The sequence below is a fragment of the Beta vulgaris genome, chromosome 5 (assembly GCF_026745355.1).
Source record: "Beta vulgaris subsp. vulgaris cultivar EL10 chromosome 5, EL10.2, whole genome shotgun sequence".
Lineage (NCBI taxonomy): Eukaryota > Viridiplantae > Streptophyta > Magnoliopsida > Caryophyllales > Amaranthaceae > Beta > Beta vulgaris.
Window position 1 is genome coordinate 9,770,313 of NC_079206.1, and position 60,948 is coordinate 9,831,260.

Below are 60,948 nucleotides of genomic sequence, written 5' to 3' on the forward strand. Positions count from 1 at the left end.
GCTTGAGCATTAAGGCTTCCCTGATGATTTTATTGCTATGATCATGGGATGTGTTACAACTCCCAAGTTCTCTTTGCTGATTAATGGTTATGTGGAAGGTTTTTATTGGCTCTAAAAGAGGTTTAAGGCAAAGTGATCATATGTTATCTCTGCTCTTTATAGAGTGTATGTGATATCTATCTAAGATCCTCAACAATATGCGTGTTTTGGAGCAGTTTAAGTTTCATCCAAGATGAACTAACATAAAGTTGACACATCTTTGCTTTGCTGATGATCTAATCATGTGTTGCAAAGGTGATTTTGTTTCTACTTATATGTTGTTGCAAGCTTTTACGCTTTTCTCTGATGCTTCTGGCTTGAAGGCAAATGCTCAGAAATCAGCCTTTTATAGTTGTGGAGTGAATGAGGAAGATATTTAGAGGATTCAAGATGAGTCTGGTTTTAGGAGGAGTGCAATGCTCTTCAGATACCTTGGAGTCCGTATATATTCTAAGAAGATCTCAGTGGCTCAATGTGATCAACTCATTGAAAAAATGGTTATTAGAATAAGAATTTGGACTTCAAGAAATCTCTCTTATACAACCAAGGTTCAGTTGGTGAATATTGTGCTCATGAGCCTACATATATACTAGGCTTAGGTTTACATTTTGCCAGAAGAGTGCTTGAAAATATTGAGGGGATTAGGTTTCTCATGGAGTGGGCAAAGCTATAGTGAAAAATCTGGTAATATTGCCTCGTAATTTTTTTGTTGGAGTAAAACTATAGTGTATGTCCCAATTAGTGGAGCTAGCTGGTATTGGAGTAAGATTTGTCAGACTAAAGAGAGAATGAAGCAGTTGTTTCTTATCATGAGATATGTAATATGGCTTCTTACTCATAAAAAATGTGTATTCTAGGCTGATAGGTGATAAACCAGTTGTGCATTAGGACGATTTAGTCTGGAATAGACTAAGTGTCCCTAAATACAAATTTGTTAAGGAAAAATTGCCAAAAATAAGCCAACCTTTGGCCGGTCTTCCGTAAATAAGCCAAACTTTCGAAAATCCAGATATAAGCCAACCTTATTATCAGTTTTGCCAATTTTAAGTCAGATGACTTAAAACCGGTTATACAGGTAATTTATATTTATTTTGTTTTTATTTTCCTCTAAATTCAGATCTTCTCTCTCCCCTCTTTATTCTAATATCCTCTCTTTCTCTCCCCACCTTCTCACTCTCTTCACCAATCAGCTCCACCGCCACCACGGATCGCCTACCACCACCGCCACCACGGATCGCCTATCACCACCGCAGCCATAAACCGCCTAACTGCCGCCGCGCAGTGTCAACGCCACCATCGCATCTCCTTTCTCTTCTCTTTGTTCTTCTTCCTTTTCTTATTTTTTTTGGACGAGATCCTTCGATCTCCGCCGCCATTAAAGCCCTTTCTCAGCCATTTAAGGTGTGTTGGGTTCGATTATGTGAGTATTCGATTTTGTGGGGTTGTTTGATTATTAGGTTTGGGTTAGTGGTGGCTTGGGTGTTGAGGTTGTGGCTCGACTATGGAGTGTATTGGGTGGTGGTTGGGTGTGGCCGGGTGGGTTTGGTTCAGTGGTGGGTGGGTTTGTGGTTGTGTTTGGGTTAGGTTATGGGAGTTGGGTTGTGGTTATCTAGTTGGGTATGGTGGGTTGTGATGGTGAGATCTGGGTGGATCTAGTCGGGGTTTTGGGTAATTTCGGTGGTGGTGGGGTGGTTTAAGGTGGGTTCAGTTGTGAGGTAGGTTCGGTGGGTCTGGTGGTTAATGGGGTTCGGTGGGTCTGATGGTTAATGGGGTGGGTTCGGTAGTGGTGGGGTTACGTTCGAAGGGTCTGGTTAGTGGGGTTCATCTGGGAGCGGTGGGATGTTGGTGGTCACTGGAGTGGTCAGTGGTGGGCTGATAGGGCGGTGGCATAGGTGGTTAGAGCGGTGGCGTTGGTGGTTCAGGGGGCTGACTTGGTGGTCAATGGTGTTACAGTGGTGGTAACTCTTGGCTGTTAATCTTAAAATAATAATAATAATTATTATTATTAATAACAATAATAATCAATAATAATAATAATAATAAACTTACAATAAAAAAAAAAAAATAATAGTTAATGATTAATAACAATAACAATTAATATTTAATAGCATTATTAACAATAATAAATTAATAATTAGTAATAATAGCATAATTAACCTGAAGCAACAGGTTACCAACAGGTTAACCTAGCACTTGACCTAAAATTGGCCAAACTGATTCAAAGGTTGGCTTATATTTGGATTTTCGAAAGTTTGGCTTATTTTCGGAAGATCGGCCAAAGGTTGGCTTATTTTTGGCAATTTTTCCATTTGTTAATTGGTTGGTTGTTCAACACAGACTTGAGACAACAGATAGATTGATGAAGATTGGTGTGTGTAGTGCAAATCAGTGTTTGATTTGTGATGATGGTGTGGAAGATCATACTCATCTTTTCTTTCCGTGTTGTTTTAGCAAGCAGTGTAGAGGTGGGCATGACCTAACACGATTTGGGCTCGGCCCAGCACGAGCTCGCTTGAGGCACAACCCGACCCGTTGTCTGCTACATGAGCCGCGGGCCTGTCATGGTCAGGAAATTTTATTTCCGGCCCGCACCGGCACCAGCCCGCGTAGGCCGGCCCGCGGGCCGAACGCTCCTTTTCTTTGTTTTTTACCCTAAAACTGTCAAAAATACAACATAAAACATGGGCCGGCCCACGGGAAGCAGGAACCCGGCCCACGGGCCGTGGACAAATTTTTAAAATTTCAAGCCCGACCCGCCACTCATGGGCCTGGGCCCGGCCCGACATTTACTCAAGCCTGACCCATGCCCACCTCTAAAGCAGTGCTTAGATTTAGTGAAGCTCTGTCTTGGAATGAGGACTGGTGTGCATGATTTACTTAGATTGAAGCATTGGATTAATTGTAGCAGGAAATCAAAATTCAAAAGAGCTGTTTGGAGTGATGGTGTCATTGTTGTTGTCTATGTTGTTTGAAGGAGTAGGAATGAAGCGTTTTGAAAGAAAAAAGTTCCAAATGTTCAGCATTTGATCAAGACTATTAAGCAAATTGTTAAACTAAGAATCATAGTGGTTCTTCCTCACAAGATTTCAGACAGAGATTTGAGTTGGTTTCAGAATCTTGTGTAAATTGTTGAGGTTGTTTTATAATTATCTTGTTTTCATTTGTTTGCTGCTCTTAGCCTATTTTGGCTAGAGTTGTGTTAGGGTACATTGTTGGTGGTGATCAATATAATTTGACTTAATTAGGAGAAAAAATAACTAAGAATGCTTAATCTTCTTTCTCAAAACATTATAGAGATCTAAAATTTTGATACCCCTATCTAAATGTTGAATACCAATGGAAAAAACTTTATCTATTGGTCAATGCAGTGGGTAATACACCTACTAGAGATAAACATTAATAATTAGTGGAGTGCAAGTCAACAAAGTTAATTATTTTTTAGTTATACATTGGGAAATTTCCTCAGGTATCCCTGAGATTTGACGTAATTCTCAAATTATCCCTCACATTTAAAAAATTTTCCAGATACCCCCGAACTTTGACGTTGTGCTCAAAATACCCTTACTATTGACAGAACCCTAACACCGTTAGGGTTTCTTTCTCTTTTTCCTCTCCATCTTCATCTTTTTCATCTCTTCTCCCATAATCCTCCATCAATGACACCTTAAACCTTTAATTTTCTCCCTCTCCTTCCACCTACATGCTTTTATCTCTCATTTCCATCTTCATCTTATGAATATCTCCCATTTTTTTATGATGGTGAAGTTAATTCTCTCTCCTTGTGAATTTTCCCCAAATTAATGATGGTTATTGTTGTTGTTCTTATTGTTGAAGCTGCCATGAGAATTTATGGGTTTTAGAAATAGGTTTTACACACCATTTTCATGGATGTAGTCATAGAAAATTGGCCTAGGTTTTATTTTCTTCTTCTCGATGTTGGGGAGTTGGGTTTTCTGGGTTTATGCTTCAATGATATTCTGAGAATAACGAGGAATGAAGTTAAAGGGGACGTGAAGTCTAGGAGAGAGAGAGAGAGATGAAGAAGATAGAGAAGAGGGGTTGAAAAAGGAATGATGGGAGACATGAGCATGAAGAGAGATGAAGAAGATGATGATGGGATGAGAGATAAAGGCATATAGGTGGACAAAGAGAGAGAAAATTGAAGGTTTAGGATGTCATTAATAGAGTATGGTGAGAGAAGAGATGAAGAAGATGAAGATGGAGAGGAAAACGAGAAAGAAACCCTAACGGCGTTAGAGTTCCGTCAATAGTAAGGTTATTTTAAGCACAAAGTCAAAGTTCGAGGGTATCTGGAAAATTCCCCAAATGTGAGGGGTAATTTGAGAATTATGTCAAACCTCAGAGGTACCAGAGGAAATTTCCCTTATATATTTATAGGTCCTGTTTATTGACACTAGCATTTGAGGTAGCGGTTAGCAATTGGGCAAGATTGAAACGCTACTTAAGAAAATTATGAGTGGTTGTTAAGGTAGTGGTTGTAGTAGCGGGTAGCAGTTGGAGTATATTATGAGTAGCGGTTGTGGAACGTTACTACAAGTAACGTTTGAGATTTAGAGGTAGCGGTCTAGCAAATAAACACTATATAATAGCATAAGGTAGAATTATTAATCCATGTTTTTATTTTTTTTGCCTTTTACTGTTTATTAATTATTTTATGGCAATTCAATGTTTGTTTTACAATAGCATAGATGTAATTTAGATATTTATTTTAAAGATAATATATTTTACAAGTATTTTAGTTAAAACTGGTAATATAAATTTTTTGAGGGTTGAATATTTTCTTAGATTTATACATTTCTTTGACCAGCTAAAAAGTCGTATACTCCTTTTTGTGTAACTTCTTTGAAAAAATAAATATTGAATTTAACTACTGAACGAACATATGAAATTGCTTTAGTTCATTTAATATTAGAATAAATATCATTTATTGTCTTTTACAATTTCAACAGCTACTTTTGCCGAACACTTCTAATTAAACAACTAATTTAATCGTTGATCGTTGATAGCTACTAGTAGACAACTAGCAGCTACCCCCAACAGCTACAACTACTATAACCACTAACAGCTACTAGAACCGCTAGTTTTGCCGAACAATGTATCAATTTCCGAAGGATATTAATAAGAAAAAATTGACAATAGAGGTCTGAACTTTGGGTGATAATTTTTAAAAGGTCTGAACTATTGATTTACCTGTGTAGGTCCCAACTTTAGGGAGTCTTAACTTTTAGCGGGGCTCGACGACTTAAAAGTGAAGATTATTTTTTAAATCTCACCTAGTTCCTATATCCCTCCCTCAATTAACCAATCTGATGTGACCCAAGTTTTACAAGCAAGTGATGACCTAGTAAACCAGTTTTAAGTCACTAAGGCCTGCTAAAAGTTAAGGCCCCCTAAAGTTGAGACCTACATAGGTTAATCAATAGTTAAGACCTTTTAAAAACGGTTTTTTCACCAAATACCCCTGACAAATAAATTTATTCACCAAATACCCCAACTTTTTTTCAAAATTCACCAGATACCCCTAATTTTTTAAAAAAATCACCAGATACTCTTACTATTAACGGACGTTAGTGCTCCGTTAGCCTGTATTTACAAGTTTGCCATAAGTCAACTTAATTAGCCCTAAGTCAACCTAATTAGCCCTAAGTCAACCTAATTATCCCTAATTAACCTAATTAACTCTCCCTAACCCAACCCCCAAACCCTAGACCCACCAACCATCCACCACCAACCCCAGCCCCACCCCTCCCCCTCCCCTCCCCCTCGCCGGCAACCCCTTCCCCCTCGCGCCGCCTTTTCGGTAGCCCCTTCCCCCTCCTTCACTTTCGTCGCGCCTCCCCTCCCCCCTCCTTTCTTCCTTCGCGCTCCTTTTTCGGGCAGCCCCCTCCCCCTCCCCCTCCCTCACTCTCGTCGCGCGCGCCTCCCCTCCCCATTCGTCGCGCCTCCCCTCCCCCTTCCCCACTGTTTCTGCTGCTGATGTTTCTACTGCGACGAGAGTAAGGGAGGGGGAGGGGGCTGCCGGAAAAAGAAGCACGAAGGAAGGAAGAAGGGGGAGGGGAGGCGCGAACGAGGCAAATGGAGGGGAAGGGGGCGACGCGACTGGCGGGGTTGCCGGCGAGGGAGGCGGCGCGACTGGCGGGAAAGGAGAGGGGGGGCTGGGTGGTGGGGCTGGAGTTGTTAGGGGTGGTGGGTTAGGGGAGAGAGTTAGTTAGGTTTTTAGGATTTTTTTTAGAGTTCTTTAGGATTTTTTAGGGTCAATTAACGCTAATGACTAACGGAGTTAACCGCCGTTAGTCATTAAGGGCATTATTTGTCATTTTTTTAAAAGTTAGGGGTATCTGGTGAATTTTTTTAAAAGTTAGGGGTATCTGGTGAATTTTGAAAAAAGGTGGGGTATTTGGTGAATAAATTTATTTGTCAGGAGTATTTGATGAAATAACCGTTCTAAAAATTATCACCCAAAATTCAAACATCTATTGTTAAATTTTCCTATTAATAATCCCAATTTCAAATAAAGTAGCAAAAACTCTAGGCTTTTCCTTTTTAAAAGTATCTATAGTCTCATAAAAAACAAAGTAACGTGCATACTAGTGGAAATAACAGTCTTAAATGGGCACTTAATGCTTCATCAGTTAACCTCTGTTCACTAACCACTTCATATTTTTCAAACTTAACTCGGCGCCTTCCTCACTTATCGCGTGAACTTCCCACATCTCTCTCTCTCTCTCCCCCCACAAAATCAAAATTTTGAAACTCAAATTCTTTTACTTCTCCAATTCTCATCTCACACTTCCCCATACCAAATCCTTCACCTCTCTTCTCATCTTCATCACATTTCTACAACCCAGAAAAATCAAAAACTTACAAAAATGGGGTGTGTTTCTTCAACTTTACTAAACCAAGATGAAGATTTCCCTCAAATTGGAAGCACAGCATTTAATCACCACTTTGTTTCTCTCACTTCCACCACTTATGGCCTTCTTTCTCTTGACCCACCTCCTCCATCTTCTTCCCCCATGACTCCACCCACTCCTCTTCCTCGCTTCTCTCTCACTCCCGTCAAATCTCTCTCCGTTGACTCTCCTACTGAAGTCATCAACTCTTGGGAACTTATGGCTGGTCTAGATTCCACCCCTGATAATATTACCCAAAACAAAAATGATGCAAGTTTTCGATTTTCACCACAAGTTTCTCTCTCCAATTCTAAACCATCTACCCCTAAATTCTTTCATTCTAAACTTAAAGAGAATTCAAACCCAAATACTCGCGTTCGAAAACCCCTGCAATTCTTACAGGACACACCAAAATCTATTGGTGTTTGTAATTACAAAATCGAGCAATTTGAAAAAGTTTGCCCTCGTAATGGTGAAAACAAACTAGTGATTTACACTACTTCGTTGAGAGGAATTCGGAAGACATTCGAAGAATGTAATGCTGTTAGATCATTGTTTCAAGGATTGGGTTTCGCGTTTTGTGAGCGAGATATTTCTATGGATCGCGGGTTAAGAGATGAAGTGAAGGAATTGTTAGCGCCATTGAAAAAAGACCAAGTGTTGCCACCATGTGTGTTTATAAAAGGAAGGTATATTGGTGGAGCTGATGAAGTGCTTAAGATTCATGAAGAAGGTGGACTAGCTCAGTTGCTTCAAGGCTTGCCGAGGATCGAGGCGGGTGCTGTTTGTGATGGGTGCGGAGATGTTCGATTCTTGCCGTGCTTTCGATGTAATGGTAGTTGTAAATTGGTTAAGTTTGTAAAAGAGATTGATGATGATAAAGAGATGGATGATAGTGAGAATGGTTATTGTAATAGTAGTAGGAAAACTGTTGTTATGAGATGTCCAGATTGTAATGAGAATGGTTTGGTGCTCTGCCCAATTTGTAGTTGAAATTTGAAATTATGATTTTGTGAGTTGTAATCTCAAATCATCTCATTTGAGTTTTCTAACTAGTGCTAATTTCCTACTCTTAGACTTTTAGTAAGTAATTCCTTGTCCTTGTACAAGTCTATTTTGTTTACGGTCATGTTCTTTTGGACTTATTTTCATTTTATTTCATTTTATTTTGTTAGCAATAAATGCAATTGCTGAGACCTAGGGTTTGCTAATTAAATTCAAATCCAACAATAAATGCAAAGTTGTAAACTTTAAACGAGAAAAATAAGCAATAAAGAGAGACAAAGATTTAACGTGGTTCGGTCAATTTTGACCTACATCCACAAGCAAGAACCTTGGAGTTTTTCTTTAGCCTCTCTAATGGAGGAATTACAATGGAGAAGAAGAAGAGAGAGAAAGGAGAGAGAGAGGAGAGAGGAGAGAGGAGAGAGGAGAGAGGAGAGAGATATTTTGTGCTAATTTGAATCTTAGATTACTATATGACTTTAGGATACCTTATATATGACTTCCTAAAGTTTACAAACTCACCATAAACCCAAAACATAAAATTTGGAATAATCCGGATTAAAATCGCAAAAACACGAAACGGGGCAAGTTGTACGCCCGGGCCAAACAGCCCGCCCGGGCTCCACTATCGCCCGCCCGGTGCAGAGATTTCAGTAGCAAACTACCTTCGAGGCAGAATGTTGGAAGAAGTGGTGCCCGCCCGGGCTGAACTTCATGGACGGGCTCAAGCTTCCTTGTTCGGCTTTGGTGCGCGAAGCTTCAAAGCTTCTCTCTTTCAGTGGCGGAGCCAGGATTCTCAAAGTGGGGGGACAAAATTCGACCGTCAAACATTTGGAAAAAAATATGTAAAAAAAAAACAATACACCATAAATTGTTTAATACTTAATGTTTTACATTCAAAGTTTCAGGAGAGGTAAATGAAGGAGATTCATTTTGAGGTGTTTCACTATGAGCGGGTGAAGAAGTTTCTTGAGATTTCATTCTTTTAAAGAGAAATTGTTGAAGATCGGGTTGTTTTCCTTAAGCCTTGGACTTGTTAGAATTAGGTGAATGTGAATCACAATCACTTGACATTTCCTATTAAATTGATAAATCTTAATCAATTACATATCAAAGTATTCCTCTTCAAACAATCAAACCAAAATCCACATTCCACAATCACAAATTAACATTTTACAATCAACAAATCAATCAACAACCATAAATCCACATTCCACAATCACAAATTAACCATAAATCCACATTCCACAATCACAAATTAACATTTTACAAATATCATTATTCAGTAATTCACAACCAAACAATGTAAATTGTAAATTTAAAATATTACCTTTAAAAAAACTTAAACTAAAATTTAGGGTTAGTTAAGAAAACTTACAAACTGATTTATGGTTGGCCGTGCGTGAATCGGGAGGCCGGGAGTCGGAGGCCGGCGAGTCGGTGAGTCAGCGGTGGGTGGCCGTGCGTCGGTGCGTGAATCTCCGGCGAGTGTTCGCACTTCGCTGGAATCGCTAAATCGCTTCTTGGCCTTCTTCTGCTGTTCGATAGTTCGCTTCTTCGCGTCGGCGTGAATCTCCGCCTTCTCCGGTCGACCGTCGACCGTCGGTACGCCGTCGACAAGACAACTTATGGTTTCTACTTTCTCTTTCTTCCTCAAAGACTCAGTCTCTCTCACCTCTTAAGCCGTTAAGCGCTTCTTTTTTTTCTTTCAAAAATTCACGCGTTCCACTCTCCAACATCAGTCTCAGCGTGTTTTTTTTTCAATTTTTTTTTTTTATAGAAATCATTTTTTTAAAGTGGGGGGACATCTGTCCCCATGTCCCCCCAGCTGGCTCCGCCACTGCTCTCTTTTCTCCTTTACTCAAAATTCAAGGCACATATAACACATTTCATTTTAGTTTTCTATTAAGTGATGAAGATTATACTACTCTTTTGTTTTAGATGTAAGTCGGGTAATATTTGGTTTTTTGATGGATTTTTTATGCGAATAATCCCATCTTTGAACAATCCTTCTAAAAAAGCCCGATTTGTCATAAATTTGGGAATAATCCCACTTTTGTGGTGTGTTTGTTCAAAATGGATCATTTTAACCTATAACTTGTTAATCGGTAAAAAAAAACATGTTGACATTTTTTTCTCACTAGGCCCCCTCCCACCCCCCTTCACAGTAAAACCCCACCCATCTAGCCCCGCAGCCCCAGGTAGGGAACCACCCCCACCACCTCTTCCCCCTTCTTCCCTGTCCTGTTGCCGCCCCTCCCCCCTAAATGGGTCATTTTTAGCTTTCTAAGAGAGGAGAAAGAGGAAGAAGAAGGAAGGGTGGGGGTCTACCGTGGAAGTGCGCGAGCGAGGGTTCACCGGGAAGCGCGCACGAAGGGGGGAGGGGTTCAGGGATTGGGCTGCGCATTAATGACAAATGCGAGGGAAGGCTTAGGTCTGACAGCGTGGGCAGCGGAGGGGTTGAGCATAGACGAAGGGATCGGAGAGGAGATGGGGAGGGGAGAGAGGGGAGGGGCGATGGGGTGGGTAGAGACAAAGGAGGGGTGAGAGGCCTGCCTGCATGCTGGGGATGGAGGGTTGGGGGACTGAGGTTTGTCGTGCGGGTGGGACCGAGTGGGGGTAGGGTGGCTAGGTAGTCTTGGTTATGGAGGAAAAGAAGCAGATGATGGAGAAAAGAGAAAACCTATATTTGCAGGTTATTACCAACAGGTAAGAGTTCATTTTTAGTAATCACACTGTAAATTGGGATTATTATTCCAAAATTTATGAAAGGTAAGACTGTTTTGAAAGCATTCAAAGATGGAATTATTCTCATGAACTTTTTTAATCCACTCACCAAAATGACAAATGTTATATATAAAAGAAAAATTAACAGAAAAAAATACCAATAACTAACCGATGATTAGTTTGCCAAATTTCATGTTAACATTTAAAATTAAGAAGTAATTACAACATAACTTAGTGCTTTTATGCTTGTTTGGTTTATTGTAAGAGGTGAAACATCACAAAAAATTTCGGTACACATGGATTAAACTCCTTCATTGAACTGAAAGAGTGTTTAGTTGTCTTGTCTATGATGAAGTGATTTTCCACATCAATGGTTATATATCAAGGGGGAGTGTGTAATAAGCTGTTATTCTCATTTTGGAAGGAGGAGAAATTAATGGGAATGCTAAACCCAAGTAAACTTGATAATGCTATTCATAACTTGTACTCCCTCTGTTTTTTTTTTTTTATCTTTCTCACTTAGAATCTTGACACTATTCATGCATAGAGAGAATCTTCTCAAATGTTCTCAATTTATAAGAAAAAACATAGTCATGTGGGGTCTTGTTTGATTCGTCTCAATTAGTACTTTATTAATATTCAATCGTTATAATTTTTACTAATATATAATGAAAGATATTTAAGTTTTAAAACGTGCATTGGAAGACGCACACAAAAAAGTAGGAATGATAAAAAAAACAAAGGGAGTACATTACAAAATAGGAAGACTTGTTAGGAACAATCCGAACTATTCAACATCTTTTCAAAACAATCCCAACTTTATTAATTTTAGAATAATTCAACTATTATCCCACCTTTTCCATAATAGTCTCACTCTAAACTTAACCTGCTAAATCGGTTGAAAAAGTCACGTGTCACGATATAATTGGGCCAAACTGTTTTTTAATTTAAAAAATATGATAAAGCATATCCATATTGGTATTCATTTTAACCGTGTTCTTCAATTGCGTGCACTTTAAGGGAGCTTGACGGCGTCTGTTTTTCCAAAAAAATAGTTTCGAAGGTTAATTGTGCAGTTTAAGATTTCCTCGAAACACGTGCCGTAAAAAAACTGGCATATTAGTACTTGTTTTGACCGTTTTCTCGAAATTGTCTCCCCTTAGCCCTTAAGGACGCTCGGTACCATTACTTTTATTGAAAAAAGTCATTTTGAAGAAAAAACAAAAAATAGCAGTTTAAGATCATTTCGGCCCAAAATTGCATATTGGTACTTACTTCAACCAATTTCTCAAAACATGGTGGTGTCTCTTTTTGTTTTAAAAAAAGCCGTCTCAAAGGTCAATGTACTTAGATCACCTCGAGACACTTGCGAATAAATTATTGTATTCGTACTAATTTCTACTGATTTATTGAAATTTACGCCCATTAAGAGTGCTCGGTGGCGTCCTTTTTAAAAAAAAAGTCATTTTGAAGGTTAAAAGTGTCGTTCAAAATTGCCTTGAAACACGTGTCCAAAAAATTTATGTATTGGTAATCGCTTCGATTGGATTCTCAAAATTTGTGTCCTCATGCTTGACAATTTATGTTTTCCTAAAAAAGTTATAAAAAAGTTATAAAAAATGCCATTTAATATTTGTCTTGACATATGTGTCTCAAAAAGCGTTAAAGGCTGGACCCACAAATGGGAAAAAATAATTTTTCCAACTAAAAAATAATATTAAATTCGTCTTTGTAATGGAATAAAGTTTGGCTAAATTATCAAATAAAAAAACAAAAAGAAAAGTACAATTACAAAATTAACCAGTTTAACACGTTATAGGTTACCTGGAAATATTTTGGAAAAGGTGGGTTAATAGTTGGGATTATTATGTGATTAATAAAAGTTGCAATTATTTCGGAAAGATGGTTAATAATTGAGATTATTTCTGTCAATTTTTCTACGAAAAAATACAGTATATGAAGATTTGCTCGTCTATCAAAGATGACCTTGTAAACAGAGGGAGAGGTGGTAGCTTAGTGGAGTACCATCCCGAATTACAGGGCATTATCCTAGGTTCAAATAATCATCCCGACAATATGTTGGGACATTCAACTCTGGACTATTTAGCATTGTACCCAACCTCCGACCTGTCTTGATGTATCCTACATACTAGTAGCCTAGTAGGAATTAATTTTGAAGTTAATTATCTTTTTTGTTTATTACTTTAGGCCAAGTAATAAAAAGGAAAAATTGACGATAGAGGTCTCAACTTTAGGTGATAATTTTTAAAAGGTCTGAACTATTGATTAACCTATGTAGGTCCCAACTTTAGGGGGTATTAACTTTTAGCGGGCCTTAGTGACTTGAAACCGGCTTAATAGGTCATAATTTCTAAAACTTGGGTCACACCAGAAGGGTTAATTGAACGAGGGAAGTAAAAACTAGGTGAGATTTTAAAAAAAATTGTCAGTTTTAAGTCATCAAGGTCCTCTAAAAGTTAAGACCCCCTAAAATTGGGACCTACACAGGTTAATCAATAGTTCAAACCTTTTAAAAATTATCGCCCAAAGTTCAGATCTCTATTGTCAAATTTTCCTAATAAAAAAAGCTCACCTTGTAAACGACTAAAGGTGTGTAATATTGGTGTACTTTTACTATCAATCTCAATGACGGTTGAAAAGTGAAAACTATACTTTCCAAGTCCAATATGAAGATTTACTATTTTGTCGGAAATCCCCCCCTCCCACAATAAAAACCCAAAAGTAGGGAAATTCATGATTTTCTTGAAGTATTAATCTTAGAAAAGGTGGATATACGCATACTAACAGACACTAGAAGTTAACTGTTGTATCTTGGATGCCTGCTATTTTACCTAAAAGATTTTCGTTTGTCTTGTGAAACAGAACATTTTACCAACCAGGATGATATTCTCTTGTTAAACCCCACAAATCACCATCCTCCAAGATGTTATCCTGTCTTACTCAATTTCAGTTTGTTGGTTAGAAAATGAAAGGATAAGGTGAAAAAGAAATTTTGTTTCCTAATTGATTAGATGATTTTTAGAGCAAGTGAATGCATCTTCATGAATAATATACATTCTCTCTGCCTTACATCCTCTGTCATTGTAAGCTGTTAACTTCATTAGTTTTGACCTTTGAATCAGATTAATTGCCTATTTATTAGCATTAGCCACTAATACTCGTAATTTTGACCTTTAAATGAGATTAATTGGCTTAGTTATGAGAATTAGGCACTAACACTCAATACATATTCTTTTGTGATCTTGATGCAATGTGTCAACTTCGACCTGAACTTGACATATTTTACGAGTGACTTTTATATGTATTGATATCGAATGCATTTTGACTAACTTGTAAGCTGTATTGAACTTATTTTTTTGGTCCATTATGAAGTTTGATGGACAATCTATATATTCTTTTCTTTTTGACATCTCTAATGGACAATCTATAATAGAACAAAGTCTCAGCTTAAAATAAAAGATACGATTCATTGTTTTTTTTTAGATGCAATATTTACGTTTTTGATGAGTGGATTAAAAAAATGGTACATCTTAACAAAGAATTTGAGAGAGTACTTTTATTTTAATGTACATTGTATGAACTACAAAACATTTAAATGCATATTCATGAATCCCCTCAAAAAAAAAAAAATGCATATTCATGAACGTGCAACAGTAGGTGTTATTTACTTATATTATATCTCATTATTTTCAATTGTGCCGGTTTATTACAAATTAACATTTAGTAAATTCTTAGTTGGTGATATGTTAAAATCATTAAGACATAGAAGTATATATAATAAAAAGAAAGATACATACGAGAACCTACAATCTCATTTTCTCAAGAGTCAAGACTCACTAAAGATGGCAGTGGGTAATGGACCCTACCCGAATCCGTGAATCCAGATTCATTTTTTACAGATCTGGATCCTTAAATTTTAGATCCTATGGATCTGGGTAGGATCTGGATTCTCCTTGAAAAAAAACGGATTTGGACTGGGTACTAACTTATTAGCCGTATCCAGATTCGCTTACCCGTTTTTATATTAATATTAGTTATTACATGTAATAACATATTTTCGCTTGAATTTCGAATTATTGTTCTAATTAATGTGCGAATTTACTGGATAATTGTGTTCGAAAAATGGGTTGATGATTGTTAATTTTTCAGAAATAGTTGATTAATCTACAGTTTGATAATTAAATAGTTGTAAATGGTTGTAATGGTTATTTTTCAGAAATTAAATGTAATTTTTAGTTGATATTAGATGACCTTATTGTTTAAAATATTTAATTATTATGAAAATTAGGATAGTTTGAAGAAAATAAGCAATGATCCGTTTCGACCCGAATCCGTAGGATCCATCCGGATCTGGATCCTCATTCTTATTACCCAACGAATCCGGGTAGGATTTGAATCATTGCCTAAAAAATAAATTTGGATCCGAATCCTAGAGGACCCTATCCAGATCCTACCCATTATCATCTCTAAATATATAATTTTGTACTTTTTTTTTTGTAACAAGAAGCCTTGACAAGTTGGGCGAGAAAAGGGGATCTCAACTTGCCAAGGGTGAGAATCAATACCAATACCTTTTGAAATTAGGAGAGATGCTCTAACCATTGAGCTACCTCACATTCAATAGTTGTGTACTTATATTTTCACTTTTTTTTTTTTGTTTTCATTATGTCTACTTATGCATGGGCATCCAATATAACTTTCACATACATTCGTCAAACTTACTTCAATTTATGTCCTTGTTCCAAAAGAGATGATACAAATATTTGCCCTTTTCATGGTTAAAAGTGTGACAAGGTTTACTTGAAAGTTATCTGAGTGATATCAAAGGCTCAAAAGTGAATAATATGTTAACTATGGTAATTTTCACATACTAGTACCCTTCATCATATGTTGGAAAGTTATTTGTCGATTCTCTGGGCTTAAGATTTTTCAATTCCTTGCTCTGTAGCATTTTCATAGAATCAGGGCGCATCATGTGTGAACAATTGTTTTTTTTTTTTTTAACCTTTCTTAGGCTCTAGTTAGCTATATTTTTTTGGCTCAAAAGTCATTATTTCCCTAATCAGTTTATCAGCAGCGCGTCTTGTGTATGGCCGGCCACAGGCGAAATTACGGGTATAACCGCTCGCACGACATCCTGTCAGCCCGTCAGCTCATTTTCAAATGGTCATATCTCACTCGTTTCTTATCGGAATCGAGCTTTTGACCATGCGTTGGAAAGCTATCGAGCCAAATTTTCATCTCCAACTTGAATCTTCCCAAAATATTAAGTGTGATGTGTGATATGATGTTTTGAACTTGACCCTTATGCATAAATCCTTATAAATAGATGGAGTTACTCTTATGAACAGATGAATTTACTTTTATGATCAAATTGAGTTACTTGTATGAGCATGTGCTTACTTTTAGCAATAAAAGAGTGTTACTCCTATAAATAATTTGTGGTTACTCTTATAAGCAAAATGGAATTACATATGCGAGCAAATAGGGTTACTCATATGATTAAATGAATTTACTAGTATGAATAAATTGGGTTACTCCTTATGAACGAATGAGATTACTCTTATTAGTAAGCGAGGGTTACTTGTATGAACAATTGAGGTTACTGATACGAATAAAAAGGAGTTACTTGTGTGAACAATATGAGGTTACTCATATAATTAAAATGGGTTACTAGTATGAATAAATGGCTTACTCTTATTGAACGAATGAGGTTACTCGTGTTAATAAGTGGGGGTCACTTGTATGAACATTTGGAGTTACTGATGTGAATAAAATCGGATTACTTATGTGAACAAAATGAGGTTACTTATGTGGTTAAATGGGGTTACTAGTATAAATAAATCGCATTACTCTTTATAAACGAATGAGGTTACTAGCTCGTATTAATAAATACGGGGTTATTTATGTGAACAATTGGGGTTACTCGTATGATTTAATGAGGTTACTCGTATAAATAAATGTGGTTACTAGTATGATTAAATGGGGTCACTCATAAGATTAAACAAGGTTGCTCACAAGATTAAATGAGGTTACTCATAGTATAAAACGAGGTTACTCGTATTAATAAGTGGGGGTTACTTGTATGAAAATACAAGATAGATATCAAATGCAAGAGTTTTTCAGAGATTGAAAAGAAAGAGAAGAAAAAGAGAGAGAACAAGTGAAGATTCATTCAATAGAGGAGAGTGAAAATAAAAGAAATAAATTGAGGAGAGAGAAAATGTTAAAGAGTCTTGAAGAGGTCCAGGGGAAGTAACGTCGTCGTCGACTTCAACCATGAGAGAGAAGAGTTTAGAATGTAATTCACAGGAGAATCACGCGGAAGAAGTGCTAATTTCCACCTGGACTTATATATGGGCCGGCCACACGCAAAATTTCTGGTGTGGCCAGCCGTATATAAGAATTTGTATAAATGGCTCATAAAAGTCATTATTTTTCTAATCAACTTATCAGATTATTGATTTATTCAGGAAACATTTATTTTGTTTCCTAAATATAGTAATATCAAGCTGAGGCTTGGGGCTTAAGAGAGTCCATTAAAGCGGGGCGCTGTTTTTAGATCTTAAGGATATTTATATTGAAGGAGATAATCTCACTATTATAAATTCGATTCTAAATATTTGGAAGCCTCCTTGGATTGTTAACGCTTTAAACACTGATGCAGGTATGAGTTTAGCTCAGTTCAACAATGTCAACATTGCTCGTTGCTTTAGAGAAGCAAATCAAATCAGGCTACAAATTTTATAGCGCATCAGGCATGATTCGCTTAATCCTACTTATAGGTTCACCCCTTACTGTTGTGATTTTTCTCTTATTATGCGCATGGATGTTTTAGGCTGGCCGTCAAATTAACCGTTTTGGTTCTAGTTTTTTTCTTTCCTTGTCAAAAAAAATGTTACCAAAATGTAATATATTTTTTATATCTCATGCAAATATTTTTTTCAGAGCTAGTCTTGCGTGAACCTGATCTACAAAAAACACTATAGTGTGCCAAAATCACCCATGTAATATAGTTACCTTTTGTCCATATAGTCACTTCTTACGATCGAAAATGACACTATTCTACCATTATCTAACATAGTGACAATTTTAATTTTCATATAGTCACCCTCTCTCATATCATCTTATTACATAACGAAAGTTACACTTTACAACATAATGTCGAGCTTATCTTGATATTTCCTACTCCATCCATATCATAATATAATGTTTGTCTCATTCCTTTAGGGATGTCCTGAAAAATTGTTCCTATTTTCACATCTTTCTACTTCAATTATTTACTTCATTGTAGTCATATTGGTTGTTTTTGTTTATCTTAGTTAATGTTATTGGTTGAATTTTGTTTACCGAAAGTTTTAATGTTGTATTTTATTTTTTTTAAAAGAAGAGGAAAAAACCATTTCCTATCCAATACAAGTAAAGCATTAAATACAAATCGTGATATGTTTCACTTTCCTTAATTTCCGTAAAAAAAATGTAAAACAGGCACTATCTATCTATACAAATATATTAAAAGGCGTGCGAAAACAAGAAACTGTGCCACGTGGCGCTCTCCCTAGGGAGTTTTAGTTCATGTAATCCATATCCAATAAAAAAAATTAAGAAATTGCATAATATAGGGTTTGATCCCGAAACCTCAAATACATATACTAAAGTTTTAACCACTAGGCTAAGTTGTATTTAGTGTTATTATCATAAAGTATTATATTAATAAATGAAATTTTTTCTTACCCGGGGCATAGCCAGGGCCTAATAACTAATTTTATTATTGAAGGGATGGAGTTTGATAAGTGCGTTTCAAACGTACTTTATGGACTCCTTTTAGCTCATTTTGATCCTATTTCTCCCCTTTCTTCCCTCTTTCTTCTCCCTTTCCCCTTCTATTTCATTCACTTGATCATAATTGATCATAGTGATATTTTGCTAGATTTTTAGTCATTTTTGACCGAATTTCTAGTACATTTGCTTTCACCTTGTTTTGCCATGTTCTTGATATAGGTGAAACTACTAAGAGGGCTAAGATTTATAAAGTTGGAAAAGGTAGCAATGAAAACAAAGCACACATTGAGAAATGGTGTGCTTGCACCGTTTCCCATTTCCGCTCGCACAAAGGAGCACATAGCACAATAGAATTTTGAACAAAGAACTTCAAATGTACATAACTTTCAAACCACAAATCGGATGAATATAATTCCAGTTGGAGGTGAAAGCTAGTTTCGATATCTTTCCAAAGATTGGTCATAAGCTTGATTTGGATATAAAACGAAGAAGTTATGCTCGTTTTAAGTTGAACTGTCCAAGTTTGAGGCAGACCAGTTAGGTGCGCCCACACCTAATATTGGTGCGCCCACACCCGTCGTTTCCGGAAAATGAAGCTCGTGGCTTCATTAAACGACGATTTTGATTTTAGAAAAACTTGTGCTTTATTCTAGTTTTTTAGAGAATATTTTAGGGTTATATACTAGAGAGAAAACACTTGAGTTTGGATTGAGAATTGAGATTAGCAATCGTAGTTTATGATTCCATTAACATCAAAGGTACTTTTCATTGAATTTTAATTCGAAGTTTCAGTTTTTATATTCATTCACTTAGTTTTGTTATTGTTTTTAGTTTATTTTAGATCTTCATTCTCATATTCTTATAATTGCGATTTCTATTATCTTTTAATCATGTTTAGCCTTAGATTAGTCATAGTTTTCATGTCAAATTTCTTAGAATCCTTGATTAGTGAGTAGTTTCATATCTAGGGTTAGGGTGAAACTATGAATTAGGGTTTTAAATGTGTTGTTGATGTGATTGTGATGTTTTAAAGAAGTTTATGCATTGATCTTGGTGTTTTGTGACCTTAGGATAGATATTGATCACATTTATACTTTGGTACTTTGATTTCAAATGTTAAATCGAATTTTGAATTCTTTTATCATCCCCAAGAATCATCTTAATTAATTTCTAGACCAAGATATTGGGTAGAAATTAAGGGGATCCTTAATTAGGGGTTTTCCGAACTTATTGAATCTCTTAATCAATTAACTAAAGACCATTCGAGAGAGGATTTAGTTGATTGATTAAGTGATTACTCTTGAGGACCATTCGAGAGAGGACTCGAGTACTTTAGAGGAAAACTAAACCTTGCATAATCGTCTTCGTTGCTTCACAATCGCATTAACAATCATTATCCGTTCTTATTCATACTAGTAACCTTAACTCTAGTGTCTTCTTATTTGATATTTAAACTCTTGTTATTTGCTAGTTCTAGTCTTTAGCTAGTGTTAATCGTTACAAAAACTTTTCAAATCCCCAAATACCATTCAATTAGGTAGTCTGGACTTGATAGACTTCAATCAATCCCATTTTCCCTATGTGGATCGACCCTCGACTTGCCCTTACTATTCTCTTAGTAATTGCTCGTTAGGTTTTATAAATATTGTTTGAAAAGCGATTTTTGGTGCCTTAACGACACACTAAAAACCTCTTATCAGAGTATTATAATTAGTAGGATGTGGGGTTTCAACTTTTTAAAGTAAGAGTATAGGTGATGTTTTTTTATTCAGGATTTCGATGAAAGAAAAAAAAAATATGAAATTGGTGGGACCATATAATTTTAGTGTATCAATTAATGTGGAACTGGGGAAAATAGGATTTGTATCGATTAGTATTAAGGATGATAGTGGGGCATATCAATTACCTCTCCCAACTGAGACGAGAATAGGTCTAGGTTTGGCGGCGTGGGCAGGGATGGGGGTGAAAATCTTAGTCACAATGGTTGGTGGAGCCCATGTGGATTTAATTTCATACTATAACCGCCCAACATTCCTCCCGCCCTGCTTCTCCTTTATCTCATACCCTACTCTCTATTACAAAACATATTATATATTAGAGTATTTAATATCAAAATCCAATCTATATACTTATATTAATAATAGTTTTACTTTGCAACTGTAGTACTAGCAGATTATTTGGGATTATTGCGAGGATAGTTATGTGTATGAAGTGGGTACAACGTTGGCACGAAGCGAACGCGGGTATCTTGCGGGTGGTAGGCGGGGATGGGTTTAAATATGTACCTGCTGAGACGGGGATGAGTATAAAATTTTCCCCAGTGGGGCGGGGATGAGGATAGGGATTTTATACGAATGCGAGCGTGGAGGGACCACCCTCCTTACCCGCTCCGCCCAACTGACATCGCTAATTAGTATGAAATGGTTGAAGTAATAAGGTTGAGATCATATGTCTTAATACTTCATATTATCATACGTTGCAATTATAACAATAAAATAAAAACTTATCTGATGAAGCGATAAAGCAAAGAACAGTTTGCCGTGACGTGAATAACCACTGTCATACAAGACGATTTCGCGCTACCCTAATGCAGTAGAAATCAAGCGATCGTCCTCCGGGATTAGCACGAATTCAAGATATATGGGCACTCCCACACCTCGGATGGAGACCAGAATATTGCCCAAAACCAGAGAGTATTTTTGTGGATAAGTTTTAAAGAGAGAATAGTTTTCTGTGTATCAATGACTAAAGAGAAGTAGTCTTTAAATAGGCTTAACAACGGCAAGAAGGAAAATGGAAAAGGCTGATCATAAAGAAGGTAATCAATTTTGGCTCCAGAAATCTTGTCAGCAACGGTTACAATATACGCTAATATCGGCAAGCCAAGATTCTTGCAATTTGCGTCAAAACAAAAGAAGGATATGTAAAACAAACAAAAGACTCCACCCGCGCCGCACTCGCCATAAGCTTGGCCTGACCGGCATACGCATGGTACATCCATACTTCTAGCACTCTATCAAACAAAGAGTGATAAGGAACTCCTATTAATAAACAATATAAAGCTTAATTATTTTTACAATGTGGGATAAGAGATTTTCAGTTTGTTTTTCCACTCCTTATTTTGAGGTTTTTCTTTTAGAGAAATTGTTGAACTTCCAACATCATATACATATCACATCTCATATATTTATTTCATTATATTAAAAAAAAAAAAAAGGCAAAAGCGACAAGAGAACCATAAGTAAAACTATTAATTTAGCCTGCAATCATTATGAATCTTAGAAAATGAAGAAATCGACATGCACCTTTTTTGCCATACGCGGTTTAATTATTTTGTTAAGATGTTTTTCTCACAAAAGTGTTTCGCAGGATTAAGGAATAGACATGCACCAATTTAGGTATGCCAATATGCCATGACCCTTAAGCTTTAATGTCTCATGAATGGTGATGTTGTTGGTTGACTTAATGTCATATGCTTTGTCATCTTTCTTCTTCATCATGCTACTGTTGGGAGGTAACATCATATTATTCTTCTAGTTCGACTTCCACCTATAATAAGTTAGGCTACTTAATGAAAAGGTTATTGGGATTTGGGGAAATAAGCTAAATGTCGAGGGCTCGTATGAACATTCTCTTACCTTATTAAATATTAATTGAGCATGTGTAGTTGTACTGGTTCTATCGTTGATGTTCCAATGACTGACAAATTTGGAAATTGGAGGAAACGGAACTCATATTGTAATGAATCTTTTGCAATAGTGTCCTTGATGCATGGTGACTAGTGGTACCAGAAATAGATTTGACCGTTGGGTCAACTTGATTCTAACTTAATTTGAACTTGGTTCGATCTTTGAGGGTCATTTCCCAAAACCTAATCGTGATCGAAACCTGATCTGAAATTACCCAGACCTGACCGGCACCTGGCAAATTTATATCATGACCTGACCAGACAAACCTGCATTCAAACTCGAACCCGACCGTACTCAACCAGATATTACTAAAAATTCAATTATTTTTTTATATCTACAAAATCATTTAAATATATTAATTTATAAAATTTCTTACATTTAATAATTAATTAAATAAAAAAAGAAATTACATTTAATTTAAGGGTTAAACTTTGAATATCATGTACTTGTTTATTTTTTCATTTAATTACCCAATGTCCTCATTTTCAAATAATATTAAAAAAAATATTTGGTTAAATCCTATACTCCAAATTTATTATCCCATTTCAATATTCTACCAATTTTTCTCCATTTTCTACCAAATTTTCTACCATTTTTTCTACTAAATATCCTATCAAATGATCCCATTTAAATATTCTACCAAATTTTCTACCAAATCATATCTCAAATTCTCGTAACCCTATACTAAACAACAACATTGAGCTTGTAACCAGATATGAAATTCATTCCTATCGAAATATCCCTATATTAAAGAAGAAATTGGTAGAACAAAAAATCTGTAATTATAATAAATTACACAAAAAATCAATATTTAGTGAAATTACATAAAATTACATTAAAAGAAATAAATGTGGAATTATATGAAATCACACAAAAATCAATAAATCTGAAGGATGAAATTGAACGATATTACACAAAAACAAAATTAATCAACACAAATTAACAAATTAAACTAAAAAATGGAAAAAAAAACTTGAACGAACTCTACACCTGTCCGGAATCGAGGGACAACGTTTGAGAAGAGAAACAAAAAGAAATTGTTGTTGATGTTCGTGGGTGAGAATCCAAGGCGAGTAAGAAGCGAACGGCGTCTGTGAGAGAGAAGACGACCGAATATTTGTGGGTGGTGGCGTTGGTGTTTATGGGTGAGGAGGTGAGAGAAATTGTTGTCGGTGGTGGTGAGGAGGTGAGAAATTTTGTTGTCGGTGGTGGTGAGGAGGTGAGAAATTTTGTTGTCGATGGTGGTGAAGGGGTGAGAGAAACTGCAATAGTTGCGATTGAAGTTGGTCGGTTTGTGGCAGGGGGGCTGGAGGGATGAGGAGAGAGAAATGAGTGAGTGAGGGTAAAAGAGGAAGTGCATTAGGTTGGTTGGAGTAGATTGTTTGGAGGAGAGAGATGAGGGTGAAGATGATAGATTAGAAGACGATCTAACGGTTCAGTTTGCTTTATGGCTTGTATCCAACGATTAATATTTATGATCCATGTGTTTTGTATTGCTTTTTTATGTGCCATTGATTACAATTATCTAATGGTTAAGGTTTTCCCCTTAGTTGGTATTTGATTTTGCCTTAAGAAAACAAATAATCCTACTAATTAATGAATTATTATCCCAAACAACTAAACCCTATACTCCAATTAATACGTATATATGTCAATCTTAATACTTTCAATAATACAACTAATGAGTATATTTAGCTTAAACCCTATATGTCGATCTTAATACTTTTAATAATATGACTCGTTTAAAAAATTCATAACAAAATCAAATGACCCGACCATGAGTTAACCGAAATTTATTGAATCGACGTGCGATAGTGAATGGACCCGATGCTTCACAATGATCAAACTAAGGTAATTAATGATTCAACCCGAGTGCACTTGACTCTACTTAAGCGTACATGAAACCCAAATACGACCCGCGCAAACTCGGACAAAAAATGTCCATGGAAGATCATACCCGAAAATGGATCGACTAGTAAATAGAACGCTCAATCCTGTTCGGCACCCGGCAATCCAATGATTTAAATGTGATCGCTCCGGTTGAACAAAACCTGACCAATCACGACCTGGGGCTGTCAGAATCCTGACCTGTCCGGGTCTAATCTGGTTATTCACCGTGGGTATACCGGAAAACTGTTTGAGAACCTATTTTGACATTACCACTAATGGTGAACACCTCTTGCATGGATATAAAGATCAAAGATGGTAATGTCAATTGTCATGCACCTGTCACATTCAAGTCCATAATTTGGTTTTACTTGCCTCCTACATACAACGTGTTTGATATGAAGGAGTTGGATGGAAAAGAGAATAAAGAAAGTTATTTAATTGAAGGACCTTTTCACGTTTGATTTTGAAAAATTCTATCCGATTTTATAATTAAGAAAGAAAATCATCTATGGGAAGATTAAAAAAATTAGTGGAGATGAGAAGAGAATTATGTGTCTCATATCTTTATCATGCACAAAAAAAAATTCCTAAAATTTTCTCTTCCTTGAAAGTCGAAACCAACCATTAAAAAATTTAGATCCTTTCTTATCACCACTATTATCTTTAGTTACAAATCTCATATATTGATATACATTTATGCAGATTAAATTGTTGACATTTACGTTTTGATGACAGCAAGACTAATGGAACGTAACCAAGAATTTCTTGATCTTGTCCGGTGCAAGATTTAAGAAGCAGTAATGCATATTAAAGAAGTTCACAAAAGCATATTGCCCTACAAAACTTGTTTAAAGAAGCTAATAAAAGTAGCATTACGATGTAAGAGATCCAGTGGTGGATCTTAAATAACGATTTAACAGGGGTCGAGTTAATAAAATAAAAATTTAGTATAAAATTTTAAATGATGAATAAAAACAATAATACACAATAAAATATTAATATACTACTATTTATGGCTATAAAGAGCTTGTAGCTAATGTAATAAATCAAATCTCAAAGGTGCAATTTTTAAGAAATTATTTCAATTTATTTGTTTGAACATTATGAGACCATTACATTTTTTTTTTTGACTACTTAGACCATTACATTATAGTAACAATAACAAGGAAAAAACAAAAAAAAAATCCAAATGTGTTGATGCAAGGATTGAACTTGCAACCTCTAGAGCTCAAACTTCTTTTTACACCTTGTTTCAAAGCCACTGATTCATAGTTTGTTTAATGACATAAATTACAATTTACTTAATTTATCTTATACATTTATGGGGCCAATCCCCCACCCGCCCCTTAGCGATGTATTAACTCGTATTATTGCAAATTTGGTGCTAGGATCATCATATGCTAAGATTTGGTCGAACATAATCACCGCCCATTTATTCACAACCTAATATAAAAACAAAAGTTGACAATAAACCATCGTTACATTACATACTAATGTTTATTCACCCTCACTTTCATTATTATATTAACATTTTAACCATAATTTCTCTCAAATATAATCAAAACAATCATCAAGCTCAAGAATATAAGTATATCTGAAGAGATATAAGTGGTTAAAATTGGAACAACATGCATGAATATCATACTTTTTTATAAGTACTTCCTTTACAGAGTATACATAACCAATTTTCAACGGCACTATAATGAAGATGGTAACGACAAAGATTTAGTAGCTAGTCAACTTTCATATAGTACTGTTGGTACCCACAAGTAACTTGTAGAAAAAGTAGCTCAAGTTGAGCAGATGATGAGCACAAATCATGTGCAGAAAGGCCTTTAGTGTCACCTTCTTCATCATCAACAAACATAAAATATATCTAATACAATCGTTGTAAATCCTATACGGCACAACAAATTCTTTTCAACTAACGAAATTTTTAAGAAATAAATTAACATTATTATGAATCCCGACAAAAAATAATCCCTTATTTTTCCGGGTTATGACATATTGACACGTGGTGCAACAGTTTTACTTGTATGACAAATCTTTACAAAGCCTAAATTACAGGTTGTGAAACATAACTGAGTTTGAACAGATTAACTCTTCATCTTGGCCATTGAGTTGAGAAGCTATAAGACGATCAAGCGTGATCCAATCACTTAACCTTGGTTTTGGATCACCCTCTATTAATCTCTGATGATCATAGCACAGATCAATCATAGGGCCGTCGTCGGGATGATGATCGAACGGTGGACTACTGCTGCTAAGCATAGGAAGACTGTACTGATCATCATCACCTTCTAATATTTGACTGTTTAGTGTAACATGATTATTATTATTATGATGAATAATTGATCTTTCTTTTGGTGTGTTTGGATTGCTTTTTCCAGTACAGCAGCTGTAGGTAGGGAAGATGTTGGTGCTAGTAGTACTAGTAGTACTGGTTGTTGAATGATCATGATTGTTTTCATCTTGATATGTCTTCCCCATGCAAGAAAAGATGTGATCAAGCACCTTTTTATCACTGAAATTCATCAACTGGCTTTGTGATTCACTTGATATTGGTAAACATTTAGGGCTCTCATTTGCCTTTTGGTAGTTTTTCTTCCTGAAAACACGGCATATCACCCACCCTTCTTCTGCTATACAATTATCTTCTCTTGACACCTATATGTTAGTTATATCATCAATTATATGGTTGTTAGTTTAATTAGTTTTTCATAAGACTAATTAACATGTACTTTTAAATGATTACTGCTTGAAATCTATGTTACTCGAACTTTTACATTATCTCCGTACTCATAACAAAATCTTTCACCAATACTCTTGAGTAACATGAGCTACTAATTTAACTATTGTAAAGATATCTATCAAATTTTTGACAACATGATTACATGGAGTCATTATGGATGTTGCATGTCTACCTTACAAGGGCAGTAGTGATTTTCTAAGCCTTTTTGAGGCATAAGCATTTTGAGTATGACAAAGATAATCATGTAAATTTATCTTACACTAGTATGTACAAGTTCATAGATATATATGTACAACTCAAAAACGATATCTACATGTTTTGTTACTGTGTTTTTTTGTAATGGTTTCTCAAAATAAACATGTTTAGTTTAATGAAGTATAACAAATTTCAATTTCATTATACAACCTCATATCATACTTTGTTTATAAACTTAAAACCAAAAACTAGACACCAAGGTAGAATTACTCAATTACTATTAGCAAACATGGTGCATATGATTCCCTTTTATATTATTAAAAATCTCTTGCTAATTATAATCCTTTATATTCTTTGCATTGATTTCCTTTTGTTAGAGTCATGCTTGATAAAAATTAGGCTTAAGATTTATGCTTACACAGGAGAGATCATGCTGTACTGTGTTGTTAGTAGTAGTGCAATCTTCTAGCCTGTACTCATGCATGATCCAATCAGATTTTTCACCGTGTGGAGCTCGACCTTTGTAGAAAACCAAAGTCTTTCTCATACCAATACGATTGTTGTTGCTATAGATCATCTTGTCACGGCCTGTGGCCTTCCAGAACCCCGCTGCAGTGGCTCGATTTGTTCTAGTCCCTGTTGGGTATTTCTTGTCTTTATGACTGAAGAAATACCAGTCATTTTGTGTCCCTGATCCTATTCTGCATTCCTCTGCAAAAAAGCAATATTTGTAAGAAAATGGAAAAAATTATCAGAAACGACCTTTTACAGGCATTTTTTTTAAAAAAAACACTACCTTATATCACGTTTATTTTACAAAACTACCTTATAAGTGGAAAAACTTTCAAAAGCACTACCAAATTTTGAATTCCCTAACCATGGCTAATTATTCCCTCTAAAAAAATTCCTATCATTTGGTGTAATCATTTTATGTAAATTCGGACTTTGACAATTCAAGTCGAAGATGGCACAGCCCTTGTAAGATTGTGGAGACTGGTGGATCTAGACTGATTGTTGGGGGTTCTATATATCCTCAACGTTAGGCCGGTGATGAGAATCGAACCCTAAGGACTAAGGTTGTTGGAATTTTATTGTGAAAAATGATGGTTTTCATTATATTAAGGAAATTTGACATAAAATTACCTTGAATATCCCAAGGTTCAAGCTTGTTAAGATCAATATCTCGAATGACATCAAGGTCTATGCTTTCAAAAGCCACTTTCTTCTTCAAGTAATATTGAAGAAGCTCTTCTTCTGTAGGATGAAATCTAAAACCTGGAGGAACTTTTGAGTGACCATTCACTGATAAATTCATATTTCAACTTTCTAAATGCTTCAACAATAATGAATTGAAATATATCAAAGCGCATAACAAATTGATCTTATTCTTTTATATGTATAAAATAAAAACAGAAGTAAAGAAGAACAAGAAGAAAGAAAGCTACTAGTTAACTCCTACTTAAGTAGAGTTGATGTTTGTTGCTGTGTGCAAAACTTGTATTGATGTCTGAGAAAAAGGCTGAATATTACAGATATGGAATACACAGAAGCTAAAATATGAACTGTGGGAGATAAGTTTTGAGGTGAAAAGGGATGATTAAGGACACATTATATATAAAGGCAATGAAGTTAAAAGAGAAAATTACAGTTTGCATGAAAAGGTTTGGTATCATGGCCATTCTGGTGTACTTCGTACGTGGGTCCATGGATTTTAGCTTCCAGAAGGGGTTAACTACCTAAAAGATCAATAAGACTGAATGTACTACATAAGGTGTAAGTTTCAAGTGTGAATTAATTTCAACTAAACAACTAGAGATCACAATGTATGTGTTCATATATTGTACACACTAATATATGATGGTAATCTACAAGCTCATATATAGTACGTAGTAGTTTTTTTTTTTTTTTTTTTGTTTTGTTAAGTAAGTTTAATTTCATCAAGATTGTAATGCAACTTTATCATATGAGTTCTTATTTGTACATTTTCGTTACTTTTGGTTACTATTTTGGAGGTTGTATTGACGAAAACTCGTTACCATTACCACCATACTTTGTTATTGTCTATTAAACGAGTGAGTAATGATATTCCCATACTCGATATAGTCCAATATCATGGCATTTCAGTAATTTTCATGAGAAAAATTGATATTAAAAAATTATAAATTAATTTTTTTTCATATATTTTTATTTGGGGATTGTTAGTTGAAATCTAGTTGATGTATTAGATGACTAGTATATATCATATCTTAACACTATCTTATCAGTTAGCTATTATATAATATCCTGGCTGCATCTAATCATATCGTGTAAATGTTGTATTGTATCAAGTTGCTAGTAAATTTACAAAAATACCACAATATGGGACAAGTTGTCCCTTACTGGATATGAGAGAATACTTCCTCTTAAGCGAGTTGTAAATTGCCATACAAATTAATATTTTATATTTGACTCTACATTTTAGGACTTCCTAGTTGACCTAATTATATTTTATCATTGTTACTACACACATACTCCTAGTACACTAATCCCTTTATTAGTTTTATTTATTTTTAAGAGGGAACTTTGTTATTGTTAAGTCGATTTAGGCGTTGGTATGTCACCAACTATCATGGTTGGGAGGGGAATTCGAACATGTAACATATCGTTCACAACACCTCAATCTTAACCACTAGACCAAGACATTCTAGGTATATGTTCTGGTAAATAAAATAATTGGCAAAGCTAGGCAAACCATTATAAAATGGTCCTACAAAACTATAAAAGGGATAGTAAGGGTAGGAGGCAGCCCTCCATAGTACTATCATATTACGACCCTTTACCACATAATCTTCAAAGAAAGCACCATTTGAAGTAGAAGTTCGATCCCACATCAGACCATATCTCCAAAAGGAGATACTCAGCAGCTATCTTCGTGTTCTTGGCCCTTAAATGACAAGGAGAATAGGAGATACTCTAAATTAAAGTACTACTATATAAATAAATGAAGATACGTACAGTTATGAATTTATGATAGTTGAAAGGGATCTTATACCATGCATATAACCAACGTGTTTTCTTTGTTATTTTCAAAAAATTATCTTTTCTAAGGTATGTAACCCTCAACTTGTAAAGCATCCTTAATTATAAGAAAATTATGACGATATTATAATATAGTATCAAATTTAGAAATAGGTCAAAGAAGAAAAAAAACTCCGATTAGTAGATGAAAACTTCAAAAGGAAATGTGAGATGCTGCCTAGTGCCTGCTATGAGTTTTATAAAATTGGGTTAATTGGCTAGAATAGCACAACCTTTGGCTCAAGTGCAAGGAATGAACAGCACAACCTTAAGCGGGTGCAAAGCGTAGCACCAACTTAATGGCACCGAAGCACGGAGATTACACCGGAGATAGGGAATCTCTGTTTAAGGTTATGTTGTTCCTTGCACTTGAGCCAAAGGTTGTGTTGTTCTAGCCAACTTTCAACTTCAATCTCAAAAAAAAATGATCTCCTCTTTACTCTTCTTCGCTGCTTTGCTACTTCCTCATTTTGCGATTGTCTTCCCTGTTCGACGCACCACAAATCTTCACATCATCAACAAATTGCATCAGCACCAATATCGAAATCAAGTCGCTGGATTTACTTCTATCATTATCAATAATTGACGTGTAACAAGTATGGAGGCTAATCTCAATTTCTCCTAGCTCAATTAATATTCACTGTTGATTCACCAAAGACCACTCCACTTGCTGTTTGTAAAAGGATTCGTTTGATGAGCGCCTGCTTCGAGGTCGCGCTATGGTCGTTCAAACTTTCTGGAACTCTTTTATTTTGTGGTGAATTAGTACGAAGTGTTTGCTTGTGGGCTGGAGTAATGCAAGGCTGTGGTGGAGATGGTGTGGTGGTGCTACAGTGTTTGGGGCAGAGGATGACATTGCTGGAGTGGAGGTGGTGTTTGGTGTGGTGAACGAAGATAATGGTGTTGAGGGCGGTGGTGGCGTTGTAGTGTTGTGGGCTAGGGAAGAGGGTGGTGGTGATGTAGTGTGGTTTAGGGTAAATTTAGTGTGGTGGAGGTTAAGGAATAGTGTGTTTATTAAAATAAGGGTTGTGGTGCTCCTTGCACTTGAGCCAAAGGTTGTGATGTTCCTTGCCAATTAACCCTTAAAATAATGGAGATTTCCTAGTTCCAGTGGAATCTCCGTGCTCCGGTGCCATTTATGCTATTTTCTGCACCACGTGTTTAAGTTGGTCCTATGCTTTGTGTAAGAATAGTGCCTTGAATGGTGCCTTAGCTTGAAGGTGTTTGGTAGAATATGTGAAGAAGGAATGACATAAGGCTGACTTTGAATGCACATATGTCTCAATCTATAAATGGTTTTGATGTGATTCAAATTGGAGGTGATAGCTTGTTCCAAGAGCTTTCCAACGATAGGTCATATGCCCAATTCCGCTGAGAAACGAGAAAGTTATGATCGTTTTACGAAGAGCTGACGAGAGATGACTGCGACTCGCGGTTTTGTGGATAGATTGCGACGAGTGTTTTCATTAATTGTTATTAGACGGGTTAAATTTCCGATTTACCCTTAGGTCGTTTATGCGACTAAGATAGTCTATATATAACATATGTAACTCTGTATTCCTTAGATCATCATCATCAATAAAATATTCTCTCTCTCTGCCGTGGACGTAGCCAAATTGGTGAACCACGTAATTCTGGTGTCTGTTTTTATTGCTTTTGAATTCGTTATTTGTTTCTCTCTCACATCCGTTATAACACTTTGCACCCGTTTAAGGTTGTGCTGTTCCTTGCACTTGAGCCCAAGGTTGTGCTTTTCTAGCCGATTAATCCTAAATATTATTTACATAATTACATTAATTAGTAACATCATCTCCATATATTAGTCGAGAACGTTTTACAAGTTGGAAGTTAAGGGGTTTACATATCCTAAGAAGAAGAGGGAGTTAACCCGTCTAAACAAATTTCTCTGGTTTGAAATTTGGTTTGCCACAAACAAACTAATAGCTCAGGAGTGTAGTGGACCCTCTAACGATTTCTCTTTTGTTAGAACTAGAAAAAGGGTGAAGAAGATGAATACTATGAAATACGAATCTTCTAGGCGTGTGTAGACACTTTCCCAAAAGCAATATTCCTACCCTATACTGAGCACGGGTTGCAAGGAATTCACTTTCGAGATACAAAGAAGAACAACAAATATCACGCTCGTTATGAGATTTGTTAAATTGAGTGAAAGGAATAAAATTTTGTAATGATGATGAACTTTTGATTTAATTCTTGTGCAAGAGAGAGAATCTGATTTTTCATCTCATTCTTCATCATATGAGAATATTCATATATATACTAATGCTCAAGAGTTTCTGAAAACCGAAACCATACAATGACTAACCGTCATTAACTACGAAAACACGCAAAACCGCAGAAAAACAGAAGAATTTCGCGAGTCAAGATCAGTGTCGCGAGTCGCGACTGGGCGCCGTCGCGAGGTGCGACCCAGGTCGCGAGCACTCAATCATCTTCTCGTTTCTTCTGCTTCGCGAACAGCACGCTGACGACAAATCTCGCGAGGTGCGACATAGGTCGCGACTCGCGACCAAGTCCAAACCCTGCCTGCTGCTAGGTCGCGATGCTTGCTGCGACATTTGCGAGGTTTGCTGCGACTTGCATAGCATTGTATAATTCATGTATTTATTTGAGCAACGACACCATGACCAAGTTACTCACATAATACATCATGAAATAAACTGAACTCTATACTCTAAATCTCCAACAATCCTCCCCCATTTAGAGTATACTTAATAGTTATGCACAAACATCATCATAAAATCAATCTTATGCATAAATGAAAGTGTATAAAATTGAACTTCCATATAGTAAGTACACATTCCAAGTATCCGTATCCAATTGGTGTCGATAACGATTGAACCAATTTCAATACATAATGGAAACCCGAAGATACTATACACAAAGATAAAATTACTTAAACTCATTATAAACCGACACATAAAGCCTTGTGTCCATATCTATTCATAAGTGTATCAAAGCTATGCCCCATAGCTCCTTGAAGCGGCTAAACTTCACACTTACAATAGGTAGATCTCTAAAATACATGCTACTGTGAAAAGCATAAACAAGAGACCTATTAAGTTATACAACCTCCTTATACAACACAGTTATAGAACTATAAACTTAGGATGATAAAAGTTCTACAATCATCTAAATGAAGAAATTAATCTTATTGAACTTAAGACCCAACGTCATATTGGGCGTTAAGTTAAGATTCCCTCATTCGTGATTCTCGAGGGGCTCCAATCCTAAACCGATTGCCATCCTCTTTACATTATCTCTAGCCAAGGCCTTTGTAAAACAATCCGCTAGATTATACGTTGTACGTACATAGTCAACAGTGATTACACTATCCTTGATAAGTCCTTGGATGTAGCTATGCCGCACACCAATATGTCTTGACTTACCATTATAGACTTGACTATATGCTCTTGCCAAAGCAGCATCGTTATCACAATGAATCGCTATGGGCGATATCGGTTTTGGCAACAAAGGAATCTCAATCATGAGATTCTTCAACCACTCCGCCTCTTTGCTTGCGGAAGATAAAGCAATGAATTCCGAAGTCATGGAGGAATCCGCTATGCAAGTTTGTTTCTTGGAAGCCCAAGATATAGCACCTCCCCAAGTAGAAATACCCATCCACTTGTAGAAGAGTGATCCTCTTTATTAGAGATCCAACTTGCATCCGAATACCCTTCTAAAACCGAAGGATATCCACTGTAGGATAAACCATAGTCCTTGGTTTTTCCTAAATACCTTAATCGACGAATAGCTTGCCAATGTTGTACACTAGGATTACTAGTATACCTACTAAGTTTGCCTACCGCAAATGCGATATCCGGCCTAGTACTCGTCATAGCATACATCAAACATCCAATCACCCTTGAATACTCAAGTTGAGATACAGCTACCTCATTAGGATAATTTCTCACTAGGTCCATTGGAGTTGACACAAAAGAGCAACCACTAACATCGAATTTCTTAAGAACCTTTTCGATGTAGTGAGATTGAGACAAACTCAATTTACCTTTGCTTCTTTTAATTCTAATTCCTAGAATGACATCCGCCTCCCCCAAATCTTTCATTGAGAACTTAGACGATAGAAAAGATTTAGTCCATTCAACTTGGGATAAATCAGTTCCAAAAATTAGCATGTCATCTACATATAAGCAAATCATCACCATGACCATTGTCATCAAATTTGCTATATACACACTTGTCTGAATTGTTCAATTTGAATCCGTTAGACAACACTACCTCATCAAATTTTTGATGCCATTGCTTAGGTGCTTGTTTTAGCCCATACAAAGATCTAATTAGTTTGCAAACTTTTTGTTCTTGACCTTTGACAACAAATCCAACCGGTTGTCTCATGTAAACCTCCTCATCTAATTCTCCATACAAGAACGCAGTCTTGACATCCATTTGATGGATCACAAGATTATGAATTGCTGCAAGAGCAATCAATAATCTTATAGTGGAGATTCGAGCTACAGGTGCATATGTATCGAAATAATCGATACCGGCTTTTGAGAAAAGCCTTGTGCCACTAACCGGGCTTTGAACTTGTCAATAGTTCCATCGATTTTCATTTTCTTCTTGAAAATCCATTTGCACCCTATTGGTTTACATTTAGGAGGTAGGTCCGCTAAAACCCATGTGTTATTCCCCATGATTGAGTCCATTTCATCATCAATAGCTTCTTTCCAAAATGAAGCATCTTGAGATTGCATGGCCTCATCATATGTTAAAGGATCCCCTTCCACATTATAGACATATGGAAATTTAGTCAAAACACTATCTCTTGATCCTTCAACCAAATATACATGAAAATCCGGGCCAAAAGATTTCTCTTTCCTAACCCGTTTACTTCTCCTTGGTTGAGTTGATGTAGATGCAACATTTTCATCTAGAATTTGTTCATCTAACTCATGATCATCATTTTGATCAATCTCTTGAATTTCGGTACTTGGAGTTATATCCTTTGGTCTAGGAACCGATGAATATCTATTTTCATCAAAAATTGCATCCTTGACTCCACAATAGTGTGAACCGACCAAAAGTCGTTTTGTTCTATAACATAGAACCTATAGGATTTGCTATGAGAGCATATCCTATAAAGATGCATTCAACTCCTCTTTCACCTAACTTTTTACGTTTAGGTTCCGGCACTTTCACTATTGCCCTACATCCCCAAACTCTAATGTAACTTAGATTTGGTTTTCTTTTGTACCATAATTCATAAGGGGTTACTTTGTTCTTTTTCATAGGAACACGATTTAAGATGTAACAAGCGGTTAAAACTGCTTCACCCCAAAAACCATCACTCAAACCCGAGTAGGATAAAATAGAATTTACCATCTCTTGTAAAGTTCTATTTTTCTTTCCGCTATACCATTTTATTGTGGTGTATAAGCCGCGGTTGTTTCATGTATATTCCTAAAGCTTGGAAATAACTAGGATTATGAAATTCACCACCTCTATCGGTTCTAAACCGTTTAACCTTGTCACTTAGTTGCAATTCTACTTCATTTTTATAGATCTCAAATTTTTCTAGGGCTTCATCTTTAGTAGACAATAGATATACATAACAAAATCGTGAATGATCATCAATAAATGTTACTATATATTTTTGTTTCCTAAAGAAGGTGTACTATGAAAATCACAAAGATCACTATGTACCAAATCAAGCAATTTAGTATCTCTTTCCACATTATTAGGGAAAGAACACCTAGTTATTTTGGTAAGCATGCATGTTCTACACTTCTCAATACTTGGATCAAAAGACAGGAATTAAATCATCCTTAGCCATAGAATATAATTTTCTATAATTAACATGACCAAGTCTTAAATGCCAAAGAGAAGAATTATCATTAATAACACACACATTTTTACTAAAGCATTTGAAATGCTAAGTTTAAACATACCATTACACAAATAACCAAGTCCAACAAACAAACCACCCTTAGATAATATAAATTTGTCCGACTCAAAAACCATTTTAAAACCTATTCGATTCAAGATAGCTCCTGACACTAGATTACGCCTAAGTTCCGGAGCAAATACAACATCTCTTAACACTAGAGATTTGCCGGAACTAAAGACCAACTCTACTTGTCCTACACCGAGAACTTGAGCTGTAGAGTCATTTCCCATGTATAGAACTTCTCCATTGTCCACCTCCTTGAAGGTTTTGAATGAAGACCGCTCCTTGCACACATGCCTTGAAGCTCCTGAATCGATATACCATGAACAATCATCCTGTACACAAAAGATTTCAGAAATCATACACATATAATTCAAACTTGAATTACATGAAAGTTGTGTACAAGTACCTTGTTTGGCTTGGGATTGGCTAGACTCGCCTTTCCCTCCACCTTGCTCATTCTTTTTGTTCATTTTCCTCTTCCATAGGAAGCAATCCTTTTTGAAGTGTCCGGGCTTGCCACACTCCCAACAACCACGTTGTTGAACACCTCCACCATTCTTAGGCTTCTTAAATTGTTGCCTTTGGTGAAATTATTAGCCCTCTTCTTAGGATTTGAGTCTTTGAACTTTCCATCCTCCACCATGTTAATGGTAGAAGAATTAGGATTTACCTCCTTTTGTCCATCTTGAACCCGAATGCCCTCTTCAATCCGAAGATGAGCACCCAATTGTTCCACATTTATATCATCTTTCCTATGTTTAAGAGTATTTCTAACATCCTTCCAACTTGGTGGTAATTTGTCTATTATTGAAGATACAATAAAAGTTTCATCCATACTAATATTGTGTTGTTTAAAACTTCCTAAAATCCTTTGAATTTCATGGAATTGTCCATCACAGGCCTTGTTTCATTCATCTTAAAGTTATTGAAATTACTAACTAAGAACTTCTTACTAGATGCATCTTCGGCCATGTATTTTGACTCAAGGTCATCCCAAAGCATTTTAGCGGATTCATAAAATTGATAAACATCAAATAAAGTTCAGACATACCGTTTAAAATGTGACCGACATATATAATCGTCATTCTCCCACTTGTTCCTTCTCCTTGAGGCCTCCAAAGTTTCATCTTCCACAAACTCGGGTTTTGGAGTACTCAAAACATATGCCACCGAAAGAGAAGTGAGAAGAAAATGCATCTTCTTTTGCCATCTACGGAATCCCACACCCTCAAACTTTTCAAGTTTCTGAAAATTCGAAGTCATTTCACGTACCGTAGCCATCTTCAAGAATTATTGCTTTTGGATTGTTAGAACTAGAAAAAGGGTGAAGAAGATGAATACTATGAAATACGAATCTTCTAGGCGTGTGTAGACACTTTCCCAAAAGCAATATTCCTACCCTATACTGAGCACGGGTTGCAAGGAATTCACTTTCGAGATACAAAGAAGAACAACAAATATCACGCTCGTTATGAGATTTGTCAGATTGAGTGAAAGGAATAAAATTTTGTAATGATGATGAACTTTTGATTTAATTCTTGTGCAAGAGAGAGAATCTGATTTTTCATCTCATTCTTCATCATATGAGAATATTCATATATATACTAATGCTCAAGAGTTTCTGAAAACCGAAACCATACAATGACTAACCGTCATTAACTACGAAAACACGCAAAACCGCAGAAAAACAGAAGAATTTCGCGAGTCGAGATCAGTGTCGCGAGTCGCGACTGGGCGCCGTCGCGAGGTGCGACCCAGGTCACGAGTCGCGAGCACTCAATCATCTTCTCGTTTCTTCTGCTTCACGAACAGCATGCTGACGACAGATCTCGCGAGGTGCGACATAGGTCGCGACTCGCGACCAAGTCCAAACCCTGCCTGCTGCTAGGTCGCGATGCTTGTTGCGACATTTGCGAGGTTTGTTGCGACTTGCATAGCATTGTATAATTCATGTATTTATTTGAGCAACGACACCATGACCAAGTTACTCACATAATACATCATGAAATAAACTAAACTCTATACTCTAAATCTCCAACATCTTTGACACTTGTTCCCTTGCCCCATTAAACATACATGCTTCTTTTTTTTGTGGAAAATAAACATATGTGATGAGGGTGTAAATGTGTAATAACTTCCTCTTCGAATTCATTTGCTTTTCGGCAACATTGAATTTTTTTTTTTGTCGATTGTTATTTATATTCTCACTTGTCAAATAGATACAAAATATATATATACTACCTCATTTTTAGTTATACCTGAGATTTTAATCGACCAAACTACAATTTTGTAATACTTTTGTTATGTATAATTAAACTATATAGAGGAAAGTCATAATAGATTGTGTCGATAGTATTTAATATGCATGGTACAACTAAAAAAACAGAAACAAAAATTCCTTTCAAACGAAGGAAAAATTGTTTTCTTTAAACTCTTATCGATGTGATAAAGGTCGTAATGCTAAAAGCGTCATTACGGCAAAGTATAGAGGCAGAGCCGCAGAGTTCATAGGTGTCTATATATATATATTGTAAATTCTATTTTCGATTGAATGGAAAAAAGACATAGATAATAGCATAGTAACAATATAATTCAACCGTAATCGAATAAAAAATACGAATAGGATTTCCAAAATTTGGAATAATTAAAATGAATATCGATTGGAAATTTGGATATCCAATTTCCGATTTCTCTTTCAACACTAACTCATATACACCCTCTGTATTTTTTTTATCTTATTCATTTAAATCTTGACAATATTCACAATTAAAAAAAAATTCGACACTAAACTATGAGGAAAAGGTACATGGAGTATTGTGCGCGATTACACTTGGTGCTTGTGTATGAGCAAGACAAAATCACAAAGTCTATTTTGTCTATAAACTAGTTTATAATTCCACGCAAGATATACAACTGTCTACTTAAAATAGAAGTATCATAGTATTTTGCTACGTACGCATGTGCATGTATGTACTAAAGAGTGATGAACGGAAAGTCGGTAATTAAACCAAAACAACGGAAAAATGACGAAAGACGAGTGTGTATGTGACGGAGTTGTGAAAAGACAAAAGTGGTGGTAACTGGTAAGTACTAAAAGGAAGTAGTTGTTCTGTCAATTAATAGTTTGGCCCAAATTATGATTATGGAGAGAATTTTAAGGCCATAATTTTAATGACCATAATTAGGTTCAAGACTCTTTTTGTAGTAGTAAGTTGTAGTAAGTAGTAACTCTTTAACGGAACAAGGCTTTTTTTGAGCAGTGCGCCACCCATACATAAATCATATGATAGCCACATGAATCATAATTTGTAAAACAAATATGTATAGGACTATAGGTGTAGTGGGATTGTGAGATAGATAGATAGATAGATAATGTATGCTAACCCCAAATCAATACCTAACCACTATATCATATCATATCTACCACTAATTTTATGGTTTGAGTATGACATTACTATCAAATGACTCAGACTTGTGATGTGAAAATAGAAGTATTACGATGGGTAAAACCCATATTATGTTACTACCATTATCAATTTTCTCAAATGTCATGGTTTTTCCTATTCTCTATTTAAGGTAATTTTCTCCTTTTTGTTGTTTTACCTCACTTAACGACTCATTTTATTTCCTGCCAACCATCAATATGTCCTCTCGACCTTTTTTAAAGATGACTAGTTGTATGATAATATGAAATTTAAATTAATTATTTCCTCCTCTATAGTTGTGTGTTAGTCATATTGAGTCACGCTGACACGACAAGAAAGGTTCAACGATGGATCATGGTCCATGCATGGACATAATTTTCAAAAACCAACAGACATGAGCCAGTTCCTGCATGGAGTCCTCTTTAGAAAATTTGCATAAGATGACAACTCAACCAAAAGCTCAAGCTGATGGTTGGAGTCACAAGAATAGTTTTATATTCTATCATAACCCCTTACGCGAGAGCCCATTGGGCTTGAAGTGTGGATGCATCACAAGCCTCCTTCATACCAGTCCCAAGAATAGTTTTGCATTCTATCAGTCACCTTACAACCTTTGTGTGGCTTAAGTTAGGCCAGGCTTGTTGTGACACGAGATGTGCTGGCACGGCCTGTTCCCAGCCATACCTCCCTACCTTGCTTCCCATCTCCAACCCTGTTGGGTATATGGTAGTATATGAAGCTCATGGAGGTGTATGGGTGTGGAGATGAGGTTGCGTAGAAGAAAAACGTCATTTGGGACATAAGGCCAACTTTGAATGGACATATCTTTCAATCTATAAATGATTTTGAGGTGATTCAAAGTGGAGGTGATAGCTTGTTCCGAGAGCTTTCCAATGATAGGTCATATGTCCAATTCCGGTGAGAAACGAGAAAGTTATGACGGTTTTACGAAGAACTGACAAAACTGACGGGTTCTGTCCGCCCGCGGGTTGTCGAGCGCGGCCGCGGGGTGTAACCGCAAAGCCTAATTTTTTCCGGTTTTTTGTTATTAAAAAGGGTATAAATAGAACCCTAATTAGGTTTATCATTATTCTTCATCTTTAAACACATAGTTTGAGAAAGAGAAAGCTTTAGAGAGATCTCTTGGGTGCTTTTGTAATCTCTATCAAACATTCATCGATTCCTAGTGCAGATTCGTGGTTTTTCTCCCAGTTCTTGGGTTTCCACGTAAAAAAGTTTCTGGTGTGTTCTTTCCTGCTTTATTATTTGATATTCTATTATTGTTTGATATTATTTCTAGATTGATAGTCAATAGAACTTACAAGTGGTATCAAGAGCTAGGTTTGATTATTGTCTAGATCTAGAATAATTAACAATGGAGGATTCAAAGATTAGAATTGAGAAGTTTGATGGGACAGATTTTGGATATTGGAAGATGCAAATAGAGGACATCTTATATCAGAAAAATCTGTATCAACCTTTGCTGAAAAGCCTGCTGAGATGGAGGAGGCTAAGTGGAAAGTACTGGACAGACAGGCACTAGCGGTGGTGCGTTTGACATTGGCTCGGACTGTGGCGTTCAATGTCAAGGATATCAAAACAACGGCTGGATTGATCAAAGCACTGTCAGATATGTATGAAAAGCCCTCTGCGAGAATAAGGTATATCTGATGCGCCGTTTGTTTGGTTTAGAGATGAATAATGGTAGTTCTGCTGCTGAACATATTAATGAATTTAATTCATTAATAAGTCAGTTATCTTCGGTTAATATTGCCTTTGAGGATGAAGTGAAAGCCCTAATTTTGTTGTCCTCTTTACCTACTGCTTGGGAAACTGTTGTAACTGCTGTTAGTAATTCCTCTGGTAAAGAGAAATTGGTTTATGATGTTGTCCGTGATCTGATTTTGAGTGAGAGCATTCGAAGGAAGGAGAGTGGAGAATCATCTGGAGCATACAGTGCAGAAGGTAGAGGGAGGGGAAAAGGGAGGAACTTTCAGGGAAAATCGGAGTCAAAGGGGGACCGGAGTAAGTCAAAAGGCAGGGCTAGTGTTACTTGCTGGGGGTGTGGTAATGAAGGACATTTAAAGAGAGATTGTCCTAGGAAAGAGAATGGGAAAGGGAAGAAGAAGGTTCAAGAAAGTGATGATGAAGAAGAAGCATCAACTAACTTGATTTCGGAGTACGATTCTGATGCTTTGATGGTAAGCATGGATGATCAGAAAGAGTTGGTTGGGTGCTCGGGATCATGGGTCTTGGATTCGGGTTCTTCTCAGCATTCCTCACCATGCAAGGAGTTGTTTCGGAATTTCAAACCCGGAAAACTTGAAAAGGTCTACCTTGCGGATGGCAAGGCAGTGGAAGTCATGGGAAAGGTGATGTGAGTGTGAAACTCACTCATGGTGGCTCGTTGGAGTTGAAGAATGTCAAGTTTATCCCAAGGTTGAAGAAAAGCTTGATATCGGTAGCCCAACTTGCTACATCGGGTTATAAGGTTGTGTTTGATGGTGGTTCTTGGAAAATTGTCAAGGGAGCAATGATCATAGCTCGTGGGGCAAGGAGTGGAACACTTTACACCATGGGGAGCACAATAAAGGGATCCGGGATTGGGATGAGAACTTCATGTAAAGTGTCGTTTGGTCGGAAAACTATCGATAGTGGGCCAAGGGATGAGAATCGTGGTGAAGCGGTATCCCGGTGGCAAATTGACCGGTAAGCGCACAAGGTGAAGGACGGCACACAAGCATGATGTGCCGGAAATCCTAAGTGGAACAAAGGGTGTATTGTTCGAGTGGGAGCAATGTGAGTTTGTTTTCAGAACAATGAGAAGCTTCTTTGGCTTAGGTGGTAATTGGTTTTATTGAAGTTTGATGAGACTTCAATGTGCTTCTTTGGTTGGAGAGGAAGTGGTTATTTTCCTTAGTTGTTGAGGAAGAGATCTTCATTTGGTTGTGCTTGTCTCTAAGGTGATCCGACCTCCGGGGTAGGAGGGTGTGTAGGTTCATGTAGTGATGGTGCAATGATTTGGAGATCAGTGATTAAGAATCTCCTTGGTGTAGAGGAGATGTTGTCATGGGATGCTTGAGGTATGTCATGGTTTAGACACAACTAGAGATTGCTTTTGCAGTGGGAGTTGTGTGTAGGAGTTGAGATGAATGGATGATGAAGGTATGAAGTTTTCTTCACTTACACCTATCTCCAAGTGGGAGATTGTTGGGTATATGGTAGTATATGAAGCTCATGGAGGTGTATGGGTGTGGAGATGAGGTTGCGTAGAAGAAAAACGTCATTTGGGACATAAGGCCAACTTTGAATGGACATATCTTTCAATCTATAAATGATTTTGAGGTGATTCAAAGTGGAGGTGATAGCTTGTTCCGAGAGCTTTCCAATGATAGTCATATGTCCAATTCCGGTGAGAAACGAGAAAGTTATGACGGTTTTACGAAGAACTGACAAAACTGACGGGTTCTGTCCGCCCGCGGTTGTCGAGCGCGGCCGCGGGGTGTCGAACCGCAAAGCCTAATTTTTTCCGGTTTTTTGTTATTAAAAAGGGTATAAATAGAACCCTAATTAGGTTTATCATTATTCTTCATCTTTAAACACATAGTTTGAGAAAGAGAAAGCTTTAGAGAGATCTCTTGGGTGCTTTTGTAATCTCTATCAAACATTCATCGATTCTAGTGCAGATTCGTGGTTTTTCTCCCAGTTCTTGGGTTTCCACGTAAAAAAGTTTCTGGTGTGTTCTTTCCTGCTTTATTATTTGATATTCTATTATTGTTTGATATTATTTCTAGATTGATAGTCAATAGAACTTACAAACCCCTCCAAATTTCTCCCCTCATCAACACACAACCTCATAAACACCAAGGTCCTCTCCCTCTCCTCTCTCACACTCATGAAGCAAATCTTTTCTTCTGTCCAAAGGGAGTCCTCACACATTAGGGAATAAGATCCCGACACCATCATCTTTTCAAGGATACAGACAACCCTAATGAGGTTGTAGTGGCGCATGTAAGATACAGAAATTTCAGATGATGTTTGAGAGTTTCTCACCGATGAAAACAAGACCAAATTTGAATTTTATTCATTGTTATTTGGATATTATAGACAAATAGACAATATTGATCTGGTGTGAAAACTCCCACGTTCATGGATTCTCCATCGGAAATTTATAGCTCCTACGTCCACAGTTTTTACAGATAAGTGGACAACCAAGGCACATATTAATTGTAAAGCGCAATACGTACAGTGACATAGTAACTGAACGGAGTAGATTCAATATTCAAACTTTTGATTCCTCCTAAAAAACTTGCCTCAGTTAAACGAAGCGCCTCTTGCTTGTCAGTCAGCAAAGCAGCAATACAGTGGTAGCATCTACAAGAGCTACACCTACACTCACAAATATATTAGAATGGTATATATAGCAAAGGCAACAAGCAGAGGTTGAAGATGGTAAATCAGGAAACAATTTCAGAGGTCGTGAAAAAAAATTATTTAAAATGTAATGACAGGGAAGAGACTGAAATAAAAATAAAAAATTCTCTACAAGATGATTCCTTAATATCTAATAGAATTCCGGTCACCAACAAATATGAATATGTCCTAGACCATGGCCAATTGACAATCACTACAGCGTGATTGTAGCAAACTAGCAACTCCAGTGTTGGGATATATAATGTAAGTCCCTAGTGCAAACACTATAAGACGAGTCCATTCACTCTTACCATGACAATGATGAAATGCAGTCAACATTGAACATCCTCAAGCCCGTCATAGTGTAATCAACATGGGAGATTCACTTTTTATCTAAAGGCTAAAAAGCATCTTCTGGGGTATGCAAATTTCGACCAATGAACACAACATACGAGAACTGAAACACCCGACTCATACTTCCCCAAGAGTCAAAAGTATCTAGTAGAAGTGCCAATTTCACATTACAATGAGTAACATCCACTAGAGAAGCAAGATAAGAATTTTCTTCAATCAAAGCTCATTTCCCTCTTGCCTGCCATACAATTTGGAAATGGAATGAGGTCAATCCCTCATATTGTCGGTAGAAATTCTGATTTCTTACAATGAGTCTAACTAGTTTTCAGGTGCAGGGCTTTTAAAGTATCTAAGGCGCTTACAATTGCTTTTGAACACCAGCCATCAATAAAATCTTATTAAAGCTGGGAAGAAAGACAAAAACAAAAGAGCAAAAACAAAAACAAAAACGAAAAACATTCCTCTCTTACTCTGATAGCATCTGTTGAAGAGGATTTGAGGTCCACTTTCTGAGTAATAATATTTTCTGTCAACAATAATTTTGAAGGTAACAAGTCCAACCATATCCTGCTTCCCAGAATATATATGAATAAATTCACCAGTAACCTCCAGCAATTAAGACACTCAGCCTTCTTTCCTGTTAAAATTTGCCTTTCGTCAGTATCTGTGCACCTCCTTTTTAGAAATAGAATAACGTGTATCTAAAGATGCACAAGGTGTACTCTCCATATCAGAAATAAGTAAACTTACTTCCTCTTTCTTCGATCAGTGCCGCTATTCCTCATGTCATTCTTTGCAACGCCAGATCCAGGAGGGATTGCATATTGCATAGGAGAAAGGGCTGGAGAAGAAGCAGACGTGGCAGGAATAGCAGGAGGTAGGGGTGGTGGGGCAGCAGTTGAAGCTGGAGGAGCAGGATCAGGTTCAGGAAGGGGTCTGGGTAAGATGTGTTTCAGCCTATTGTTTCTGTAGTTCTTCCAGAAATAAAACTGTTGTCTGTGTGCCAATTCCTGAAAATTTGAAGCATTCATATATCATGTGAACTTCCTGGAACAAAAAAAATATTCACTGGAATCTACTGACAAACATTATTGCATTTTGCAGCTGACAACAGTCTATTTCTCCTATATGAATTAAGGAAACTGAAGGTGTCTAATTTATATTGCAAATTTTTGTAAAGAGAAAAAGATATATTTTGGCCACTGTAAAATCCAACCTATTAAGATAACCCAATTATTAGGAAGAAATCCACAATGGCAATGGCAATGGCAATGAGCTTCAGTGCACCTCCACACCCATGTATGCATTTTACTTCAAAATTTCCAAACCACTTAATACTACCTCGAGAATGATAATAAACATTCATGGAAACACACACAGACATACTTGAGGGTGGAATTCCATTACCATTAACATGAAACTTTCCTTGCAAAATTACCGCTTACCAAACAAGTCTTTTTTGGAAAATTTCTCATAGTATCCCTGAGATTCAGCAAAATAGCCAAAATACCTCTGTTTTTGGGAATCACTCTAATGATCTTTTGGTTGCTGTTTGGTATCCAAATTTCAAGATACTCTTACTCGTGTGGACAGGCTACCGTCATTATGGAAAAGGGAAAGACATAATTGCTTCCTTGTGGTAATTGTGTCTACTTCAGTTATCGAGGACTTGGATTTGAGGTAGGTTTAAATTAGGTAAAAGTTAGGGGTTCAAATTGGATTTGACTCAAGCTCGAATGAGAGAGAGTAAAGAAGACATCTATGTCAGCTATTGCAAAAAAACAGACAAGAAGATAGAAAGTAGAAAAGAGGACGACTACACTGTTGGGTATATGGCGTGATATGAAGCTCATGGAGGTGTATGGGTGTGGAGATGAGGTTGCGTAAAGGGAAAACGTCATATTGGGCATAAGGCGAACTTTGAATAGGCATATCTTTCAATCTATAAATGATTTTGAGGTGATTCAAAGTGGATGTGATAGCTTGTTCCGAGAGCTTTCCAACGATAGGTCATATGTCCAATTCCGGTGAGAAACGAGGAAGTTATGACTGATTTACAAAGAGCTGGCAAAACTGCGAGAGCTGACCGCGACTCGCGGCCAGCACCGCGACTCGCGGCAGGCATCGTGACTCGCGGCCAGTTCTGCGACTCGCGGTTTTGCTGGGAAAAATTCGACGCGTTATTTTTCCGGTTTTGCTTAATGAGAGTATAAATAGGTGCCCTAATTACGATTATTGTATTATTCATCATTATTCACATATTAGAGAGAGAAAAAGCTATAGAGAGAGTTCTTGAGTGCTTTTTTGTAATCTTTCTTGAATAGTCATCGATTCCTAGTGCATATTCGTGGTTTTTCTCCCAGTTCTTGGGTTTCCACGTAAAATTTCTGGTGTGTTCTTTCCTGCTTTATTATTTGATATTCTATTATTGTTTGGTATTATTTCTAGATTGATAGACAATAGAACTTACACAAAGTGGTGAGAGGCAAGAAAACTAACGTTTTAAGACTTAAGACTGACCAGTATCAGTAAAGGTTTTTTGCTGAGAAACAATAAACTCAATGGTACTTGAAAGATTTCTAAACACAAAGGGGTAAATTTTGGCTACTTCGCTAAACCTCAAGGGTAGAATGAAAATTTTCTTTATTTGTTGCAGCTGACAATCAGATTGCAAAAACCATAGAGGAGAACTGGGGGGAGGGACTAAAACCTTGATTTCCCTGCTTACACAGAGCACAGACTCACAGCTAGGGATTAAAGAGCATGTTATAGCCTGGCCTCTAAAATTTCAACCCTGCTACATCTCGTGATCCCTAGTTAATCCACAAAGTCTTCCAAAATTTATTTTTCATCCATTTCTCTCCAAAAGATACAACTATTTTTCCGATTGAACCAATTGACTCCCTCCGTCCACAATAGGTGTCTCATGAGAGAAATACACACATATGAAGTTATACATTTGCTTATAAACATAAATGAACCTCGGTAATGTTTATTAGCTCAATGTATTGAGCCATGGAAATGATGACTTTGTGGGATAATAAACACAACACCTTTACTTTTTTTTGGGTGTAGAAATTAGCTAGCGTTTACTGTCTGTGGGATAAGCACAACATAGGATTATGACATTATGAGGATTTTTTAAAAAAACTTGAGGGAAGCCAAGGACGACCTGAATTGAGGGATTTGAAAAGGAAATAAGCAAAATGGGATTCCAAGAGCATATAGCACCAGACAGAAGCGGATGAAGAAAGAGGACATGATGGTCACTAGAGAAACACTCCTCGTTCATAAGCCGATCCTTCCTTTGGAATAAAGGCTTGGAAAATGCTGTTCGAAACAATGTCGTTTACTGTTTCTGGAATTGAAATTGCCAATTGTCACATGGAAGGAAGATAGATCACACTCAGAAACCCACATCCTACAGATGTGAACTTGAGAGGGGGGGGGGGGGGGATTCCAGCACATCATTTGCAAAAGCAGTCAAAACAATAACAAATGATTCCTCAGATGTCATGTCAAACAAACGGATAGCAAAGTCTTAATCAAGATGAACATATAATATATGCTCTTTGTACGATCTAGTAAGCACACAATAACATAGTTTCATTTCAATCTAACTTCGAACAAACATATATGTTCATTTATTTCACCTGAAATTCCCCCGAGTTAAACTAAGGATCCAATCTGAACTTACCTGAACTATTGTAACCATTTAGTTGTAAAATAAACTTGGGTGCCCTTATCATGAACTTATACTCTTATCTGACCTAATTTTACCTGTAACCTTTTTTATGTTATGGTGAGAAGAACAAAGTGTAAACAACAATTTAAAAATTGTCTTAAATTACCTATTGTGAAGTTGCGAGTAAAGAGTAAAGACCAATACATAGAGATAAAGATTAATAGCCCACATATCATATTACTAGCTCATGGGAACAAGTAGGTAAACTGACACAAACTTTGCTATTTCCAAGAATTATTGTGTTACATTAGAATCATATAACCTGGAAAAGGGGGGGAAACGGTGACATGGAATAGGACGAAAACCTTCACTCTGAATGGTACATATCACTAACCAATAATATGTCTAGCAACTTTTACTTCTTTATCATGCCCAACATATAATGCATCATAGTCAAGAGAAAGGAGAGATAAGAAAACAAAATAACCTTGCTCCCAGGATGAGCCATTGCATTGCGGAAGTTTGCATTTTGCAGAAGCTCGAGGAAGAACAAGCAGTGTGGATACCTGAAATTGACAGGGTCATATTGTGCATGCAAGCAAAAAGACTAGCTAGTATATTTCCATAAAATAATTAACAAATTCGGCAAATTGCATGAGTGTCAGGCAACCAAAGATTTAAATATATAAACATACATACATTATAAATTTAATGTATTCTGGCCGCTGCCAATACTGAAGATATTTTAAATAGCCAATGAAAGCTTCATCGTCAAAGTAGCGATTCTGTGCCAAATCTGCACATAGTATATACCTATCCATTTATTAGAGAGTTCACACTGTAAAATATCAGCTATAAGTGATGTGACATACAATGGATGTAAGTTGGATTTGCAAGACACTGAACAAACTCCAATTCAAGCAAAAAGCGCTGGCGTCCATCATCTGGATCCTTGTAGACATTTTGAGTCCTGAGAATCAGCATCCATAAAGCAAACCACTATTAGGAAGAGAAAACAGCAGAGAAGAGCAATGAGGATTTCTATCAATGAGTGCAAGTGCGATTTAGGAGAGCACGAAAAGAATAAGGAACTTTACAAGGACTGAGAGTTAGATGTGTCGTCAGCATCATTTGAAGAAGCCATCAATCAACAAATAAACTCAGATGAACTATCTACTTTGACTTGTCTGCAATCAATAAAGGCAGTCACATAAATGCCACATAATAGTAGAATCCAATTTACGTTTTGGAAACACTGGTTCTTTGTGCAAAGCAAAACCAAAGTGTAGCACATTCCTCTCTAAGAGAGCAACAGCAACAAGAACTATAGCGCCAAAATTTCTGATAACAACACATTCCAACATACTTCCTCTCTACTTTTGAATGCAACACTTCCCATTTTAGGAAGCTTCAATCTAATTGCAACATCCTTTCATTTGGAATTGAATTCTCTCTATCTCACACTATCGCATGGGTCCCTCTTTTTATCTCTCTATCTCTCTCCCTCACATCTCCTTGATCCACGTGCCTCACCCCACCCCCCTTCATGTTGCAATTAAAAGTAAAAACAAGTTGTATAATACAAGTAAAAAAGGATGAGAAATATTCATCAACAGAATGATATTGCCACTTACATCAAGCCAAAATAGAGATATGTAACTGACAACCAGCAATGAATCTAGACTACTGAAAGGAGGACAAAAATGAATGGCACTGAAGAACGTAAATCCCCCTCCAGCCAGCCAAAAAAAAAGCTTCATGAGGCATATGTACAAAGGAGCGCATTTATACAGAGTATAAAAGCAGTCCAACTGACATGCAACCACTTATCGACATTCTACCTTAAAAGCAAATTTAAGCACTCTATTCTTGTAGAAAAACAATTCTGATAAACTTCATTGGGCCCACACACAAGCCCATGTTGGAGGATAGAGTGACCACATACAAGGTTGGTCAGGGTTCCATCCTAAAACCAATTGGTGATAGGTGGAGTAACCCACCAATCTATATGTTAGTCATTCTCTATCTAATTCTTCAATGTGGGACAATTATTTCTAACTCACATGTGGGCTTTACTCTTAACAAATTCAGCTATTAAAAAATAAAGAATATGGTGTTCGTTGTACACAACAAGATCAATGAGCAGTTCTACAGAAAACAATTCATACAGTAATGAACTAAGGAAAAGGGTAAAGCCGAGAGGTGTCTCGAGATTCAGAAGATTGCATCTCATTCAAACAATAAAGTACATGTACAACGGTGCAATTCGTGACATTAAAATTGATACCAAAGTTCGCAACAACTGCTAGCACAAACCAACTAGAGAACACATATAACATCACATTCGTGCTTCAGTCAAGTGATAGCTCTTCTAGTTATCCAACCAAGAGAAAAGAATCAAATAAAACAAGCATAATAAATTGCATCATTGGCAGAAAAATTTCAGAACGTGCATTCAAGCTAGGATCTTTCATCTCTTTCCAGAAATCTAGATAACTTTTTCTTCCTCTTTATTGGGTAAGTTCAATTATTTTACCTTGAAAGTTAGAATATGAAATTGTCAAATTAAAAAAGTTTAAAGGACAAATACATCACCACATGTTCAACACTAGTAACCCAACAAATTCAATTATCAAATTGTGATTTAAGGGATTCTAAATTCTGTCTCTTTATACAAATACAATTTCATAATCAAATTACAGAATTTCATGAACAACATATAACATTTCCCAACCAATATCTCATAATTCCAGCAGAAAAACAGTCAATCAACAACAGTCAACACTAGAAAACCAAAACTAACAGTAGAATAAGCCAATATACTTTATAATTTTATACTTGGAATTATGCACCAAAAAAAGGGGAGATCAAAGCCTTAAGTTTAGATTAGTTCAATAATTTCAACTTTTAAATCAACATTAGTTGTAAAAATTTAAAACAATCTTTACGAATTAACAGAATAACAGAAATAATATACCGTTACGCTGCAAACTTGCATAGCTCTTGAAATCTATTAACGGTGGAAATCATAAAATTCAGACCCAAGAAATTAGAGAGAAGAGAGAGGAAATCGACAGCTTAATTATTGGAAACAAATGGAGAGAGAGAAGAACAAGTGTTAAAAATTCATGATGTTTCTTTCTACAGAGTGCAAAAAAGAATGGTGAAGTAATTAACATGTCAGACTATTGAATTTATTATCCCCGTCAAAAGAAAAAAAAATATTATCTGATTGGGTCAAGTTTTTGCGTTGGGCCTAATTTTCTGGCTTAAAATTACCAATGCTAGGTTGGGAAAGAAAACTAAGGATCAAAGATTAGTTGGGAAGCACTACTCTCAACTCTCAAGTTCCACATTTTAAAAAAAAACAATAATTTAATTTATTAATTCAAAGTCATATGACATTGCCGCAAGTTCTACCTTTTAAAAATCCAAATCAAGAATTTTCTCCCATTTATTTAACATGTCATACATTGCCGCAATCTCAAACAAACCTTTGTTACTTGTCACATAATGTGAACCAGATATACGACGAGTTAGAAGGTAAAATTCTCTCAAAAACACAACCAACCTTTCCACTTTTTTCCAATCATCAAAATCAGGGGGGTTTTCATTTTCATTCAAACCATCACCATCAGGAAGAGATATCCCACTAAATACACGCTGAAATTTCAAAGCAGTATCTAACATAGTGTATGTTGAATTCCAACGAGTAGGAACATCAAATGACAAAGAAGACTTATTATCTATATGAGCCTTTTCAGTAAGATCTTTGAATCTAGTAATTCTTGCAGGAGAATTTTTGACATACTTCACAGCATTTCTAACTCTATCAATAGACACAACATGTTCCTTAATGTCGTCCCAAACAATAAGATTAATTATATGAGCAATGCATCTAATCTGCAGAAATTTTCCATCACTAATATAACCAGATCTTTGAACCATTCTTTTCAAGTGCAAACAAGCAACATCATTGGAACTAGCATTGTCAACTGTGATAGTTAAAAGCTTATCCTCAATACCCCATGATTCCAAACATGCCTCAACAGTTTTCCCAATGGCTTCACCTTTGTGATTAGAAATTGGACAAAAATTTATTATCTTTTTATTCAATTTGCAATCAATATCAATAAAGAGAGCAGTGAGACACATATAGTTAATTCTTTGAATTGATGTCCAAGTATCAGTTGTCACACAAATAGATTGTACATGTTACACCTCCTCAACTAGCTTAAGTATATTGTTGTTGATTGTGATTGCAATAACAACATCTTCATTTGGTGGTATTTGGGAGAGAAAAAGAGGTGGTTGTTCGAACCAGTTCTAGTTTTGTTTCTTTTGTTTTTATTACTTGTTGTTTTGCTCTAAATGCTTGGTCGTTACGTATCATATGGAGTGTTTAAGCCTTTAAGTCTACATTCGTGATTTATTTGTAGGTGATACTTCATCCATTATGAATTACTTGTAACAAATCGACAGTCACATTATTTTGATTTTATCATCTAGTCTGATTAATATTTCGGTTTTTTCACCAGGTACCCCTGAGATTTCACGAAATGCATCAGGTACCTTCATTGTTTGGGAAATGCACTAAATTCCCCTAAGGTTTAACTGAATTGCACCAAATGCCCCTAATAAGGAACGACGTTAAACTATTGTTAGTTCTTATTCACAGAATTGCCCTAATGTTGTCTTCTTCCTCCTCTTTATCTCTCATCCCTCCCTCCTTCCTCCCCTTTCCCTCCCCTAGAATTTTCTCTCTCCTACCCCCAAGAACTAGCCACCATTAATGGAAGTCGAATTTGTGCTTAATCTCTTTGATTCTTACTAGTTTGACCTCGAAATTCCAAAATCTCAACCCTCCTAACAATTCAAACCAAAATTCGAAAAAATCACGCCAATTTTTTCTCCCAAAATCATCCCAAATCCCAACCCTCCCTTCATTACCATCATCTTCTGAATCATTTGGAGTCTTCTTCCTCGTCCCTTTGATTTGCCGCCCTTCAGACCAGTGGACCCATTAGTCTCTTCACTACTCTAATGGCACCACCACTGTGCCCACCACCCCCGATGCACCGTCGCCCTCCAAACACCAGAAACCCTCGCCAATCATTCACCACAGTCGCGACGCACCGTAGCGCCACCAGTGCTCCTATCTCCTTCGCACTCTCCTTTATTTCATCTGCTCACCCCTGCTCCTGTTCGTTGTTGTGCCTCACTGCTACTCACCGGAGATCGACGAATGTTATCGCCGCCTTCCGACGCTACCGTCTAAACTACTGTGTGAAAAAGCACCTCAAAATTACATACCATTAACTTCTTCATCCACCTTTTCTCTCTTCTCGTTTCTTTTCTTGTTTCTTTTTCTTTATTTTTATTTTTCGAAAGGGCTGGGGGTGGTGGGGGTCGTGGGGGTGGGAGGGTGTTGGGCTGTAGGGGAGGGGGAGGGTGGTGGTTTTCAGGGTTATGGATGGTTGGGCAAGCGTGGGAAGGGAGGATTGGGAGGTTGGGCGGGTGGCTAGGCAAAGAGGAGGGTGGGTCTGCAAGTGAGATGGTTGGGGATTTAGCTAATTAGGTTTAATTAGAGATAATTAGGAGGGAGGAGAGATAAAGAGGAGGAAAAAGACAACATTAGGGAAATTGTGTAAATAAGCACTTACGACAGTCTAACGTCGTTCATGATTAATGGCATTTGCTGCAATTCACTCCAACCTTAGGGGTATTTGGTGCATTTCCCAAACAACGAGGGTACTTAGTGCATTTAGTAAAACCTCAGGGGTACCTGGTGGAAAAACCTATAATATTTCATGTAAGATTAAACATAGTCATCTTAAATCTTGTTAGATTTGTTTCAATCCATACTTTAAAAATATCAACATTAATTATTTTTACTTATAGATAAATAGATGATAGTATTGGTCAAAGTTGTGTATTGGGAGGCGTGAAAATTCTAGTGTTAGAAGTAATTTGGAACTGAATGGTTGTTGCTATACGTATAATCTTCGTTTCTAATTAATCTACATATTTTACTTTTCACCATAATCAAGGAAAAAATAATAGAATGAGAGAGGGAGAGGGAAAAAATGAAAGAGAAGAAAAAGTAATCAATTAAAAAGTACATCTTATGGTCAAATTAATAAAAAAAAAAACATTTCATGGGGGATTTCATTGGTGTTGACCCTTGAATTTTGAAGATGACTTAACCACAAAAGACATATTGTATTTTATTTATGTTATTGCTAGGTAATTCATTCTCGAGCAAAGAGAATATTTGATTGGAGATTAAAATGGAGAATTAATCAGAAGATCGAAGTGAAGATGTTTGAGTGATGAAGTATCAAACATGGAGTGAAGATTAGAATATTTTCTTGTTAAGGTTGAGTGAAAGCTCAATTTAGTTTGTGGTGAATTCTCAAAAGGAACTTGGTTCTGTTCCCATGAAAAGAACAGACATTGGCACAGTTGGGAACAAGGTTAAGGAACAGACTTATAAACAGCTTTAGAACACCTAAATAACTCCTAAGTGGTGCGCCTAACATTACTTGTGCGCCCAACAGGTTAGTTAGGCTAGTTTGGACTAAATCCACTATTTTAGGGAGTTTGTTATTAGTTTGTTAGGAAAAGATTTGAATTGATTTTCTGATTTAATTAGGATAAATATCAAAACGTTTTAAATCTTATCTTTTATATTTTAATTAAACTAAAAGATTTTGTTTTCAAAATTAAATATAATTTTCGGTTTTTAAAAAGATTTTCTTTTTAAATATAAAAATGATTTTCGTTTTAATCAACTTATTTTAAAGATATTTTTCTAAAAACTATTTAAAGTAAATATTTTATTTACTCCCCAAGAAATCAGTTATCATGCCTAAACACTACTGCTACACGTTTATAGTTAGTGGTTAGTAGGTTTAGTTAATTATTTCCCAAGTCTTAATCAATTTAAATAGTTTAATTATTCCCAAGTATTAAAACCACGTAATACTCACTGCTTCTTAGTTTTAAGTTAAGTAGTGGAGGAAGTGGATTAATTACTTCTCAAGGAATATTTAATATAAACTAATTAATTAATTAAAGTCATGGACATTATGGGATAATGGATTAAGTAGTGGATAGTATATGTCTTGCCTAAATTTGTCTATAAATAGGTGCCTAAACCTTAGAACATTTTGGTGAATTCTCAAAAGGAACTTGGTTCTGTTCCCATGAAAAGAACAGACATTGGCACAGTTGGAACAAGGTTAAGGAACAGACTTATAAACAGCTTTAGGAACACCTAAATAACTCTTAAGTGGTGCGCCTAACATTACTTGTGCGCCCAACAGGTTAGTTAGGCTACTTTTGACTAAATCCATTATTTTAGGGAGTTTGTTATTAGTTTGTTAGGAAAAGATTTAAATTGATTTTCTGATTTAATTAGGATACATATCAAAACGTTTTAAATCTTATCTTTTATATTTTAATTAAACTAAAAGATTTTGTTTTCAAAATTAAATATAATTTTCGGTTTTTAAAAAGATTTTCTTTTTAAATATAAAAATGATTTTCGTTTTAATCAACTTATTTTTAAAGATATTTTTCTAAAAACTATTTAAAGTAAATATTTTATTTACTCCCCAAGAAATCAGTTATCATGCCTAAACACTACTGCTACACGTTTGTAGTTAGTGGTTAGTGGGCTTAGTTAATTATTTCCCAAGTCTTAATTAATTTAAATAGTTTAATTATTCCCCAAGTATTTAAAACCACGTAATACTTACTGCTTCTTAGTTTTAAGTTAAGTAGTGGAGAAGTGGATTAAACTTCTCAAGGAATATTTAATATAAACTAATTAATTAATTAAAGTCATGGCCATTATGGGATAATGGATTAAGTAGTGGATAGTTTATGTCTTGCCTAAATTTGTCTATAAATAGGTGCCTAAACCTTAGAACATTTTGGGTCTGGCTTAGCTAAATATTCTTAGTTGTCTTAAGAGTCGGTGTCTTTCCTAAGAAATTCTATCTTACTTTATTCGAGTTATTACTCTTCCATTGTCTTACAAATTGTATTTTTGTGTTAAGGGTTTGAGTGAACTCTTGTAAGTGTGAGAAACTTTGAGTGAAGCAAGAGAAAGAGAAAGAGAAAGTAACTTCGAGTGAAGTTTGAGAGGAACGACAATTGTGGGAACTGTCGTTGGAACTTGAGTTTAGTAACTTAAGTTGTGGCTCGAGAGAAAAGTAATAGATTGTAAACAGAGTTGTTTTGGCCTATTATAGTGGAAAGTTTGAGTTAAAATCCCTTGTGGTCGAGGTTGTTTCTTCCTATTGGGCCTAGGAAGTTTTTCCTCTCTAAAATCTCTCGTGTTCCTATTGTGTGTTCCCAAGTTAACTTTAAATTTCTCAAAAAGTATTATTTATTCTCCCACTATAATTCACCCCCCCTCTTATAGTGGTCATATTATACAACAATTGGATAAAAGGTATGGGCTTATGGGGGATCATATCCTAAAATGTAGTTCCTTCGTTATGAAATAAGTGAAACACTTCTATCAACAAACTCTCACATAAAAGAAATAATTGTTTCACTTATTTTAAAACGCATGAAGTATAACAAAAATATATAAATTAAAGAAAATGTGCCAAAAAGAAAATGTGTAATAAGATAAGTAAAACGGTGGAGATAATTTCCAAGGACGAGCCTTTCCCATTAGCCAATATCATGATTATGTGATCTCATCTCTTAACGTGTGATTTTCTTCACAATTTCGCATTCCTATATCTAAATGGTAGGTAATGGATGTTAATGCAAATTTATGAATAAAAACATATATTTGAGAATGAATTTTCATTATCTTGGACATTAATATGAGTTTTTCTTACAAAATTACACTAGATTTCATAACTATTACTGCAATTTGTGATCATTAGGGGATAATCTAAGGGTTGTGATCACTTGGGGGATAATCTAAGGGTTTTGTAATTTATAAGTGTGTGATCAACAAGATCTCTAAGAAAAAAGGTTGTGGACTTTGTGGACCACAACCGTAATGGGCCAGACCCTACTTGAAGAAGTGAATGTGAAACGTTAGGTTTAAAATTTAAACCTAAATGTTTAATAATTAAGATTTGAGCGTTCGGTTCATATGATTATGGTATGAGGTATGAGTTTAGAATGAGCAAAATTCATATTAATGTTTGTTTAATAAATTGATAGATTTAAAACTCATATCTCAAACTCATAAGGTATGGGGTTTAGAAACCCAAGAAAAAGGTGGGTATGGCTCATATCAATACCTCTGGCCTCTGGGTATCAAAAAAAAATTTAAAAGATGGTCATTCTAAAGGTATATAACCAAAAGGTATATCTCAAGTTATGTTATAACCCATTTTAATCTTACAAGAATATACATTGCACAATTTGAAACACTAGTTGTTTTAATTTATAATGCGTTTTCCATACTCATTTAATTAATCTACGAATATTTAAAGCTTTCTAATTTGCAAATTTTGTGTTCACCTATATTTATTTTTTTGTTATTTTCATTAGTAAATTGATTGGACAGGTTGAAGCGAGTAATTTTGGATTAAAAATATAAACTTCAACCTAATAAGATGAATTATTTGTCTCAACGCTGAGTGACCCGAACAAGGAGGATGAGAGATTTGGTCCACTTTATAATTCAAATGAGGTTCCATACTAAAATCAATTGGTGATAGTAGGAGTAACTCCTCTACCTAAAGTGTAACAATCTCTTCTCTTTCTTCAATATGGGACACTCATAAATGGGTTTTCAATGGGTTTCAACAATATAAGATCAGTATATTATATCAACTTCTAGACAGTAAATTTTATCACCATATCCTTGTGATGGGGTATGGGGTGATATGTTCACACATTTGGTTAAATTGAAGTGTTGTCTTTCCCTACACTAGGAAGAACATTGCTCTTTACTGGTGAAATTACCTAGAATTTGTAGATGGCTATGAAAATGACTAAACATAAACTGTAAAGAAAAGAAGAAAAGGAAAAGAGAGAAAGCAAAGTGATGGGAATGAGCAAGACATCATCAAGGCAAAGCAAGCAAAAAGTGAAACAAAGAAGACAGTACCCAATGATTTCCCCATGCAATTGCCAATTTGCCAAGACCAAAGAAGGTCATGCCTAATCTATGAACATAACATAAAGAGCAATAAAGTAAGGCCCCAATTTCAGGGGAAAAGCTATGTAAATAGCAACCAAACAAGCCGTAGCTTGCCCAACACCCCATCCCCTGCCCTACAAAAACAGGAAATGTGCATGTATTGCTTTTACTACAGATTTTATTTTTCTCCTTTTCTTTTGTGGCTTGCCAAGATCTCTGGTCCCTGGTTTCGACCCGGGACCACACAGAAGAACCTCAAAATCAAACCAACTTATTCCTCGCAAGCTTCCGCGAGGGAAATGATGCAAGCGAGACTCGATCCTGGTGGTCTTATAGGAATTTTGATATGTGACTGGTGTTAATCATGCTAATTAAACCAACTTATTCCTCGAAAGCTTCCGCGAGGGAAATGATGCAAGCAAGACTCGATCCTGATGGTCTTATAGGAATTTTGATATGTGACTGGTGTTAATCATGCTATCATGTCACTACGTTGGTTTTGCTTGCTTCTATAAATCTGCAAACAACAAATTTGCACCAACTTAAAGATTAAAGCAAAGAAAGTCCATGACCATCCTCAAAACAGGTGCATATAAGTTATAACCATAGCAGGCCTTCATTAGCAATTAGCATATCAAAATTGGTGCGTAAAAGATTTGGGGCTCACCCCGGGTGATTAATCAGACAATCAAAGTACATAGACCGGAAACCAAAAATATACGGATCCAATCTTTGTGTCCTATTATCTTCTGTGCCATAATTTTGTTGCGAAACATAGAGATCAGAACATTATCAAATGCATCACAAACACAAACGTGGACGTATAAAATCATGAGATATAGTATGAAACTATGAGAATTCATATAATGTCAAAAAAAGAACAGAACTTATAAGAGAATTCATATGCATTAATCAGAGGACTTGCACATTCAGTTGTCTAATTTAAGGCAGAACACTGCGTCTATAAATGCTTCCCCCAGAAACTATATAAACAGACATCTTGTTAGAAACAAATGCAAAATTAAAGAAGGAAAAAGAAAAAGTTAATCTTTCTTTGAGGAAGCCCTGCTACTGGCTACACTCCACTGATCTGAAAACCCAGTTGAAGCAGCACCACCACAACCACATTTAGCTACAGTTCTGACACTCTCTATCAACTCTTCAGTACGCGCTTCTTGTGACAGTATCTCCAATAACTGCCCGGGACTAATGACGAGCTTCACCTTCCAAACACCTTCTTTTGCTGCTCCTTTATTATACCTTGAAAAAACATCAGTATTTGATCTCTTAAGAACATTACTTTGAGTAGTAGTACTCCTACTGTCAAAGGACATTCTATAAGCTGCTGCATTCCCCCCTCCTGTTGTACAGTTAGGTATACTCTTGGACCTAACATGACCGACCTTAACATCGAATGCGTCTTTACTCGTATGAAGCGGAAGAAGCAAGTATGACACTCCAGGATGAAGTTCTTCGCTGTTTAACAATGGCTTCCAAAAAAGATCATCACTCTTGAATATGGCGTGGCAAGGGAATTCTTCTAGGATAAACCCAACAGTTATAGGGCCATGGAATTCCATGATCCCGCCGTTTGCAGTCACAACTTGGATGGTCTGTGCTGCCTCCCCACCTCCCATCCCACCAAACAGGCAATTCCCCATGTTTTAGCTATAAGAAACTTTTCATCTTCAAAACTTCAGCAATTCAGTATGCTGAAATAATGAGGATCTCTGGTATAAATGCAGGAAGGTTGGTTTTTGGTTGGCAGAACATTCCTTTATATGATAACTATACAAAATTATGTTCTTTGGTCCCCCATCTTCCCTTTTTTTTCTTCTTTTGACTGAATAATGATAAGAAAAGGAACAAACATAAAGCAATCTGCCTTAAAAAATGAAATTGAAGATCTTAGAGTAATTCATATGTTAAACACAAATATATAGATCATGCTTAGCTAAGCCAAAGAAAGATGGTCAAGAAAAACACCAAAGACTAGCTCAGAAAAGGTGTCCACTAGTTCTCATTATATCCTTCACTTTCTCTTTAGCAAAGGCAAAATAGGCAATGTCTATATTCTATACACAAGGCCACAAGGGGAATGAGCATATTACATATATTTCTCGCTGCTTTGCTGCTTCTCCACTCAGTCTGCTGTCTGCAACAAACAAATATTCGCAATCCCGATGCATCACTATCGTCTAAAAGCGAGTTTAAAGCTTAATAATAGTGGCTATTAAGTCCACTAATATATGACATTCTTATTATAAGAACCACTGAACTGCAAAAAGAAAAGAAAGATTCCCCCTAAAACACTCTTAACTTTATGCCTTAATCTTCCTTCTAACTACATTTCTAATGCAAAAATGACCATTCTTTAACGATGTAATGAGCTACTATATACTTAAACTAGCAGTTCAAAAGGTGCTAACAAAAAGTATACCAAGTTGATAAGAAAAGAAACACTAAATAATGAAAACAAACCAGCCACTAGTAATTTCCTATTAAGTAGTGCCGCCGTCTCATGAAATCTTCTCCGGACAAAAGGAAATGGAAGGAACAAATAAAACCTTGTCACAGAATACTATCTAACTCGTACAAAAACTTCAAATAGCTATAGATAACAATATTCAAGTGTATAAACTTCATTACTAAGAGTCTTTGCACCGCGCAATGCGCATGGGTCTATAGCTATCCCCAAGCAAAAATCCACCGTGCATTCCCCCCAAAGAGGATGGGCTACCAACAATAAACGAGAATCGTCTATGCAATGTGTTTTACCTCCCCGTAGAACCCCTAGTCACCTATTGTAGGGGAACTGCGAAACACCACCTTTTTACATGCTCCAAATCTATTAAAAAAAATACCCATGTAGAAGGAAGTAAGGAAAAGGAACCACGCCTACTAGTTGGGTTGATGCCGTTAATCAGTAATCACTACTC

At 36.2% G+C, this 60,948-nt stretch overlaps 4 protein-coding genes across 5 annotated transcripts; 1 reads left to right on the forward strand and 3 right to left on the reverse strand.

Moving 5' to 3' along the window:
• The first annotated feature begins 6,696 nt into the window (after nt 1-6,696).
• On the forward strand, nt 6,697-8,022 carry LOC104892636 (hypothetical protein). Its single transcript, XM_010678618.4, has one exon. The coding sequence runs from the start codon at nt 6,930-6,932 to the stop codon at nt 7,944-7,946; it is 1,017 nt and encodes a 338-aa protein (XP_010676920.1). The 5' UTR covers nt 6,697-6,929; the 3' UTR covers nt 7,947-8,022.
• Nucleotides 8,023-25,791: 17,769 nt separating this feature from the next.
• LOC104892637 (NAC domain-containing protein 12) lies at nt 25,792-30,372 on the reverse strand. Its single transcript, XM_010678619.4, has 3 exons — nt 28,158-30,372; nt 27,433-27,725; nt 25,792-26,734 (listed from the first exon to the last, which is right to left on the reverse strand). Exons 1-3 carry the CDS (start codon nt 28,327-28,329, stop codon nt 26,129-26,131), a joined length of 1,071 nt encoding a protein of 356 aa, XP_010676921.2. The 5' UTR covers nt 28,330-30,372; the 3' UTR covers nt 25,792-26,128.
• A 13,117-nt stretch (nt 30,373-43,489) lies between these two features.
• On the reverse strand, nt 43,490-51,294 carry LOC104892638 (mediator of RNA polymerase II transcription subunit 31). Of its 2 annotated transcripts, XR_007274581.2 has the most exons (8): nt 50,861-51,294; nt 48,981-49,070; nt 48,756-48,853; nt 48,583-48,679; nt 48,371-48,449; nt 44,949-45,208; nt 44,669-44,835; nt 43,490-43,820 (listed from the first exon to the last, which is right to left on the reverse strand). XR_007274581.2 is itself a non-coding variant. In XM_010678620.4 (7 exons), exons 2-7 carry the CDS (start codon nt 49,025-49,027, stop codon nt 44,823-44,825), a joined length of 594 nt encoding a protein of 197 aa, XP_010676922.2. In that variant the 5' UTR covers nt 49,028-49,070; nt 50,861-51,294; the 3' UTR covers nt 44,298-44,822. The 2 variants fall into 2 exon arrangements, 1 of the variants encoding a protein (XP_010676922.2); XM_010678620.4 differs by lacking the exon at nt 43,490-43,820 and having other exon boundaries at nt 44,298-44,835.
• Nucleotides 51,295-58,848: 7,554 nt separating this feature from the next.
• LOC104892640 (hypothetical protein) lies at nt 58,849-60,697 on the reverse strand. Its single transcript, XM_010678622.4, has one exon. The coding sequence runs from the start codon at nt 59,668-59,670 to the stop codon at nt 59,053-59,055; it is 618 nt and encodes a 205-aa protein (XP_010676924.1). The 5' UTR covers nt 59,671-60,697; the 3' UTR covers nt 58,849-59,052.
• Nucleotides 60,698-60,948: the final 251 nt, after the last annotated feature.

What these genes read in the sequence shown, in the direction of transcription:
- LOC104892640 (XM_010678622.4), bottom strand. Translation starts at nt 59,670, where the DNA reads ATGGGGAATTGCCTGTTTGGTGGGATGGGAGGTGGGGAGGCAGCACAG.
- LOC104892637 (XM_010678619.4), bottom strand. Translation starts at nt 28,329, where the DNA reads ATGAATTTATCAGTGAATGGTCACTCAAAAGTTCCTCCAGGTTTTAGA. An exon ending in TGAACCTTGGGATATTCAAG is followed by an intron (nt 27,726 to 28,157) that starts GTAATTTTATGT and finishes GCTTTTTTGCAG; the next exon opens with AGGAATGCAGAATAGGATCA. An exon ending in TACAGCATGATCTCTCCTGT is followed by an intron (nt 26,735 to 27,432) that starts GTAAGCATAAAT and finishes ACTAACATATAG; the next exon opens with GTGTCAAGAGAAGATAATTG.
- LOC104892636 (XM_010678618.4), top strand. Translation starts at nt 6,930, where the DNA reads ATGGGGTGTGTTTCTTCAACTTTACTAAACCAAGATGAAGATTTCCCT.
- LOC104892638 (XM_010678620.4), bottom strand. Translation starts at nt 49,027, where the DNA reads ATGGCTTCTTCAAATGATGCTGACGACACATCTAACTCTCAGTCCTT. An exon ending in ACATCTAACTCTCAGTCCTT is followed by an intron (nt 48,854 to 48,980) that starts GTAAAGTTCCTT and finishes GCTGATTCTCAG; the next exon opens with GACTCAAAATGTCTACAAGG. An exon ending in GAATACATTAAATTTATAAT is followed by an intron (nt 48,450 to 48,582) that starts GTATGTATGTTT and finishes TGTCAATTTCAG; the next exon opens with GTATCCACACTGCTTGTTCT.